Source organism: Nycticebus coucang, chromosome 10, assembly GCF_027406575.1.
Source record: "Nycticebus coucang isolate mNycCou1 chromosome 10, mNycCou1.pri, whole genome shotgun sequence".
NCBI lineage: Eukaryota > Metazoa > Chordata > Mammalia > Primates > Lorisidae > Nycticebus > Nycticebus coucang.
In genome coordinates, this window is record NC_069789.1 from 94,423,566 (window position 1) to 94,495,298 (window position 71,733).

Here is a 71,733-nt window from a genome sequence, read left to right on the forward strand (position 1 = left end):
GCCCAAGCAGTTGCGAGTTGCCTGAAGGAGACCCAGCACCTAAACTCAAGGTACATAAACTCTACCTTTTCATTTTCATTAAAAAATGAAAGTAGAAGAGCTAGGATCCAGAATTAGAGAAACTGTAATCCAGGCTTTCCTTCACCATGTGGCCCTACTGAGTTTTCTTTGGGAGGTGTCAGGAAAATAGCAACAGTGCATTTTGTATCCTCCACCAGTAAGCGCAGATCAAAAGTGGGCTTATTTGAAAACCTGGAAAAGAAAAGTAAACATAACAAAACCCATTCATTAACAAAATTAACAGGAAGGAAGGAAGGAAGGAAGGGAGGAAGGGAGAAAGGAAGGAAGGAAAAGAAAGAAATACAAATAACCAGGAAATTGAAAACTTTTCAAAAATCTTACCCTCTTCTCTACAAAGAGAATAAGCTCAGATATTTTCAGGGAATTTCCTCAAAGTTTCAATGAGCAGTGAACTCCTCCCCCCTCTTTAAAAATATTGTTTCAGAGTATAGAAAAAGTGGAAAAACTCAACTCATTTCATGATGCAGTGCATAATTTTGATATTCAGAAAAAGAACCATGCTCAGAATTATTAAGACTAATTTTCCTTCTGACCATAGATACGAAAGTCCTAAACAAAATAATATCAAATCATATATAGTAGGGTATTTAAAAAAGGCAAATGAAAAATTTATCCCAGAAATACAAAAGTTGTTTACCACCAGGAAGAAAAAAATATATATCAGCATAATGCACCACATCAAAAAATAGAAAAGCCACACGATCCTCTGAATAGACCCCAAAATGCATTTATGTATTGTGATGGTTAATGTTATGTGTCAGCTCAACTGGGCTGAAGAATGCCTAGATATTTCTGTGAGAGCGTTCTGGGAAGGGATTAGTATTTGAATCAGTAGACTGAGTAAAGAAGATCTGCCTTCGCCAACGTGGGTGGACATCATCCAATCTGTTGAGAGCCTGAATAGAACAAAAAAGATGGATTCTCTCTGTGTTCCTGAGCAAAGACATCCATCTGCTTCTGTCCATGGTTTTTTGGCCATCTGGTTCTTGGCCTTTGGACTCCAGGACTTACATCAGTGACTCCCCCACCCCTGTCCCCACCATCCCTCAGGCCCTTGGACTGGAACTAAATTATACCACCAGCTTTCCTGTTTCTCCAGCCTGATGATGACAGGTGGTGGGACTTCTCAGCTTCCATAATCATATGAGCCAATTCCCACAATAAATACACACACGCGCACACACACACACACACACACACATACAGTATATATATATTTCCTTTTCTATTGGTTCTGTTTCTTGGCAAACTGGGAATAAAGGGTGTCTTTCCAAATGTGCAGCAAATATCATACTTCTTGGTGAAATGTGGAAAGGAATGTCGTGAAAGTCAGGGGCCAGGCAAAGAGGCCCACCTTCAGGAGCACTACACCACACTGTAATGGAAGGCCCAGTCTTGCACTGTTCAATACGGTTGCCACTAGCCACAGGTGGTTATTCAAATTTAAATTTAATTAAAAATTCAGTTCGTAAGTCTCACTAGCCATATTTCAAGTGCAAAATAGCCATATGTGGTTACTGTATTGGGCAACTCAGCTATAGAACATTTCCATCACTAGAAAGTTCTAATGGACACCACTGGTCTAAGCAACTCAAAAACCCAAGAAAATGAAAAAAGAAGCCTAAGGGTTGGGAAGAAAAAGACAAAGTTTCCTTTATCTTCACTCAATATGATTATCTGCATAGGACATCTAAAAAAAATCTGTTGGTATGCCAATCTGTTAGAATTAATAAAAACATTCAGGAATGTTGTTGTGCACCAGGTAGGCATAATAATAATAGTTACCACATACTGATTCTTACTACATCCCTGTCACTGTGGCAGTGCTTTCATGTACTCTGATGTGTCATAATAATTTAATTTAGATAACAACCAGGGCTGTTATTCCTACTTTGCAGATGTGGAAACCAAGGCAGAGTGATTAGGTAATTTGCTCAGAGTGATACAGCTAAATTAGAAAAAGTTAGGATTCAAATAGCAGGCAAACAAGCTCTGGAGCTTGCATTTTGACAACCAGGCTGTTTTGCATTTCAAAGTACTAAAAAATCAAATTACACAACATAATAAGGGGGAAAGGCAACAAATAAAATAGATGTTTTTATTAGACCAACAACATTTGTGGATGAAATCAGGCATAAAGCTAATAAAAGATTCAAGCAAGACCAAGCTCCTTACTTCAGGGGAAGTCTTGGCTCCCATGGTTGTTTGGTATAATTGTAGCCTTGACTCCAGGTAGTGAACTACCTCTGGATTTCAACTAATGGGTCTGGCCAAATCTTCTGAAATTCACTTATCATCCTTTCCCTGGGGTCAGATTTTTTGAGGCAACACCAAACAGCAATTCATCTTTCTGGATCAGTGTTATGACTTTCCCTCCTTCCAGAAGATGATGTGACCCAGCATTGTCTTGCTATGTCATTAGCAACTCCAGTGACAGGGCATCAGTTTGGAATCTCCACCTGTCCAGAATGGCAAAGATCTCTTCAAGGCTTGACCTTCATCACGATACAAAAATATTTTTTAACACTGTGGAGAAGCTCTTATCCACACTGAATAAGTAGTCAAGTCAAGCCAAGTTTTCCCAATTTCATTTGGCTACATGCTTACAGAGGTGGGAAGGGCTTCTCTTCTAGTGTGTACAGTTTAATAACTTGTGTTTGGAAAGGTTCAAATAAATTGTTCCATAAATGTCTATGCTATTATGTCCAGGGCCAATTTCATCTTTAACGGTAGTTCTTTAAGCCATTTGCTCATCTTCATTATAGACAGTTTTTGTTACCATCATAGAACCTAGAGGATCTTGGCTGCCTGGCTCCCAGGGTGAGAAGAAACAGTAGAATTAAGGGCTCCTTCTGAGATTCCCTTCAGGGGATAGAAATATCCCAGGGAGCCTAGAAAGGCTGTATCCATGGTTGGATACTTCTTTGTGTCCTCAGAAGGTAATTAGTGGTCCAGCTTTGCCCCATGTTTTGTCTTCCTTACTCAACAAGAAACTCTACTGCTCCACTGCTGTTCTCAGGGAATTATCCTAAGTCTAAATGTCTGAGTCGTTAAAAAATACTTGCACTTTTACTGGTACTCCTGTAACTGGGGAAGGTAAAACTGTTACAGGACAATTCAAAAAATGGATCAAAAACTAAACTAATATTTGTAGAGGTTTTTACATTTTATAATGTGCAAGTATTGTATGGTCAACTGGCTTCTAATTGTCTCCGTTAACATGCACAGATGATGGCTGTTTCTTTTATTCTTTAAATGTTTGCTCTTTTGTTCTAAGATCCACTAACTCCAGAAAAGAATGATTTGGTTGTATTAATCATAACCATTGTGAAAATAGTGCCCACTTTTCAGTATTTGGGGGGTTGTGTAGGTGTCTTTCATCCACCAGAATCCTGAGATACCATCCATGACTTGCCTTCTAGAACTTTGATCTGCAAAAGCTGCTGTTAAAGGGAACAGAAACTATAGTTAAAGCTCTGTGCATTCAGATCAGAGGTGCTGGAAAGAGAAAAAAAAAAATAGCTCTGTAGTACTATTGTGGACTGAATGTTTGTATTCCCCACCACCACCAAATTTATATGTTGGAACTCTAACCCTCAGTGTAGTTGTCTCTGGAAGTAGGCCCCTAAGGAAGAAATCAAGGTTAAATGGGGTCATAGGATGGGGTCCTGATTTGATAGGATTAATGTTTATTTAAGTCCATTCTGGCTGCTATAACAAAACACTTTAGACTGGACAATTTATAAACAGAAATTTATTGCTCATAGTTCTGGATGCTGGGAAGATCAAGATCAAGGCACCAGCAGATGCGGTGTCTGGTGAGGGTCTGTTCCCCATAGATAGCACCTTCTAAATCTTCATACAGCAGAGGGATGGAAGGGGTCTCTCAACTCTTTTTTATAAGGGCATTAATTCCATTCACAAGGGCAGAGCTTTCAAGACATAATCACCTCCCAAATGTCCAACCTTTGGGGGTTAGGTTTCAACATATGAATTTGGAGGGGGAAGGAATGTGCATTCAGACCATAGTTCCTATAAGAAGAGACAGCAGAGAGCTCTTTTTCTTTCTCCTCCAGCATGCCCTGAAGAAAGGCCATGTGAGGACATGGCTTTAGACCAGGAAGAGCGCTCTCAACAGGAACCAAATTTGTCACACCTTGATCATAGACTCCTAGCCTCCAGAACTGTGAGCTAACAAATTTCTATTGTTTAAGACACCAGCCTATAGTATTTTGTTACAGAAACCTAAACAGACTAAGACAAGTGCCTGTAAAGCTTCAGGAGGTCTTAAGCTGGGCCTATCAATCCCCAAAAGGTCCATGAATAGAACTATGTTTCAGTAAAATTGTTTTAAATATAATCTTATGTAATTTATGAATTTAAAAACATTATTTTTAGAAGGGCTTCAAAGGTATCACCAGACTGTCAAGGAGATCTATGGCATTAAAAAACAAAACAAAACAAAAAAACAGTAAAAAATAAAAAGCTGGTTGTGGTGGCTTGAGCCTGTAGTCCCTGGCTACACAAGAGGCTGAGCCAGGAGGATTACTTGAGCCCTGGAGTTTGCCACTACACTCAAGCCTGGGCAACAGAGTGAAACCCTGTTATCTTTTGTTTTAGTTTTAGTTTTTTTTATTGTACACTTTTTCCTTTCTTTTCAGAATATTCAGAATTTCCTTTCTTTTCAAAATATACATGTTTTTGTTTACCTACTTAGTATGTGTACAGATTGAATCAAAGTTATACACCTAAGTGTGCCCTTTCCCCAGATGATGTGCACTGTGCCTGATAGCTGTGAATTTACCCCTGCCCCCCACTCCTTCCCTTTCCCACAGCTTGATTTTCAGTGAAACTCACTTTCATATGTACACTTAAGTGGTGATTCATTAGTTCTAATATGGTATTGAATACATGTGTTTGTTTCTACAGTCTTATGATGTTTCACTTAGTATCTTAAAAAAAAAAGAGAGAATAAGAAATGTCTTTATCTCCTCTGCTCTTTCTGGTAGTCATAAAAGAAACAGATGAGGTGTCAGGAAAAGATGAGTCTCAGCTTGTTTTTAACCATAAATTTTACAACAGCCTAATATATTCTAAACTTATTACCTTAAGCTACATTAAAATCTGTAAATTGGTATAGATATAAATGGGGAGGAAACATTACATATAATTTTCTAAATATTTAATTCTAGCAGACATTATGTTGAGTATAAGCCACTATGTACCATAGCAGAACCATATGTGTAGGTACTATATGCATAGTTACCATATGCATGGACCTTATGTATACAGTATACCATATCAGTATTAAAAATTACAGCAAATGTTATAATGGTAAGTTCAACAAGGAACTTAAAAATGTTATTAATAATATTTTGACACTGAACTCTAAGAGTCCTTCTATTAATAGGAAAGCAGAGCTCCTGATGTCTCAAGTGGAAACAACTCACATATTTGCTGACAGTGTTTAGAGAAAAAGGCTAATGAGTCTATTATGCTAATGGGTAAGTGGAGTAAGAAAGTCAGTCAAATATTTCTACTATGGTAGGCCCTAGCCACTTTAAGGAAGGCATCAGTTATTTATAATAAGAGCTAAAGAAACTAAATATCATATCTTGAATAAAGACAGAACAGTAATTAGAGAATCCCCAGAGGCAGAACACCTCATCAAAACTCAATCAACATAAATTCTAATGCCAACAAAAGACAACAAGTACCAGTGAGGATGCCAAGAAATTGGAACCCTTACACACTGTTGGTGGGAATGTGGCCACTGTGGGAAACAGTGTAAAGGTTTCTCAAAAAAGTAAAATAGAATTATTGCATGATCCAGCAATCCAACTTCTGAGTATTTTTGTTTGTTTTTGAGACAGAGTCTCACTATGTTGCTCTCAGTAAAGTGCTGTGGTGTCACAGTTAACAGCAACCTCAAACTCTTGGGCTTACGTGATTCTCTTGCCAGAGCCTCCTGAATAGCTGGGACTATAGGCACCTGCCACAATGCCCAGCTATTTTTTTGGTTGCAGTTGTAATTGTTGTTTAGCAGGCCTGGGCCGGGCTCGAACCCACCAGTATGTGGCTGGTCCTATTCACTGAGCTGTGGGCGCCGAGCCCTACTTCTGAGTATTTATGCAAAAGAATTGAAATCAGGATCTTGAAGCGATATTAGACCTTCTATATTGATTGTAGCACTAAATGTTCACAGACAGATGAACAGGTAAAGACAATGCGGTATATGAGGGCTGTCTGGAAAGTATCCAGCCCACTGTTACTACTATTTTTCATTTTACATGGACGGATACTTTCCAGACAGCCCTCACATATATGTGATGGAATATTATTGACCTTTAAAAAGAAGGAAATTCTGCAATACATGTTAATAAGGATGAACCCTAAGACATTATACTAAGGGAAATAAGCCATTTGAAGAAAGACAAATACTGCTGCATGATTCCACTCATATAGGCATCTAAGATCACCACATTGGTAGAATCAAAGAGAGGAGTGGTAGTCACCAGAGGCTGGTGAGAGGAGATGTAGGTATTAATAATCATAGTTTCAGTTAAGTGAGATGAATAGGGTCTGGAAATCTGCCTTACAACATTATACCTGCAGTCAGCAATAATGTATTAAATACTTAAAAGTTTGTTAAAGGGTAATCTCATGTTATTCCACAAAATATATCACAAAAGGATCCTACTGCCCCCAAACCAGGGCTTTAAAAAATACAGAATTGGAAGGATAAAGGAGGCAGAAGCCAAGTTTTCATGAATATTTAAGTAAAACACTGTGAAAATAAAATTTTTGGAGGGGTTTCCTTTTTATACTATTTATAAGGGAAAGAAGTTACATAAAAATAGGCAATATATATGAATAATACCATCAACCTTTAGTTATCCATCTAATGAAATGGAAAAGAGATACGAATAATATAAATAATGAAAATGTTTATGTTTTATATATATGGAGAATACATGAATATGTATTTATACACATACATATACATATTTATGAGTAGTTCTCATAAATGCTTAGATACTAGGGAAGCTTGGGTCCCCAGAGAATGTCTGTTTTCAACATCCTATTGAGTTATCCTCAAGTCAGATTACAACCAGCTACAGGATGAGCCAAAAAATAGATCAGAAAACAAAACAAAACATTAAACTAACATTTGTCAAGTTCTCTACATTTTATAAAGCACTCTGATACACATTCTTTGAACATATTTAATATAATAGTTGTGGTATGCATCATACAAGTATTGCTATAACTAAAAGAAGATTTAGAATTAGTTTCTTTAAACTACCAAATTAGAGGTGGTTTTGGTATTCGTTTTTAGTAAGCACTACCTTGTTTGGCCAGATGACCGTTGATATATATTGTTTAATACTACAGTTTAAATGGAAATTTAACTGAATACACTAACATTAGTGCTAATAGACATATAAAGTGCTGAGAAAGAAATATTTAATTGAGCTAGACATACAGAGGTATGACTGTTGTCAAGTGTGGAAAATCTTTGAGGCCTACTTTTCTTTCTTTCTTTCTTTTTTTTTTTTTTTTGAGACAGAGTTTCACTATGTCGCCCTTGGTAGAGTGCAGTGGCGTCACAGCTCATAGCAACCTCGAATTCTTGGGCTTAAGCGAGTCTCTTTACCTCACCCTCCCAAGTAGCTGGGACTACAGGCGCCCGCCACAATGCCCAGCTATTTTTTGGTTTTAGTTGTCATTGTTGTCTGGCAGACCTGGGCTGGGTTTGAACCCGCCAGCTCAGGTGTATGTGGCTGGTGCCCTAGCGGCTAAGCTACAGGCGCTGAGCGGAGGTCTACTTTTCTTAGTGGCTAGGCAGAAACAGAGATCATGATGTATTCTTGGAATATATACCCAAACATTTGTGCCCTTTCCTAGTCCTGTTAAATTGATCCTTTAATAGGTTCACACATAACCTGACTGAAGAAAGAAAATAGAGGTAGCCACCCATCAGTCTCAAAACCAGCTGAGAGGAGATATATGAAAAGACTAAGCGATGTGGTTTGATATAGAACCACTAGAATGCAGTAACTAGAATGCAGAGCCCAAGTGTGGGGGCTATAGAGGGAGGCCAGAGTGTGTGTGTGTGTGTGTGGTGTTACACAGGTAAGGTGAATTCAGCCACTTGAGAAAATTTCACTGCAGGAGTCTGGAATGTGTCCCATAGACAGCAGGGAACCACAGAAAATTTAAATGATTACAAAACAAAAAAAAATTTTAAAACGGTGACAGATTCTCTGGAGCTTTGACAAGGGAGATGAAGACGTAACCTGCCTTAATTACTGTTGTATCCCCAGAACCTGAAGAATGCCAGGCACAAAATAAGAGCTCACTGTGCAAATTCAGTTCATGTGAAGAGGTGGTGCCCACTCAGCCTGGGCTGGTGAGTTTGCTGGCAGGATTTCTTTCTGCAGTAGATTCTTGGTCGAGATTCGAAGAATGAACCCACAGACCACAGAGATTAGTGGTAAGATAGGATGTATTAAATAGAAAGGAATAAAAAGCACCAACACTTCTGGCAGAGGAAGACCCAAGTGGGAAGTTTGGCTGGGTCTTTTTGTCTAGGGTGATATAAGGTCTGGAGAACTACACTTGGCCAGGACTTGGCAGAGAACACCTTTTCAATGTTGATAAGTCCAGCTCTCAGCAAAAAAGGCTGGGAATCCACTTCAGAAGAGGTCTAATTTAAATGAAATTGCCCAAGCCTAGGAAACTTATCTGAAATTGGCCAGGCCTAGGAAACCCAGGTTCCTGTCCAACTCTGAATGAAGGAACCCTGTATCAGGTTTAGATTGGATGCCCAGGATGAAGTTGAAGAAATGAATAGAACTGAAGAGGACCTTGAGAAAGAAATCACACAAGATTTAAAAGCCATTTGGGATTATTTTACATTTGAGAGAAGCAATTTGACAGCATGCACCAAGGCATCTATAAATATTCCTATCATTTGAACCAGTAATTGTATTTGTGGGACTCTATTCTACAGAAATAATCTTGAAAGGAGGACAAGCTTTATGCATAGAAAGTTTATTAATAGTTTTTTTTTTTTTTGCTGTTTTTGGCTGGGGCCCGTGCCCCACAGGCGCTGCCCCTATTATAGTTTTTTTTTTTTTTTTTTTGTAGAGACAGAGTCTCACTGTACCGCCCTCGGGTAGAGTGCCGTGGCGTCACACGGCTCAGTTTTGTTTTTAATGGAGAAAAATGGAAACCATCAGTCTAACAACTGGGAAAAAGTTATAGCGTATATTCTTTCCGTGGGGGTATTTAATATGCTGTCATTAAAATTATGAGTATAAAGAGAGTGTTACACTACAGGAAAATACTTCCAAGTTAAAAAAGATGTGAAATTGAACATAGACTATGGTTATAAGTTATGGGAAAGGTGATGGGGAAGGTAAAATCTCTCAGTTAAAAGGGTTGTCCAAGGGTAGTAAAATACGTTTTCTTTCGTCTTTATCCTTCTATTTTCCCGATTTTTACAATTAGTTAATTTATTCAGCAAATACAGTATTTATTGAGGGTCTACTATGGGCTAGGCCCTCTTCTAGGAACTGGAGCAAATAGTGAATAAAACACAACTCCAGTCTTCGAGTCAGAAAATTAACAAAAATTAATCATTTAAACAACACACTGGACAATTAGCACTCAAGAAATAAAAGTGATATTGCATCTACTTTTTGATCTGATATCACCAGAATAAAAGTGATTTTGCATCTACTTTTCGACCTGGAGTGGAAAGGTATTCCTTCAGGTGAAAGCACAGAGAACTGAATTCGTTACCGGCGGAGCCGGTAACACACGGACAGAAACGAGGCGCCAGCCCTGCAGGCGACGCTGCAGCTGGGGCGCAGCGCGCGGGTTTAGGTTGGGCGCGCGGGGAGGTGTAGCAGGTCACGTGACTCGAAGGGCGGGAGGAAGAGAATAGAATTAGTCCCGGCACGGTCCCCACAAAAAGGCGGGCGGAGCCGAAAACCAAACAAACGTCCTCGGAGCGATTGTGGGTGGAGCCGACGGGAGCGGTCTTAGCTTTCAGAGGCACGGCCTGCCCCTGAGTTGGTTTTTCGGTTGTTGATCGCCGCAGCTTGGCGGTCCGCGGTCGGGCTGAGACGCGCGGAGCAATGGCGACCTTTGTGAGCGAGCTGGAGGCGGCCAAGAAGAACTTGAGCGAGGCCCTGGGGGACAACGTGAAACAGTAAGAGCTGCCCCAGCTCAGCCTCCATGCCGACTCGCGCGTGCTCTCCTTTCCTCGGGCTGCCACCAGCCGGAGGCCTGTGCGTCTTCGCATCCGCGGCGGCGGGGCCTCAGCTTTTCTCCGGCCGGGGCGGGGCGGGCTACAGCGACTTTCCCGCTGGAGGGGCCGGGCTTCCTTGGCGTACTGGGGACACGGCGGGCGCCTTTGCCTGAGACTCTGCCCTGGATGGGGCTGGAGAAATGCAGTTTCTTGCCCGAGGGCCTGATGAGCGTGTCCAGGCCCCCAGGGGGGCTGAACGCGTGAGGCTGGCCCGGGGGCTGAAAGAGCGGAAACGCGACGCGCCGGGCGGGAGTGCGCCGGCACCTGGAGGGCTTCCTGGAGGCGGAGGCCTGTTGAGCCGTGTGATTTGCCAGGCATTGTTAGTAAGCTCTTCGACAGGAATTTCGGACACCTATGGACCCTCTTGTAAAATAATAGTCTTCAGACACCACGACAATTACAGGGGGGAAAACAGTAGGGAACACTTAAAACACCTTTAAAGCGCTTTAAATGTATTAGCTTGGTCTAATCCTCACTGCAGGTATAAGATTGGTACAGTTATTATTTCCATTGGATGAATGGGAAGACTGACACCTAGCGAGGTTAAGGAACTCTTTAAAAGCCACTGCCAGGATGGGGACCCACACCTCTGATTCCCAGCTTATGTCCTACAGGGGTTGTAAAGAATCCCAGAGAGGCCCAGTCAGACTTTCAGCTGGGCTCAGGACCTGGTACACAGCTGAATGGCTGAGGGTAAAATCAGCATCCAGCGAAGGCCTAAGCCAAATAATGTCATAGAAGGAACCTCTGAGATACAAGTACAAATTTGGAAAATTTCAAAACACCATTAAAACTTCATTTTTCAAAAATGTAGGAAGCAAATTAGAAGCATTTAAAACTATAGTGCCTGTGTTGTTGCTGTATGGCTTCAGTGGTATTCTAGCTATTTGTATTACTCAATAGATAAATACTTTTAAATGATGGTGGAGGAGCAAGGTATTTGAGGATACTTTATTTTCTTCAACACTTTCTTCTTTTCATCTTTTCTCTGTTCTTTGGTATGACTGGATAAAGTTATTTAGCTTGGATGTAGGTGATTTTGGAGTTTTTCCTTCACACAAAATTTTGGGGTGGCAGGTTTTACAGTCTGCTTTTCATCCCAACAAGATACTAATAAATCACATTTGTACAAAGACTAGAATTAAACTCTAATCTATTTTTATAGAATAATTATTTAACATTTGGTAAACATTTATTGACTTCTAAAGAGAGAATGTAGCACTTAGTATTTTTTCATCACTAGAAGTCCAGTGCACTATCCAGCCATCCATGGTGCCACAGAGCCACCTCCACTTAATATCTTTTAATATTCATGTTTACTGTTAGTCTGTTATTTGTGCATTTAATTAAAAATTCCTGGTCATTTTAATAGGTAAAATTGCCAGCTTTCACCTGTTACATACAGCTTTTTACTTTTGTAGTACTGATAACATTCACATTTTTTTTAAGCATGATGTGAGACTTTTCACTCAATTCCGTCTAGAATACTTGCAGGTGTCTGAAAGTGAACTGTATACACTACAGTAAATCTTAAGGACCGTGCTTGTGTGATAATTGACTTTAATCCTGATTAGATGTAGTGGCGACCTCTGTGATCCTACACTCATCAATTACACACAGGTTCAGGGCTTCCAGAAGTATTTTCAAGAGTTAGCATTCCTTGTTCTTTTTTTCTTTTCTCTTTTCTTGCAGTGAAAAATTAATATGTAGAAAATGCTCCCAAACAAATCCAAACCAAGCAAATAAATGCTGTAAATGTAACCTTACTCACTTTTTAAAGGCCAGTATAGATTTTCTGATGTTGGTCAAATACCAAGCTGTCCTTAAATTTGGTGCATTTGTGGCATGAATTCCCATTAGCAGTGAAATCAAAAGAGGTTTGTGTGCCTGGAACAGTATTGTTCTGTATTTGTTTTTCCATTCTCTCATTGTCCTTTCCCCTTCTGCTCCTTAAAAAGTGTCTCTTGGTTAAACAGTGTGTAATACTGCTATACTGTACAGTAATTGCTCACATTGCCTTCATGTGCACTTTGGTTTGGTTTGTACAACCTTACCATGTAAATGTGATCCTTGGTGGTAAGTAAAACATAAGGTTATACAAGAAGCCTGGATATGAGTTCTTTGCTGTTTATCTAGTAGTCCAAGTGCCTTTCAAATCTCACTGGGTCAAGTTGTCTGTCCATATCAGCTTCTACAAAGACTCAGGCTTTGCTAGCCAACTCACTTTGTATTAGTATCCAGGAAAGTGTCATGTTCAAATAGTTATTTAATTTTTTTGAGGTCTTGGTCATGTTTTCTAGTTATCTCCAATGCTTCCTGTTCTGACTCAGGCTGCTCACCCATATCCTTACCTTCATAGAAACTGACTAATTTTGCTTTTGGTATTGCCAAGGGAAATAGTTTTTGTCTGGTTATACTGTGAGCTAATCAAGGGACCAGGATTGGGGAACAAGCATTCTTAACTCTTGGTAGCCAGTTCTGGATATTTGGGCTAGAAAGTTTGCCATTGGAGAAGAAATAATATGTGGGCCATTATAAAAGTTTTGACATACACAAAAATCATGAAATGTAAAATTCACACAGCTGGAAACAAATGAAGCCCGCCCAGCAGCACTGATAATGTGGAGCAAGTTGACACTTGCATAGTGAATCAGAAAGGACACTGTCAACTGTGTTTCGTGGGAGTGAAATAATGGACAGTCTGTCTCAAAACTTTCATAGTGACCCATGTAGTATCATTTTGGAGAGCTTTGTAGTACAGCCTTGCCTTAGTTTCAGAACAAGTCAGTATTCTAAATATGGCTACCATTAGCATCTGGTAAAATAGTGACGCAGGGCTTTTATTTTTATTTTTTATTTTTTTTCATAGTTTAATGTATTTTAGTAGCTAACTTACAGGAACAGCACAGAAGACAGACAACACTGAAAACATTTACTTGCATGTAGGACAGCTCAGGAAAGTATAGTGAATGGATGGAATCTACTGTGTGATGAAAATGCTACAAACACCATTTAGTTGCCATCAACGAGAAATTTACTTGTTTTAAAAAAAAATCCAAATGCTGGCATTGTCCAGAAAAATTAACAGGTTATTTATAATTGTTGTAAAGTTGAACTGCTGAAACTTTTCACTGAAGCATTTTGACTCACATTAACGCCGCACATCCTCGGAATTATATTAAAAATTCATACACATGGCCAGGTGTTGTGGCGGGCGCCTGTAGTCCCAGCTGCTCGGGAGGCTGAGGCAAGAGAATCGCTTAAGCCCAGGAGTTGGAGGTTGCTGTGAGCTGTGTGAGGCCACGGCACTCTACCGAGGGCCATAAAGTGAAACTCTGTCTCTACAAAAAAAAAAAATTCACACACAAATGAAAATGAAAAAACTGCCAATACCTGATTTCTGTCCCCTGTTTTTCTAGTCGCAATCATATTTTGACCCCATGGGGTGGGGGATGGGAGGGAAATCTAATGTTCAGAACTACCATAACAGGAAGAAGAGAATTTTGTTTTTATAATTAAATGTTTTTCCATCATAGTGGACTCTTAAGCACGTTCTCCACTTACGAGGCCTGCTGGCTGTCTTTTGGCATAATTGTTACACATTTGGCGCAGATAGCACACAGGTTGGTGTCTTCAAAAAGGCCAGATAGTCCTCACTTGCCTCCTTCCAGCACTCTTGAAGTGGGGATCTGTCTTAAAGTCCTGAGCAATTTCTCACACCAGACGCTGGAATGGAAGTGCAAATCAGAAGTTCAGGGGCGCTGGGTCTAATTTCTTGGAGTGCCTGTACAGTACCAGGTCTGGAGCGATGTCGTTTCTTTACCGCTCCAGTAGAGGGCGCACTCTTGAGAGCGGCTTTTGTAGCCAGTTGCTTCCTGGGAGCTTCACCAGTGAATTTGCGAGCAGTCTGCTAAGTACTAGCCATGTTACAAAGACCTCCTTACTAAGTCCCTTTCTTTGGCTGGAGCTCGGCCAGCTAGAGGCCGTGCTGGTGTTAGTGATGGCCAACACCAGGCTTTTAAATAATAAAGTTTATTATCTATCCTCTTGTTAAGTAGGAAAAACTTATTTTTTGTAGAGCTTTATTTCATTTCACATTATTCCTGCTCTTTTTAAGAAAAGTATGAAAGCGTCCATTGTTTGGAAGTTACTGTTGACCTATTTATTGACTATGAGTCTGTGAGTATCAGGTGGTAGGGGTGCCAAGCTCTGGACCCCTACAAGTGTTTTGCTATTGAGTGAAATGGGCCTGAAAGGTGGCAGTGTCATGGGTTTTGGGCCTTTTAAGGCTCCATAAAAGCTGTGGTTGTTCCCTTGAAAAAAAAAAAAAAGGAAAAGAAAAAGCAAGCACATGAACCCAAAGTTTTGCATGCAGTTACAGACATAGGTAGTTAAATACGGAGATACTTACTGAGGTGACTTGAAGCTAATCCACATACAAAAGTCCTGCTGTGGATATAAGAAGGCAGTGAGAGTATTAAACCATTACATTTAGAAACCTGGCATTTTTTCCCGTTAGGAACTCAAATAAGCATTAGGTGAGAAGTGGATTTGAATTGAAAGTGACAGGACAAATAACTGATTTTTAATCCTGTTCCATGAACAGGAAACAGCTTTCTCAAGGACTGAAATAAGGGTTGTGAATGTCATGTGAAAAACCATGTGTTTTACTATTATTTCTAACAATGTTAAGGCATAACAGGATAATTTATTTTATTTTTTTTTTGCAGTTTTTGGCCAGGGCCTGGTTTGAACCTGACACCTCCGGTATATGTGGCCAGTACCCTACTCTTTGAGCCATAGGTGTTGCCTACAGGATAATTTTTTTTTTAACCAGTTACGTAGTATTTTTTATTATTAAGTGATAGTTTTTACTTTAAAAAATCAGTAAGTTTCTCATATCCATAGATGCATTCTTCTTGTAGGATGTTTAGAAACCCATTTCTTCGTCCAGTTAGATTAAAAATTGAGTTCATATGAAGGGAAAGATGTTACCTATAATAAAGTATAAATTACCTCCTCTCTCTGTAAAACATGGACACATTTTAAAATATAGATCTTAAATGTGGGATTCTGTAGAGTAGGTCTTTTAGAAAGGTGATTGTGGGCGGCGCCTGTGGCTCAGTGAGTAGGGCGCCGGCCCCATATGCCGAGGGTGGCGGGTTCAAACCTCAGCCCCGGTCAAACTGCAACAAAAAAATAGCCGGGCGTTGTGGCGGGCGCCTGTAGTCCCAGCTGCTCGGGAGGCTGAGGCAAGAGAATCGCGTAAGCCCAAGAGTTAGAGGTTGCTGTGAGCCGTGTGACGCCAGGGCACTCTACAGAGGGCGGTACAGTGAGACTCTGTCTCTACAAAAAAAAAAAAAATAAAATAAAGAAAGGTGATTGTAAGAAGCAAAGTTATAGTTGTGTTTTTGCTAAGCAAAATGTGAGTCCAATTTTGCATATACCTGCTGGTCTTCTTTTGGGGAGGACTTTCTGTTTCTAATTCCTAGGTGTATTAGTTTGCTGGATCTAACAAAATGCCACCGATTGGTTGGTTTATACAACAGAATTTATTTTATCACAGTTTTGGAGGCTAGATGTCCAAGATCAAGGTGTTAGCAGGTTTGGTTTCTTTTGAGGCACAGACGACAGCCTCCTCATTGTGCATTTACATGGTGGTGGTTCTGTATATGCCTTGTGTCTGGGGTCTCTGTCCTTATCTCCTCCTCTTATAAGGACACCAGTCATACTGGATTAGGGCTGACCCTAATGGCCTTATTTTGATTCAGTTACCTCTTTAAGGGCCTTGTCTTCAAATACAGTCATATTCTGAGGTACTGGGGTCATGGCTTTAATATGAACTTTGGACTGGGTGTGGTTGTTCACACTGGTAATCCCAGCACTCTGGAAGGCTGAGGTGGGTGAATTGCTTGAGCTCAGGAGTTCAAGACCAGTCGAGCAAAGCAAGAACTGTCTGTACTAAAAAAATAGAAAAACTAGCTGAGTGTGGTGGCAGGTGCCTGTAGTCCCAGCTACTTGGGAAACAGACAAGAGGATTGCTTGAGCCAAAGAGTTTGAGGTTATTGTGAGCTATGATGCCATGGCACTCTACCCAGGGTGACTACGTGAGACTCTGTCTCAGAAAGAAAAGAAAAAATTAATACACATACACACACATGAATTTTGGACTGGGGACATAATTCAGCTTATAACCCCAGGAAATGCAAAATTTTCCCTGGGAGTTGGAGCATATAAGGTGAACTGGGGTAGAATCCAAAAATGTGGTTCTTAATTTTGTTTCTGCCTCTACAGATACTGGGCTAACCTGAAGTTGTGGTTCAAGCAGAAGATCAGTAAGGAAGAGTTTGACCTTGAAGCTCATAGACTTCTTACACAGGATAATGGTAAAATAATTAAGGAGTTATTTTACTATTCTGAACTTTTCTGAGATGTGCAATAAAGTAAAGCTTTTTTACTTTATACAAAATAAAATTGTGGTTTTGGTGATATGTGAGATCATCTTAATAATGTGAACATTTAAAATTAAGTATAAATAATGCAGTGGGGACATGCGGAATTTTTACAAGCTAGACTAAAAGTAGTGATTTCTTTATGATGAAAACATCTTGTATTTGACTTGTGGCAATCTTCCCTTTTCAGTACATTCTCACAACGATTTCCTTCTGGCCATTCTCACGCGTTGTCAGATTTTGGTTTCTACACCAGGTAAGGGAATGGAAATACTTCTAGTGCATTTTAACCAGCAAAGCCAAGGAGCTCTAGCTTCCCCTGACACATCTGGTATTTGCAGATGAAATGGTTTTTGAACTGCTCAGAAGAAAAATTTTATTATGTAGATACAAACTCTTTTACAGACCTTAAAGCCAGTGATTTTCCTGTACTTACTTTGAGTTTTGATCTTTACTCCTCACTCAGCTACATTTTAGATTACTTAAATGAGTGAGAATTGAGGAAGAGGGTTGGAGGTTAAGATGAAGGTGGTGAGGGAAATGAAGAGAGGGTACTTGATACTAGAAAATATTGTTTAGATAGAGATGAATTACTGTAGGGAAAACTACAATGTATGTTGGAAACCTGGTTAGATATCAGCGCTTGGAAGGTTAAAGATTTGTATGTTTAGATTATTGGTAGAGAATCACTGGTAGGGGATAGTTTCATTTTAGGGGGTGGGCGAAAACTAAACCTGTCACTACAACCTAAAGAGGGATAAATAGAAATACTGACCCCTTTGCCACTAACTTTTTGGCACTTCAGCAATAGATAAAGTTAAAAATCACCTCTTAACCATCTTATTTTAATCAGTCAACTCAAAGACAAAGAAATATATTGAGAACCTTCCTTATGATGAGTCGTCCTGGACTCTGTTAAAAACTTAGATTCATAGGTATCTCCTGCTGGAAATGAATTTTTTTTTAAAGGTTTTGGGTGATTCTGATGATCATATATCAAAAGCACATGTTTTATCTAGTAACAGCTGGTATTTTGTATCATACCTCTCTGCTAACCTCTACTATATGCTAACAATTTACTTTGGTTTTCCTAACACCTAGTTCTTCTGCCCTGAGAGAAGTTATTGTTGATATAAAGTATGGTGAACAGCAAGCACTTGTTCATGGGACTTGGTGTTCACCACACTTTGTATCAGTAATAGCAGGGGCTGCTTCCCTTAATACCTGCCAGTGCACATTCTCCCACCGGGCCAGAGTTTTGATGTTCTAGATGTTCTGTTTAATTTAAATAGAAGTAGGCTTTAGTCAGACCTTTTTTACGTTCAAAGTTAGATCACACAGATAATCTACTTTGTTGTATAAAATCTAATTTGATCAGAAAAGCCAACATTTTGAGGACTAGATCTTACTTTGTAGATAGGTATATTGTGGTGCCACGTACTCAAATGGTAAGGGGCATGGCCAGAAATGAAAACCCTGGTTGATAGGATTTTGCCACTAGTTTACGTAATATAATTACTTGGGTATTCTTAGCTTTCACATTTATAAAATAGGTTTATAAATGTGAAAGCTAAGATGTTTATAAAACATCTACCCTATAGGATTATGGAAAATCAGATGAAAGAACTTCTAAAAAAGTGCTTTTAAAAGTAAAAAAATGGTGGGCGGCGCCTGTGGCTCAGCGGGTAGGGCGTCGGTCCCATATGCCGGAGGTGGCGGGTTCAAACCCAGCCCCGGCCAAAAAAAAAAAAAAAAAAGTAAAAAAATGGCAAACAAATATGAAGTGTTAATAAGTATAGGTGGTTGATTTTAATTAAATACAATCCTTTGATATTCTTGAATGTTCATTAATGGTTATTTAAAAATAAGTGAAGAAACATCTTATTTGGAATATGAGAATATATTTCTTTGTCAAACACCAAAAACTTATTTTCTATAAATGAAATTAATATTTACTAGGAACAAAGAGATGATTTCTTTTAAAAGGAAAATATAGTTCTTGAAAATATAGTTTTGGATGGGCTAATTATTCTAAGCTAGACAGGAAAGATAGTATTTATTGGCTGTAACATGTTAGATACGTTACATGCATTATCTTTAATCTTCACAACAATACTGTAGGGTAGGTGTTGGTTTCTTTTTATGGATAAGGAAACAAACCTAAGAGAAAAGGAATTTGTGCGATGACACCTTGTCCAGCTAGTAAGTCGACATGCTGGATCAAACTAAGATCTCAGTGCTCCTGGAAAGTCCTCCCCCTTGTTGGGTGTCCTCCCCCTTGTTGGGTGGTCCTTGCCGTGCTTTGCTTCCTCCCCCAAATCACCTCACTGCACAGTAGCAGCTTGTGAGCTATGTGTGCACAGGCCTGCTCCTATGTGGTGTCCTCTGCATGGCCGGCCTGCTTTTTTGTCACCTCTTAGCCTGCAGTTCCATTGAGCAGGAATACATTTCTTTGGGAAGTCATCTAAGATTGGCTCAAGTGAGATCTGGGTGTGCCAAAGATGGAGAAAAGGAAGTTGACTTCCCAAACAGTTATTTTTTAACTGAGGAAGTTGGAGCATTTTTTGCAAATCTTTAAAAACTTTTCTTTCCTAAAATGCAAAAAGGGTATAATAGTAACATTTTACTAATATTATGGATGATTTTTCTTTTCATTCTTAAACATTTTATTTTGTTTTAAATTTTTAAGTGTACTGTAATGAGTATGTATTTGATTTTAATATTAAATAGTTCGTGTTCATTTTTTATCAGTAGTACAAAACTTTATTTATTTATTTATTTATTTTTAGAGACAGAGTCTCACTTTGTCGCCCTTGGTAGAGTGCTGTGGCGTCACATGGCTCACAGCAACCTCCAGCTCTTGGGCTTAGGCAATTCTCTTGCCTCAGCCTCCTGAGAAGCTGGGACTACAGGCACCCGCCACAACGCCTGGCTGTTTTTTTTTTGTTGCAGTGTGGCTGGGGCCAGGTTCGAACTCGCCACCTCATTATATGTTGTGGATGTATGGCATTTACCTTTCCTCTGCTTTCATTTTTGGTAGGGTCTTACAGGAGAGATGAGGTAAATATATGTGCTTAGTTCATTATCTTAACCTAGAAAAATTCTGTCTGTTTACAACTACCACTACTACTAAATAAAACACTCAATAAATATTATTTAAAAACATAAAAAAATTAGTCTTCCTAAAAATTTTGATTACCGCTAGAAAAAAAATGATTTGAGAGAGTTTTAAATTTTGTGTAGAGAAGTAGAAAGAAAAGATTTGAATTTAGGCATTTATTATTTATTTTCATTTCTTAATCATTCTATACTTTTTAGTCCAAAATGAAAACAAACTTTGCAGTTAACTATTGTCATTATTTTCACTTATGGTTATTATTTTTCTGTCTCACAGAGTGTGCTGGATCTTTGCCTTGGACAGGGGGTTCTGCAGCCAAACCTGGAAAACCCAAGGGAAAGAAAAAGCTTTCTTCTGTTCGTCAGAAATTTGATGTAGGTCGTTCTCCAATAGATCTTGAAAATGACTGACTGAAGTACTGTTGTGATGAAGCTAGCTTGAGTTTTTAAATGAATATTAAAATGTTAGAATTAGAGTTGAAAAAAGAGTGAGTATGGTTTGGGGAGAAGGGTTTTAAAAATCATGAGTTCTAGTTATCTAAATTTTTATAATTTCTTATTAAATATTAATATGTTATCATTGGTACCTAATGATTTTTCAGTTAGTCAAAACTGTGCCTTTATTGTCTCTCCTCTTAAGTTTTTTGAATGAGTGTTTCTCAGATTGAGGACCTCTGTTCCAGGGGTTCAGGTGGCTTAGAGGCCTCTGGCAGGATCCTGTACAGAAGGCCCGATACTTGGTTTGCTGCTCTATTGGCATCTTGAAATTCCTAATTTTGAATATAGGGCCCTATATTTTGTTTTGTCCTGATCCCAGTCCTGGCAATGAGGAAGGAGAGGGCTTAGAGCCATTTGTCATAAAGGTATTTGAGGAAAAATTAACAAATATTTTAAGGTAAATTGCATTTTGTTTTTATCTAGGGAAAAAAGAGTCCCCATAGTAGCCCTTTCATTGGTTTGACTGGGTATCAATAGCTTTATTGATTAACATCAACAAACATTTCTTTCTTTCTACCTTTGCTCTGTTTTCTGTCAGTCACATTATTCAGTCTAGAGGGCATTGGTATCCCAGAGAGGCACATCTGGTTTAAAAAGGCATGTTTGGTAAAAAATACAGTTTTATACTTAGAAAATGGGAAATAACAATGTCTGTATAACATAACTTGATACAGGGACAAACCCTCTTTACTACAGAATCTTGTAGGTTTGGCCGTAAGCAAACGCTACCAGTGGCCTATCTCCCAGTGATGATGGAGAATATGAATGGGCAAGTAGAATACCCAGAGGAAGGCTGAGATTTAATGAATGAAAAAAGATTGAGAAAAACTATTTTAAATAGTGTGACTATATTTCAGGTTCTGTATTGAGAATTGTAAGTAGAAAATAACAATAACTAAATTGTTACACTACATAGCATTATCTTGGAAAACGTATTACGTCTGTCATATTGGTTAGCTAGGCTTTTTAACTGAAGCATTAAGTGTATGTTCATATGTTCAGAACCTACTTAAAGTTGTACTTACCATGCTCTAACTTGTTTGAATAGAGTTCTATACTTTTCCTCCTTTCAATTGTTATTTTTTGCACAGGCCCATACATTTTGTGATCACCAAAGTATTCATCGAATAGAATAAACTGCTATGCATACAACCATTATTTCCCTTAATTCATGTCTTCATTATTACCATGTAATTGGTGTGAAACTGATTATTTGTGCATGAGTTTTTTTTTGTTTGTTTGTTTTTTGTTTTTTACCCCTGTGGTATAATTTCAGTGGCATTAATTGGTAGAATTTCAAATTCAGTACATATGGGTTACTTTTTATTTGTGTCTTACTTGCCACTGTAACGAATAATTTTGAAAAGTTTTCTTACTCATAGCATAGATTCCAGCCTCAAAATCCCCTCTCGGGAGCCCAGCAGTTTGTGGCAAAGGATCCCCAAGATGATGACGACTTGAAACTTTGCTCCCATACAATGATGCTTCCTACTCGGGGTCAGCTTGAAGGGAGAATGATAGTGACTGCTTACGAGCATGGGCTGGACAACGTCACTGAGGAAGCTGTTTCAGCTGTTGTCTATGCGGTGGAGGTTGGTTTACCCTTGGCAGAAATAACTTTACAGATTGTAAGAAGCTTATGTGTTGTTAAAGTTGGTACTGCAAGAAAAGAACCATTATGCCTCTTTGATTTCATAAGATTGTCATCATTGAGATTGTTTTCTTTTAAGAGGAGAAACACTTTACAGTCCAATGACTTGCTTTCAGTCAGTAGACTAAGCTTTTCAGAAAGGTTACATATGACATAAACTTCTGCTTGATGTGATTTTTAATTTGTCAACAAGGGAACAGTTTGTAAGGAAAGAAGTGATGTTGAGACTCCTGAAGATTGAAGCTACTGTGTTTGTAGCATTAGACTTGGCATCTGAACAGGGGGATTCGTGTCTCAGCACACAATTTCATTCATCCATTCCTTTTAGTCATTTAATTATTTAACAATACACATTGTGGTCTGTAGTGAACAGGTACTGTTGGGTAACATCAGTTAATTCCTTTCAAGTCTCTGAGCCTCACTTTTCTCATTTATACCTCAGAGGTGATAGCTGGTCTCACGAAGTTATAAACATTAAATGAACTCTGTGTAAAAACCCATTGTAAACAGTAAAAAGTTTTCTTTATATAAGGTGGTCCCATTGATATAATTGAAACACCCTTCCCGAATCTGGCTCCCTGTTAATAATAGTAAAATGGTGCTAGTCGCAAATATTTCCCAACTTTTTCTTACATACTTCACTCTCAGAAATTAAGTACCTAATTTTTTGTGTGTCTATTTCTTATATATCTATAGTTTATTTGGCTTTTGAGAGAGCTGAGTTTTTTCTCATGCAAGGATTTTAGTGGATTGGTATTATAACCACTAACATCAGATTTTGAAGCATTTTTCCCATTTTTAAGACAAATTTCAAAGTAATTTTCCTCTTCTAAGAGAGTGAAACTAATTTAGAGGTGCAGAAACTTTTAAAATAAATTTCATATAGAGAAAGCCCATATTAAAGAGAACTAAATAAAAATGGGACTATACTTCCTCTTTCCTTTATCCTCCTACTCCCCTGGTTGGCTTTTTTTGAACATTCCTTTGGTTCTAGCTTGTGCCAACCTGTTCCACATCTCCATCTAAATGCTAATGAGCATTTCTTGGTCAATGGATATAATATGATTTGTTTTTAAAGAGAAAATCATGCTATTTTTCTTTTCTGTTTTTACAGAATCACCTTAAAGATATACTGACATCAGTTGTGTCAAGAAGGAAAGCTTATCGGTTACGAGATGGCCATTTTAAATATGCCTTTGGTAGTAATGTGACCCCACAGCCTTACCTGAAGAATAGTGTAGTAGCTTACAACAACTTAATAGAAAGGTAAATGCAGTTTCTTGTGGTCTTGTCCATCCTTTGCCAATTGGTTACACTATTAAATAATAGATTATTGTTTCCATAGGTTAAAGTACCTTCAACAGCAGTTTAATTTTATTTCTTAAATCCTATCCTTGCATGATTATCTAGTGAATTTTGGTGTACTTTTTATCCAAAGTCAGTTCCGGAGTTTGGCTGCTGCCTGTGGGTTAATGTGATTGCCCCTCGCCTTCTGAGGTAGAATGGAGTAATTCTTTTGGGCAGTGCACCCTCATGGCTCCAGAGAGGCAGCACATGCTCTCAGAAGCATGACCTGTGAATGTTGGGTCAAGGCTGTGTTTCTTGTTGGTGGGAGGATCATTCAACAGGTCCTCATTTGGCTCTTGTAGCTGTAGCTCAAAGAGATTCCTATGTCCTAAGTCCGTTGAGGGATCCAGGACCGCTGATATCCCTAGTCACCCCTTTATGAGATAGCCTTAGATCACCTTCATCCATTATTGCCTTTCTCACATTTCGACCTCCCTTTCTCACCCCTACACTCCCACTCCCTTATTTAAGTCTGAATTTAAGCCTTTGGGAAAGAAAAGCAAATTAATACAGTTTTCCTCCCGGTTACTGAAGACACTGAATGTCGTCTGATTGCTGGTTAGTTAGGGAGAAGACAGGTAAGAAATCACAGGGGAATACAAATTTAGAGAAAGAAGTGTAACAAGGGAGGGCTGGCAGGTGTGAAGGTGTTGAGGAGGTAACGGAAGGCAGGCAGGAAGTCTGTAAATGGGAAAAACATTGGACACAGCTTGTAGCACTGACACCACACCGAGGAGGTTGTACTGGTGCCCGCTTTGAAGAATATCACCTTCAAGTGGGGTCACTGTAAATGCCATGTATGGTTATTTATTGTATAAATCTCATTCGGGCATAGCTGGGATTATTTGTCTTCATTTTTAAGTCATTCTTCTCTAGAGAAAAACAAGCAAAAAAAATAAAAAAGTGGCTCCTTGTAGTGGGTGATGTTGGGAACAGTGTCTGACCCTGGAGGGACACTCGCCCCTCTCCCTAGCTGGCCAGCCCCTTGTGAGGGTTTTGTCTCCCTGTGGGCTGTTTGTTGCTCTTCACAGGGCACCTTTTGTCTGGTGCTCTAATCCCATGTTTGTCCACTGTGCTTTCCTCTGAGTTAAATCCCACTCTTTCTTTGTTTCTCACAATTGTATGGGTTATCTCCTGCTGTATTACGATGTAAAGATCATGCCTGACTTCTCAGCTTGTATTGTGTCTGGGCACGATTTTGGGAAACTGGCAAGACCTGAATGAATTTTTCCCTCTAGTTTTGCCTGTTGCCCCTTTTGTGCTGTGTCTTCTTTTCTTGCTCTTTTTGACCCCGTTGTCTGCAGTATCTTTCACTTTCCTCTCCAAGTTATTTGTTTTCATTTTTATATTCCTTTGTTTAAGGCCCATAATTTTTTTCAACAAGAAGCTCTTTAAGGGCAAGAAACAGTTTTGGTTCAGGATCCTGCGCTAAGTACATATTTTAACAGTTGAAGGAAGGAGGGTAAATGTTGTTGTATTATATTTTGTTTCCAACCTGATAGATGGGCTGCCCATAAGAGTTAAAATTACAGACTATATTGTGTATGCTGATAAATCTTGAATGGATTTTTGATTCATTTTAAGATATTTTTTAATAAGATTCTAGCAGGCAACTCCTATTCTCTTACAGTTGTTCAGTTGTTTCCCTGCTGGGAATGTTTCTGAAATTTTTATTTTTAGCCCTCCAGCTTTTTCTGCTCCCTGTGCTGGTCAGAATCCAGCTTCGCATCCACCCCCTGATGACGCCGAGCAGCAGGCTGCACTCCTACTGGCATGCGCTGGGGACACGCTGCCTGCCTCTTTGCCTCCTGTGAACATGTACGACCTTTTTGAAGCTTTGCAGGTAATTCTTGGCTCCTTAAAGATTTATGAGTAGGTTAAAAGAGTCTTCAAAGAAAAAAAAAAATGCTTCAAGTCTGCAGAGATAAACATTAGTTTTTTTCCACTTCTTGGCTTAGGGATTTTTAGTGTTTAATGTTACAAAAGCCATTAATATTAGCCTCTTGGTTCAAATCCTGAGCCCAGGAATTCTTCCTAATCTACCTCCCTTTTACTTTCTTGATAAAAGAAAAAAATCACCTCGTTCCCTTATTCCTAGTTTAGAAACTTGTTCCTTGTTTCTTAGTGTCTTGGGATTCATTAGATTTTGTGTCATTATATGAGTGTTTTATTGACATAAATGCTACTTTTATATCTTGGAAAAAAGAAGTCTGCTAAAGTATAATTGGAACCGTGCTAATTTTTTAACCGCAGGTACACAGGGAAGTCATTCCCACACATACCGTATATGCCCTTAACATCGAGAGGATCATCACGAAACTCTGGCATCCAAACCACGAAGAGCTGCAGCAAGACAAAGTTCACCGTCAGCGCTTGGCAGCCAAGGAGGGGCTTCTGCTGTGCTAAATTCAGATCTGAGGGTAAAGGGCCCTCACCAAATTCATTGTTTACTGAAAATTGAATTTTTTGGGGTCCACATTTCAAGGCTGAAGTGTATAGTGTATATGTAACCTTTCCTATGGAAATGTGACATCGAGTACATTGTGTTGCTACTGTGAAGCCACTGACATACACCTGATTTTGATAATGACCCATATCACTGTATGTATGTGCTCCGAGTTCTGGGAGCAGGCACTGATGTGGTTCTGTGCCTGGCGTGGAGGTGTTCAGGCATCTCAGGCTTAGTGTCCTGTGGTCTGCACGTAAGATAGATGACATCCTAGAACAAGGACACTGTTAGAACTTCATCCCCATGACCACAGGACTTCTGGGTGTTCAGTGACATCGTATATTTTATATCTAAAAGTCTAAAATTTCTGCCTATCTCCTAAAGAACTGTGCTCTTGCATTTTAGATGAAATAACCTATAGTGTTAAAAATCAGATAACTCCTAAAAAAAATAAAACTAGATAACTCCTTTAATGACATTTAATTTTTAACAGCTATAGGTAGGCCCCTGAAAAATTCATTATAACTCCATAGAAAATATGACTTAGAAATGTTGTATTGTTACACAACATAGTCTTTTCCTTGCATGTAAAACCAAACCAAACCCTTTGAATGCAATTAGCCTTATAAAACCTCTTAAGTTTTTTTAGAGTTAATATATTCCAAGTCTTTGATTGGCAGGCTCATCTATTAATTATTTTTATAGAATGTATTATAAGAAATCTATACCAATTGGACTTATGCTTGGTAATTATTCCTATGAAATATCTATTTCTACCCTTTTAAGTGATAAAGTGAAAATAATTTTCATTTGACAGTATTATTGATAACCAACTTTGTTTTCTAGAGATACCTTGCTTTTTGCTCAAGAATAGCATTGATGGATAAATTAGAATGTGTGGAGGGGTTTGTGTATGTCTAAATATAAGGTGTGTTGATTTGTATATATATAGTTCACATACCTGGATGTGTATTTGGTTTCATACTTTAAATGTGACAAATAAACCTTTTGGGAGAAAACATTTTGTTATTTATTAGAGTAAACATATATAAGGAATACTGCCTTCCTTAGAAATACGAAAACCTTCGTTGAGATCTTTGCAGCAACTTTTCAAAGGAATGTACTGGGTGAGAAAAACTAAAAAGCGGGTTCCAGTTAAGGTGTGCAATTTCTTTCATTTGTGATGTGTAGATTAAGACTTTAAAAAATCTTAGTTTCAGTTCTTGGTACAAACCATTTAGCACGTTGGGTGAGATAATATTTAAGAACTTTTTGGGTTTGGAAGGATTTGAGCTGATACTCAAGTGAATATAGTGGCTTTGTTTTGGACTACCTATACCCTTGTACCTTAACACTGCCCAGCCAATGTGTTAATTTCATGACTGTCCTACTGCCCAATGTGCAAGTGCTGTAGGAGCCTTTGTGGCACAGAAGAAACTGCAAACAGGAAAATTCCTTATTACCCTGCAGGACTTGGCCTAAATTCCTAGTCACTTACCCACCTGGTAGGACCACAGATGCAAGAGGCTCCTTTTGTCTCAAAAGTTCAGGTCTATGTTCTAAAATAAGATCTATGTCAGTTTTCCTTAAATTATTTTCTAAAGTGGGGAGATGGGATAGAGGGTGGGGCAGGAAAGTAGAAAGAGTAATAGGATTTTCAAGAGAGCCCCTGCGATTTGGACCATCTCTGACACCACTGCCAGTTGCGGAGATCCATCCTGCGTGCAGTCTCCCTTAGAATTAGGAAATCACGAGGGAAACTGTTAGAAACTACGTAATTTCCAACTTAAGAGTAAAGCTTATTTTTCCTGCAGCAATTCCTGCACAATTAAGGAACTGTCTTCTAGCTACAGGTGTATCATTGTACAAAACCAGGTGTGATAAGGCCTGCCTTCACCAGACAGGCCCAGGGCCAGCCTAGCATATTGTTTTTACCTTTTCCATCCACTGCTGTGATCCACCAAGCACAAACTTCCTTAAATACTTCTCCTTTTTATTGCCTGAAGTGACTGGGATGTTCACAAATTATCTTCTGAATGACTACTCTCATTTAACCACAGATAAATGCCCTATCAGATCTTTGACTCATACCAAAATGCCTCGGGAAGGAAAGAAGGGTTGGGTATCTCAGTCTGAGGGGTCAGACTTGGAGAGTATGGTCAACAGATGGGGTCAGCATTTAATTCTGGTGGTTTAAAAAGTACAAAAAGTTCAGATTATTTTTGGAGAGTAGACTACTATGAAGTCTATGGTCACAGTATATTACCAGGACTAATTTTACTAAAAGCACATAAATAACAAAAAGACATGGATTCATCATGCTTTCATTTTAAAAGAAATTTATGAAAACAGGATCCTAAATTTTCTTTTCTATCCATCAGCTTGTTAGTACGTTGGTGCTTGTTTTTATCATACCCGTTCATGGAGTTCCTTCATGTGATTCTGGTTAACGTACCATTCCTGAGAGCACCCAGAACGTGACTGAGGAAAAGAACTATTTATGCCATACTTCCCTCACAGTAAAAACCCACAAAACCTCGCGAATTTTTTCCCCTTTTGTATCAAAGACACTAATATTACTTATGTTGCATCCCTTGAACAACTGATACCAAACTGGACGGAGAATAAAGTGTAGACAATAGCTTGAAATGTTATTTTTCACAATGCTAAGAGGTAATTAAATAAAGCCACCATAGCCTATTGTCTTTATTATCAAAGTTTATTGTTAGGGTCAGTTCCTATCTACGAGGGAGTACAACTACGTCTCAATATGTGCTATAGTCACTCTAGGGTAACAGCCATTCTGCAAAATAGTTGTACTGGGGCTCTGTTAGGCATAGATCATAATTAAGTCAGTGGAAAATGAGCCCAGAAAAACCCTGACATTAGAGCCATTACTCTAGGAAAGTTCCAGTGCTATACAACCTGTAAGGCATCATCTCCTAGCTGATGATGAGGCTCACGGAGGTGTTTATGGTGGAATGAAACAGGAGTTGAACCCATTTTCTACTCATCTTGACTGGGTAACTATGGCTCCAAGACTGGAACCAGAAATTAGTTCTGGTAAAAATCTTTTAAGCCCCCAAGGCAAGTGAAATACAACACATAAAGAAGAAAAGGCCAGTAGCTAGGACAGTAAACCCAAAATTAGGTAGAACTGTAAGGAATGGAGACTTCTGGAATGGAAAAGTAGTTGGGTTTAGAAGCCATTTGAGATGACCAAGAATACAACATAGGTAAAAACAATTAGGGAAACAAATCAAATAATTGAAAGTTATGCAGATACTTAGAAGTTAAGTGAAATTCTCCCCCCCACCTTGGGGGGAAAACTGGTTTAAAAAGATCAGAAAGATGGATCACTAACAGGAAAATGAATACCTGAGTAGAAACTGGTGTTTCAAGATGCCAAGAACATTTTGTAATACACAGGTGAGCTGAGTCTGCAGGAAGGAAACGTGGTTATGGCAGCCTGTTATCCAGATTTGACATCGGAATGACATTTCTAGCAATGGCTTTGTCTTATGAGGTTCTGGCATATTTTTTGTAGCACAGACAGAGCTTTGAAGGAATGTTTTCATAACACTCAAGTGGGAATGCAAATGTAAAAATTCAGTGACCTTCCCACCTTCTGCAGGGCAGAAGGAGATGAGAAATCTTGAAATAGCTGTGGCTAAAGGCTCAAGCCCTCCCACCACCCGTGATAAAAAATATTAAAGAAATTAACAAAACAAGTATCAGATGAGTCAATGGGCCTTGTACCACACAGACAGCAGATAATTTAGTGACTTTTTTCTGCAGGCAGCCTGAGACACAGAAGACTTTGTATACTGTCTTTAAATCCTGCCCTGTCATTAAATATAATAATGAAAAAAATAGGGCCATTAAATAAGACCCTAAAAAAGTCTAGCTGCCAACCAGATTGGGAAGATAAATAAAAGAGCATATTTTATTTTAACCTGTATCTTCCACACTAACCTCGTTTATCTATAGAAAAGCCATCTGCTGGCACCAGGCCAGTATGTCTATGTCTTAATTTTGTTATCATTAGTATCTCATTTTTCCAAAAGAGGAAATGTATAAGTAGCAGGTGTACATTAAATGACACATTTCTACAAAGCCTTTCTGTAGTCTTGACCTATGTGGGTCTACTTTTGGAAGCATTTTCAAAGGCAGAATAAAACATTTACTTGAGGTTTTATCCACAGAAAGGACACCACTGGAGCTGTGCCCATATGATGAGTCTCCCGTTGGTGTTGAACAAATAAATGGTCTCTTCTCTAGGAAATACCATTGTTGGTTCATATTTACAGGGTTTTTTTTTTTTTTTTTTTTGATGGACAGATGGAGTCATCTCCAAAACAAGAGATGGAGCAGAAGCAGTTTCTTTTCTCAGTATGTCTCTGATGAAATTCAGGGTCCCAGACTTTTCTGACACCATAGGGTGGGTCAGGCCCCCATGGCCTTTTCCTGCTGTTCCCTGGGCATTCATACTTTCAGGAATAATCTTCTCATGAATTCTCCTCCCCAACTATTTCAATCACAGTTCCATTTGCTAAAAAACAGAGAGAACCTAAGTGTGAATTAACCCTTGGAGAATGTTGGATGTCCTTTTAACAAACATAGTAATTCTGTTAGATTTCCAAATAGTTGACAAAAGGCAGCTTTCTGCTTACCCATCTCCCCCTTAATCTCTTGTTCACTGCAAATCCCTTTCTACCTCCATCACTTCCTCAGCTGCTGCGCAGAGAACTGTGGCGGCTGAGAAGAGCCAAAGCTCATGATTGACAACCCATGTTCATAGCTGCAGCTTAGCATAGCTTTCCCCCCTTTTCACATCTTGCAGTTTTTAACAAAGTCCCTGAGGCAGTAAGACTAGAAAATTAAAAATGCACAAAAAGGTTACCTAACAAAGATAGGGAAAAGCAAAAGGCAAATGAGAAAAGGATATAAACTCACTGTAGTTCAAGTCTGGTATTTAACAGAGGCAGGATAAGCCTTAGGAGAAAAGGTGTGGGGCTGAATTCATTGTGGGTTTCCAACAAGTGGGGGACATAAGGGAAAAAAAGCAATTCTTTGCATTTATTAGTAAGAACTCCATGCTCCACTGTAATTTCAGGGATCTCAGAATTATAATGGGTTCAGTGAGCTAAGTAAATCTGATCTGGGGGCAAGGAACTTGGAGACATCGGCCACTCACTGAAACATAGGTACACAACATGAAGTAAGGTCAAAGATATCCTCAGCATTTCTTTTGGTGAGCAAAGAAGATGGAAACACCTAATTACGCTTTAAAAGAAAGAAAAAATGTGTCGAGATGGCTTCAGGTCCAACTATTGGACAGGGGAATGAGAACAAGCAGGTATATAAACTGTTCTTTCTTATGTTTCTCTTAAGTCCATGGTCATTCTCCTCCTCACTCAAGGAGTGGGGGATGGACAGGGCAGGTCATGGCTCCTTTTACCAGTGTTGTGTCTGTTAGGCCTCCATCCCCCACCTTCTTTTAAAGCTGCTTCTCTTCTGTACTCAACTGTGAAAAATTCCAAACCTATCACCCTCCACCTTCAAACTTTACTCACTGGAGTTCTAGATATGCACCCTGTTTTACTTTCTTTTTTTGGTGCAAAATGATGCAATTTGAAAATATCTTCCTTCTGACATCTGCTGACCACAGGAAATTACTGTAATTGCCTATTCCATGTGAAGGTCATTATGAGACTAAGATGATGTTTTCGAACCCCTGAACTCACTAGGAAAAAGCAAGCAGCATACTTATAAATCACCCCAGGACTGTGCCCTGAGGCCCTGAGGACACAGCATGAAGGCACACTTAGTGCTCTTCCTGGGTCACTGTCCTGCAGGCTGATGACAGTAAGTCTAACTGTCACAACATATCATGCACATGTATCAGCTCCAACACGATTTGTAAGGGAATGAAAAATGTTGGCTTTTCAAACAAAACTGTGAACTAAGCAATGTCAGACCATGCTCTCTTAGGCCCAGATAATTTCTTTAACCTTACAGCTCTCAGATTAGATGTTGCTGGAAGCTCACTCTTTGGTCATTTTACGTATTATACAAGGGCTCCTGGGTCCAGGCTGCAGACCAAAATGCACACAAAGTAAGGTAAGGTTCATATAGTGGAGAAAATGCTGATGGCCTGTTATCTATACAACTGCACTACAGGCTTGAAGGTCTGGCCCAAACCCCGTCAACCAGCAGGGCGCTGAGCACCTGCTCCCGACCGTTACCTTTAACTCTCCCTTCAGTGGCCCTCAGTCACATTTTCAGTATCACATTCTTTTGGTGGTTCTCCTCCTCCTGGCAACTCACTCTTGATTTCCCACAGGACATCATCTTCCTCCTCCAAGTTGCTGGAGATGTGGCACTTCTTGAACCCTTGGATAATGGACTCACTTGAGATGCTGTTCCACGCCACCATGACCCACTCCAGAAAGAGGCCCAGGGGTGGCTTCTTGGCATTCCCGGTTGGGCTCAGTGCCAGGTTCCCGGCCAGAAGCCAGTTGGAGTACTGGGCCCGCACGCTGTCATTCAGCGGCTTATAGACCACCACATCCAGCACCTGGAGCTGCGAGGTCAGGCCCCCGGGGATGATCACCATGTCGGTGTTCATGCTTTCCATGGAGTTCTTCACAGAGTTGGTGGCGTGGCCCCGGAAGCCGTTCAAGATCAGCATCCCTCGCTGCTTGGGCACTGCTCCCGGCCTCCGCCTCCACACCACCTCCAGCCAGTCCTGCATCAAGTCCTCGGTCATCCACCCATAGCGGTGGCAGCGGATTTCCATCCCGCTGGGAAACTTCCCAGGGGGGATGTATGTTCCCCTCAAAATGATGTACGGAGGTAATTTCCTCCCGTCAGCTAAGACACCAAGCATGGCCGTGATTTTCAGTTTTTCTCTGCCTGGCGTCTTGACCAAGACAGGTTTTTCGCCCTGGTTGTCAACAGTCACCCTCGATGGCACCTCTAAACAAATGGGCGTCTCATCTGCATTCCCCATCTGAGTCACCTCGTAGTCGTGTGCCCTGCGCAGAGCCAGCACGCTCTGCTGGTATGTGACAAGTTTCTCAGTCAGGTCTTCCGGCAGGTGCTGGGGCACCGGCACTTTGTGCCTCAGAGACAGGTCATACCTTCTCATCATTCTTCGACACCAACCCAAACTTGCCTTGAACCCTTTCTCTGGAATGTTCATTTCCTGGGCGATTTCAAGGGCTTTTAGCTGCATCGCCTCCCTGGTGATGGGGTCCCCTTTGGCCTGCATGTATCTGACATACTCGGCCACACGCTGGTCCACCAGTGCAAACCTCCCATTCTTGGGGCCTCGGAATGCCCGTCTCATGGCGTGGGCATTCTGGAGCTGAGGCTTCACTTTGCGCCAGTCTCGAACGTTTTTTTCTAATACTCCAAACTGCTTGGCAGCCTGGCAGTTGTTGGTGCTCTCGGCATATTCCACCACCATTAACTTGAACCCTGCGTCGTAACTGCGGCGCATGCCACGGCTGAACTGAAACTTCCCAGCTATGTCGTCGGCGGAGAGGTCATACCCTGGGAAGCCCATGGCCATGTAGAAGGGGTACCCCTCACTCCACTCGGGCAGCTCCGTGATGTCCCGAGGCAGACGGAGGCCAAAGCTGTCGAGGTGCTGAGGCTGAGCAAACTGGGAGGCAGCATTCGCCGGGCTTGCCCAGTCTGGAGGCTTTACGTCAGAGTCTTCATTTTCTGAGAGACAGACAGGGAGGAGCAAAAATAATAGTTTATATCTTGACTTTTGGGGTTGAAATGCAAAGAATACCTTAATCTGACTTTCACCAAAAGTTGTAACTTAGTAAGAGATAACCATTCTCTATGTCCTTGACCCTACACCAGTTTACATGGGTTTTCCACATCTGATTTTCTTTGTCACTGTTCCCTGTTCCTTCTTTGCAGCTGAGGAAAGAGATACTACAGGGGTCACAAAAGGCATGGAGGTAGCCCCACTAGACAGGGGCAGAGCTGGGAACTGAACACAGGCACTAAATAATTTGGGAGCCATGTTTGGGTCAAAATAATTAAGTGAATGAGAAGCTAAATGTAACCCTTTCTGCCACATAATATTACAGACATCTGGGTACATCGCGGGCTGAATCACATCTCCTGAACTAAGAAACCTATAGGAAAAAACCACTTAACAAAGTTAAGCTAGTAAGACAGAAAATTAGTTCTTGCACAGCAATGTCAGGACTGGGTTTCACTGTATGTTTATATTTAGAAGGTGGCCACAGAAGCTAAGTGTGATTTGGGGAAATTTCACCAAAATTAAAATGAAAGCTGTCAGTTGTAGAATGCACCGTTATGTCTCATTAAAGAAGGCAAGGTACCACTAATTAAGCTATGACATGCCACTGACTTTTAGAGGTATTTTCAGTTTCAGAGATGGTGAATTGGTGGGGGAAAAACACATCTTACAGTCAATGAAATACAGCATTTTAAACTCTTACCTCTAGAGAAAAGAAAGATAAAGCTATTCTGACTGTCTGGAACCTATGCTACATTTATTTGACTGCTACCTTACTAACCATTTTTCTCCATAAAGGAGTAAGTGCTTCTTAGAAATGTGTACGATAGCTGCTATTGATTTTTCTATCTGGTATGAAATGGATGGAAAGCCATGTAACTCAGGAAGTGAGCTGCCTCACTATTTACAGAGGCATAGTGGGGGAGTGAGGAGGCCCAGTTCACCCAGGATGATGCTAGGCCAAAGGCTGTAGAAGCCTCATTCCACTTGAACCACACACTAGGTTGCACATCAAGTCTTATCATCCAGGCCGAAAACAGTGGCTCACGCCTATAATCCCAGCACTCTGGGAGGTCAAGGCAGATGGATCCCTGTAGCTCAAGAGTTCGAGACCAGCCTGACCAAGAGTGAGGCCCCCATTTTTCCATAAAAATGGAAAAACCAGACAAGTGTCATGGCAGGCACCTGTAGTCCCAGCTACTCTGGAGGCTGAGGCAGGAGGATTGCTTGAGTCCAAGAGTTTGTGGTCACTGTGAGTTATGACATCATAGCACTCTACCCAGGGTGACAGAGTGAGACTCTGTCTTTAAAAAAAAAAGTCTTATCACCCAGAGCTAACGGAGGAAGAGGTGGAGGGTCGGAGGTGAAAGAATTTGCCTTAGGTCACACAGTTAGCACTAGGAAGAGGGAAATTTTTAAACTCCAAAGCCCGTCTTTCCACCTCACTCTTAAATGCCACAGAGCGTCCAGAGAAACTGAAAGCCCATCTTCACGGTGCTCCTGTCTGGATAGATGCTGAGCTGGTTTGCCTGTAGTACCTGCAAAGGTTCCTCCTACTTGGAGCTGCCACTCGTCAGAATTCAGAGACTCCTCCTCCCCTTCCAACCGAGTGATCATGTCTGGCTTAGGGAATGGGAATTCTGTTCATAGGAAACACAACAGGTAATAGCTGTGTCACTGTCCTGGAGAATGACCAAAGGAAGTACTTTATAATACTAAAGAAACACCCTCCCCTTTTTGGTGAAAAGTCTCAGGGATACTTAAAGAAAACAAACATATGATGGAAAACAGGCCTGTCCAAGGGCATTTATGGATCTCTGCTAATGAGGGATGGTTCTACCAACAATGGAAAAAGAACTGCATTTAGCAGGAAGTGGGTGGATGGAGCCAATGATCGAGTGAACATTTGGTACTGGCGTGAGGCAACTGGAGAAGGCCTCTAAGTGGTTACACGCTGAGAACATGATGGTGTCAGTGCTGCGGAGGGGCGCACTCTTTGAGTATATGTTCCCAGGCTTCTGAGTCTGCCAGGATAACCACGAGGCCTGCTTTCCCTTGTTTAAGAATTTAAGAAGCATGGGCCCGGGTGGCGCCTGTGGCTCAGTCGGTGGGGCGCCGGCCCCATGTACCGAGGGTGATGGGTTCAAACCCAGCCCCGGCCAAACTGCAACCGAAAAATAGCTGGGTGTTGTGGCGGGCACCTGTAGTCCCAGCTACTCGGGAGGCTGAGGCAAGAGAATCGCTTAAGCCTGGGAGTTGGAGGTTGCTGTGAGCTGTGTGAGGCCACGGCACTCTACCGAGGGCCATAAAGTGAGACTCTGTCTCTACAAAAAAAAAAAAAAAAAAAAAAAGAAGCATGGGCCCAGATGCCGGGTGACATTCCTAAGGTTAAGTTGCTTTTTTTAAAATGCCAAGGCCTAGGTTGAATGGGGGAAATTTCTGGGAAGTGGTACAAACTGCTGAGTAGACACAATATTTACATACTGCCCAAACTGAAAATAAGAAATTAAATAGCACCCTGAGGAGAACAAGTCCAAGTTCAGGACAAAGGGACACCAGATACACCAGAGAAGAGATACATGCAAGCAATTCTCTGGGCTCAGAGCTTCCAGGACACAAATAAAAAAAAGCTTTACCTAGGGATAAGACAGTTTCATAATTCATCCTCATGACTTCCCGGTAGAGAGCCTTTTGTTGCTCTGTCAAAACTTCCCACTCTTCATCAGAAAAATATATGGCCACTTCATCAAACAGGGCTGGTACCTGGAACAGTCAACAGGCCTTTCCCAGTGATGAACAGGTACATGCAGACATGGACTTTCAGACAGACAGACCTTACATGGGGTAGCCCTTTCTCTCACAGGTCAGGGAAGGAGCCTTCACTCAGGGGGAACCATATGTCCACATTCACATGACTTGCTGGAGGCAAGAGCTTGATCCTCCTATGCCCCGCTGAGTTCTTACCCATCACTACGGTGCCTGCCACTCCCAGTTCACAGACAAAAAAAGCAGCCCCTGGAGAAGAAAACTCCCTACCATTGATCCCCACCCCCAGCTGGGGGACACTGGAACCTGGACACAGTAAACTCATACACTGTGGTGAGAGCTGCTCACAGCTCACCCCCAGCCCCAGAGATGAAAGCCACCACACCCAAAGTATCCCCACCAACACTCATCCCAACCCATATCTTTCAGTCAGACCCTCAGCCCTGGGTGGGGTGGGTTGGTTTGTAAATTTGAATAGGATCACTGCTCTCCATGGGATCCCTGTGGTTTTCTGGGGTACCCCATTCCCAAGAACACTAACCCAACTGTTTGACTTGGAATCCAGAGCCACCCAAGGAGGAACCAGGGAGAGAAGGGGCCTTACTTGGCCTTTCCAATCCACAAGAGCATGAAGAGGAGAGAAGGGCTAATTAGAGCTTAATTTATATAATGAGATGCCAGAGCAAACTAGTTTGCTTTGATCCTAGACCAAGTAGGCAGAAAGCCCCAAGGATGGTTCCTTTCCACTAGGGAATACTCTTCCACCAGCCCCCCACTTCCCCAGCAGGGCAAGGCTACTCAGTAGTTAAAGGCAGCTATGCTACCCACACCAACCTCCTCTGCTTTTTAAATGATTTGCTTTTCTTCTTACTATGTTTCTTTTTTTTCTTTCAGTCATTAAAAACCCTACTCCAGAGCTCACCATATTTAGTGGTAAGAAAGCACTAGGCAGCTTGCTTCAAAGCTATTCCTCACAGCTATACCTTGGGCCTGGGTGATTACAGTATTGCTTTTCCTCAGCTTAGAAAATGAGTATCTGCACGGCTTGTAGCCTCCCCAGGAGTCAATCATCAGTCACTCAGATACACCGACCTTTCCTCCCTCACTACTTACTCTCCCCATCACCACAGCACCTTACACGTAGGGCACTTACTAGGAAAGGCTGTGTAACTGCTTCATTTGTTTCCCCAAACAACCCTGTGGAGGAGCAGAGTTGTCCCCATTTAATCAAGGAAACAGGCTCAGAGGGACCTCATTTCCAGGCCATGTGACACTGCTTGTGATTTAGACTCAGCATCGTGTGATGCCAAGGCTCTGGCTATCCAGAGAGCAGAGCTGTCTCCCTGATGACTAGCCTTCCACTCTCTCCCACCTCGGCAGTCCACCTGTACCCACTGCCTACAGGTCCCATCCCCCAACACTTCTATGGCGTGGCCCATGTTCTCCCTGGGCCTCAGAGGTGCTTCCCCATTCTCCTAGACAGCCAGACATCCTGCCCCCCGCCCCAGAAGCCCACTCCGTCGTCGCCATGCTGTGACGACATCTATATGTTCCTGTGATGTCCTGGGTTCAACATTGCGGTGGCACTTGTCACACTGCAGTATCCTTTAGGTTTACCTCTCTGCTCCCTGCACTGGAATATGAACCTGCTGAGGGCAGAAACACTGCCCACCTCTTTTGTGTTTCCCTAAGCCTACTTCCTGCAGCTAGCAGTCACTTGAAAATGTGTTCTTGAATAAATGATCTAGGCAAATCATCCCTGGACTTCCCTTCTTTTGTTCCGCTTGGAACGGTTTCAAGGAATCATGAAATTTTACCTGTCATAAAGCTGAGCCTACTATTTGGAGTAAGAATGGATAAAAATCCCTAAGTGTGAAATACTAGGAGGTAAAAATGGCTTGGCTTCCAGGCTTCCTACAGGCTGCCTCAACCTGGGAAAGCCAGTCAGCCCAGGAATTTTCCACACCACTCCCTCCCCACCTTCCCAGGCTTTTAAACAACTCTCCCTTTGGCCTTTTCTTCTCCCTAGAAAGTTCCAGATCTAGGCCATACCTATTAATAGTCCCTTTCCCTTTGCTGATGAAATGGGACACAGGACTGGCTCTGCTTGTCATTCCAGAGGGACTACCCATACTTAGAGGTAACACATTCTAGGCCTGGTAAACACATTAGGGCTGAGGAGCCCTGAAGTAGTGGGAAGGCCAGAGACTGGTGCGGAATCATGTTCTCCTATTCATGATGGAGCCGTGGAGGATCTTCAAACAAGCTCACATTATGCTCCAGAGGCACAGTGCAGTGACTGAGAAATTCTCCTCACAGCAACTCGGCGAGAATTGAGCAAGCCCTCGGCCAGGCCCTGCTGTGTAGGCCTCCCCTGCTCCACAGAGGCCTTTTATCTGGCCGAACACAGCAGAAGGTAAACAGGGCCAGGCCTAGGCAAAACTGACAAGTCAGGCAGTCTGCGTACAACCTCCAGATACCCTTTCTTGGCCTTGCGGGGAGAGGCCCTCCTCCCTTCCCTCAGAAGATCAAGGACCCATCAGATAGGTGTTCTTCCTTTAGCTGGTATGCTCCGCCTTGCTCTGCCTGGGCTTACCTCAAAGGGTAACTTGTGAAGTGCTCACACATTGCACAGCCTCACTAAAGCCTTACAACAACCCAGCAAAGGTGGCAGGGACCAAGCCAGTGAGGTTGTACTATAGCATGGATGGAGTGCCTGCTATGTGCCAGGCACTGGACGGGGCACTCCCTCTTACAGAAATACATCCTTTCATTGAATCCTTTAAATAAGCTAGTTGGTATGAAGATTACTACCCTGCTACGATGGGAAAGGAAATTGAGGGTGAAGAAACTTGCACAAGGTCCCAGAGCTAGAAAGTCTGACTCCAAAGCTTATGCTTTTCAGCAAGCCACTCAACCTTAGCATGGGGGCTGTAGACAGCCTGAGGCTTCCCTTGGAAAGATGGGCTAAGGACTCATTACTCAGAGCTGAAGAGAGTGCTCATGTTCCTTGGCACGCAGGCCCTGGCCCCTGGCCTGGCCTCCTCCTGTGCTGCTGAGCACCTCAGGTCCCAGCTGTAGGAGCCACTCCTTACTCTGCACACAAGCTTTTGCTTGTGCTGTCCTCTTGCTTGGGGTGCAAACTCCTCCCTTCCATTGGCTGACTCCACTCGTAACTAAAACTTAGTTCAAAGTACATTTTTGCTCTTTCCTAAGTTGAAATTGCATTTCTACTCTAATTCTATGGTATCTGATCCTAACATATAGCAGTTTTTAGCCTTGAAAAGCTTTTATTGATCACCCTAATATAATTCCCTACAACCAAATACATATTTAAGAAACAGACTCAGTTCTTTTCATCCCCTAATTTAATGGTCTAGGGCAGTGTTTCTCAACCTCAGCACAATTGACCTTTGGGGCAGATAATTCTTCAGTGTGGGGGAATCCTTGCGTGTGGGAGAATCCTGTGCACTGCAAATGTTCAGCAGCATCTCTGGCTTCTATCCATGCGATACCAGTAGGATCTGCCACCCCCCACTCTGCCCCTACCCAAGCCGTTGAGTGGCAACCCAAAGTGTCTTCAGATATTGCCAAATGTCCAGGGACAAGGGCAGGAGGGCAAAACTGCTTGCTGCTCAAGGCTTGTCCAGGAAGCCCCTTCAGTTTTCCAGCCCGGACAAGACATCTGCACCTTGGCTGCCAGCACATGGTGGCTGACCACTACTGCCCTCTGCACACTGCACTTACTATGCTTCCTTTTCTGTCTTGCTCTTAGGACTAGGAACTCCATGAGGGTAGGATTGTATCTTTATGCCCCGCACTGTGCTCAGTAACTCCGATGGATGGCAGATGCCAGCAGGCCACACATATCATACCCCTAGCTCCAGGAAGCTGCTGGGTCCCTCCTCCAGCACCTCCAGTTACCTTCTTCTTGCACAGCCCAAGCATAATCTTTACCTTGCGCCTTTCTTATTATCCTAACATATTCATTTTTACTGCATCTGTTGCCCAAAATTGTTCACACCTAGATTTTTTGGGTTGGCCAATTGAGTCTTAGAGCCCAGGGTTTCTACTGCCTTGAGGTCCTATTCCAGGCTGGATAGGCCTGACTCTTGTTCAGATCAGAATTGGGAAGGAATACGGGAGGAGTTAGGAACACCGAGACAAGGCAGCATGGTCTCCACAGCTAGACTGGCAAACCCAGAGCCTGGGGCTACACTGTTTTTTTTTTTTTGGCCGGGGCTGGGTTTGAACCCGCCACCTCCGGGCATATGGGACCGGCGCCCTACTCCTTGAGCCACAGGCACCACCCTTGGGGCTACACTGTTGTTTTCTTTTATTGTGATATAACATACATATAGCAACATGCACTACTTTTAAGGGCATAGCTCAGAGGACCGGTTTTTAAGAATAAATGTCAGTGTACATGTGTACCCTTGGGGCGAAGCAGCAACCTTTCAGCAGCCCAGTTCCCTAATGTGGGAAGGGGGGCTGGACTGAACAATTGGGAAGTATGTGGTTCTATTGATAGGGACTCTGCTGGGAAACAAAGAATGTTATGTACACTGACAATGTTCATACACAACTGAACAGAGAAAAGGAATGTCAATTTGTTGTTTAAAACGTTTACCATTCAAGGCTGGGTGCGGTAGCTCACGCCTGTAATCCTAGCATTCTGGGAGGCTGAGGTGGTAGATTGCCTGAGCTCACAAGTTTGAGACCAGCCTGAAGTGCGAGACCCCGTCTCTAAAAAAAAATAAAAAAAAATAGCCAGTGTTGTGGCAGATGACTTAGTCCCAGCTACTTGGGAGGCTGAGCAAGAGAATCTCTTGAGCCCAAGAGTTTAAGGTTGCTGTGAGCTATGATGCCACAGCACTCTACTGAGGGCGACAAAGTGAGGGTGACAAAGTGAGACTCTGTCTCAAAATATATAAATAATAATAAAAATAAAATAAAATGTTTACCATTCATGCCTAAACACCAGGAAGCCCAGTAACTACTGTGAATAGTATAGGTTAACTACCAGTATCTGCTGCATTTACATTTCTTTAAGTTTACCTCTATCACACTACTCTGTTTGAATACGCTAGATCTCTGTATTCTCCACTGCATACCATTTCAGTGGACTTGCAGTTACCCTGTGTGAATCATGATTAAGAGGTAGTCGTGCAGAACCACCTGGCCTAACTCTCCTCATGTCAGCTCAATAACCTGAGCCTTCCCTCAATGGTCCCGTCAAGCAACAGTAAGCCAGCAAACATGTTTTTGGTGCCTACAGTGTGCCTGGCATTGAGCAGGGCATAGGGGAATTGTGGGAAGGAGAGAGACAGACTTCTCGGACTTCCCAACTGATGAGGAAGACTGCCTGGTTGAAGGGACTATTCCCATAACTACCTTCTCCATTCTTTGCACTGCCTTTTAAAGCCACAGAGCTGTTTTCTCAGGAATGCAAACACACGAGGCTGGGCTATTTTTACTTCCCATGTCTGCCTGAGGAGACTTAAAGCAAGCCTGGCTCCCAGGCCTGCTTCTCACTTCTACGTGGACCCCACACGTTCTTACTTACCCAACCACTCTCTGAGCAGATTCGTACTTTCTGCATATCCGTGGGGCCGTCCTCCAGTTCCCTGCTCTGAATCTCTTCTTCTTCTTTCTCTTCTTTCAGGGTCAAATTGAGAGGGTAGGCTGTGGGCTCCATCTCTGCAAGCAATATTCAGGTCAGAAAAACCAGGTGTCAAAAGAACCAGGTGTGACCGCTACAAAGCCCATGAAGGCAGAGGCTCAGCCATACACAAACCTCTTTTGCACCCAAGCATTGTTCCGGCTGGAAAGGAGGAAAGGAATGGAGTTGGCCAGGAAGTGAGAAGGTGACATATTTAATTATGATAAGAGAGGCTGAGGGTAGATAACATATCTGGCTGCCTTCAAACATTTAAAAGCCATCTGCGATCTGGAAGAAAGACCCGACTAGTTTGTAGAGACCGAAGGGCAGAACTGAGACCAGTGGGTAAATAAATATTCCCGGAAGAGTGCTCTGAAAGACATTACTTTCTTATAGCCAATGCCACCCAAACAGGCATCCGAGGTAGGGGAGGAGTGCCGATTTCCTATCAGTGAAGGTGTCTGAACACAGACAGGACACTTACTCAACTGGGCTGGTACTAGAAGGCAGTTCAGTTCTGCATCAACAGAGTGCTTGGCTCAGAGGCTCATTATCTGGATCTTCCAAATTCAAAGGTTCTGTCCAACAGCAGGTTCAGAAAATAGTCATTCTGCCTTAAGGGACTTTCCTAACCTGGGAGTCAGTGACGCGCAGTGATGGGTATGCCTGGATACCCCCAAAGGTGCAGAAATCTGCTTGGGCCCACACGACTGGGAAATGACTCGTCGCTTCTGGGCAGCACATTCTCTATTCGCTGGCTCCTAGGCCAGTACAAAGGGCCGCGCTCCTGCCCTCTAGGGGCGCGGGCAATTCGTAGGTGTGCAGTCAGGGAGCATCTTGAGGGCCGCATCCTTCCGGACTTGCAAAGAAAAGATCCCTCCGGAGTTCAAAGTCAGCGTTTTCGTTATTTCCAAAAAAGACGGGCGAACGCAGGAGGGACGGGTCTGGGGTGGGCAGAACAGGCTTCAGCGCCCTGCACCGGGGCCCGAACTTGGCCGCGGCCTCTCCCGCCAGCCCCCAGCTGCCCCGCCCGCTGCCGCCGCGCCCCCCGGGCACGCTCGGATTCTCCAGCCATCTTGTCCCATTTCCCCTTCTCCGCGGCCCCGCGGCGGGAGCGCTCCCGTCGCCCCTACGCCCGGCCTGCCCGCCCACCAGGCCCTCTCCCGGCCCCAGCGCACCTGCCGGGCGGCGAGAGCCGGCGCCGCCAGCCTCTCCCGGCCGGCCCGCAACAAAGGCGGCGGGCGCAGCCCCAACGCCCCCGCCCCCGCCGCGGCCCCACCGCCCGGGGCCCGGGGGAGGGGCCGCGCCGCCCACGCGCACTCACCGCGGGGCCGAGCGGCTGGGGCGCGGGGTGGGGACGCGAGGCCTCCGGCCCGGCTGTCACAGCGCCATCCTTTCCGCTTCTACAGCTTCCCGTGCGCGCGGCCCCTCGGGAGGGAGCGGGGAGGACACGTGGTGGGAGGAGGGAGGGTCCGGCCGGGAGCTGAGGGTGTTGGGAGGCGAGGGGAGGAGCGCGGCTGATGTCAGCAGGCCTCGGCAGCGCCCGGGGACCGACCCTCCTCCCGGTGCGGCTTCCGGCCGGCCCGGGCGTCCGCTCCCGGGCTGCGGCGGCCGAGCCCTCTGCCTTGCCCTGCCCCGTGCGGACCGCTTCGAGCGCCGCGGGCGACCTCGGCGTGGATGAGGCTGGAAGAGCCCGGATTTATTTTTTCACCGAGTGTAGAGCGGGCGCACACAGCCATGGGCTGGTTTGCCTTCACCAGAGGGTTGCACTTGCTTGGATGAGCGCTCAAAGCTTTTCCTCCGTTGCTTCCAGGAAAAGCCTGAAGAATAGACCAGCAAGGGAGTGTAGGGGTTTGAGGCGAGGTCTTTGGGAAAGAATTAGGCTTACGTCCGGAACTTGGTAATATGAGGGCGGCTGCAAAAGTATCCAGCCACCTACGTACGTCTCTGTGTGTTATAGTGCGTGACTGGATATTTTCTGGACAGCCCTCTTGTACATGAAGAAGGAACTACGATTTTTGTAGTTGTTGCCTGTTAAATGCCAAGTATGTAACCCCATGGATGGAGCAGGTGTATAAGAAGAATCTTTCTTCTCCAGAGCATTCAAAGGAATTTTTTACTTCTCTGTCTGTGGACAATATAGTACAAGGCACCGGAGACTCCCTTGAAGCTCTTTCTCATTCTAGAAGAAGCTTCTGAGTTTGGGTCTTTGGTTGGGAACTTTTTAAAGACAAGATTTACTTTGGTACTTCGTTGATAGAGTAAGGAAGAGGTTATTCCTGGTTGTTGTGATAGGTGTCAAAAATGATCACAATAGGGAAGACTTGCCCTATACTTAAGGAACATGCTTACATAATTTCTGAGAACACTGGCCAGTGCTCACTCAGCTACTGGGAGATCTGTAAAGACCCCTACCTGGTTTGGCTTGAGCTAACATCTTGCTAAACCTGAGAACATGTAACCTTGGCCCTTGTGTGAAAGGCACTTCTCCCTCCATCATTATGTCAGCTACCCAGTCCCACACCCTTAAAACCTGATCCCCAACCAGTCACCTGGGGTGCCTGTCTTTTCATCACAGCCCTCTTTAGGCTAGTAAATGCTGCTGCTCCGTCTACCGTAGTCTCCCTGTTCCTCTTTCTCAATAGTCCAAAGACAGCGGCACGATAAAGGGGGTCACTGGAAGGAAAAGTACTAAGAGGAAACATCAAGAGTAGAGGAATTCTTGCTAAACCGACTTAACAGTATTCTTGCAGATCCAAGTGTTCAGATACCAAGGGTGGGGGGAAAAGGATTTGATCAGATATTGAGGGTGATCAGATAGCAAGGGTGGAGTATTCTCTCTAAACTGACTTAGCAAGATTCTTGCTAAAACTGGGTTGGGCAGGCAAAAAGTTGTGTGTAGGGGGAAGGAGGTGATCAGAGGACCAGGGCTGAGGTTGGTAAAGGACAGAGTCTGTCAGACTTCTCAGATTGTCCCTGAGACCTGAGTATGTGTGAATTTTACCTGTCTCTGCAGTGGGAGAGGCCACCTTGGGGCTGTGCTGGTAATACATAAAATATGACACAATTTGGAAGCGTAATTATGGCTGACAACCCAAGATGAGAAGGTGTAATGGATGGAGATTATTCAAATATGGGGGATGGGGATGTGTTTAGAATTTTTTGTTTTTTTTAACAAACAGTTCTTTTGTGTATAACGTTAGTATTTTTTAAGCATGGGTGGCGGCTTAGCCAAAATTGATTGTCATTCTCATCTAAACTTTCTGGAGGAAATGACAGGTTCAAATAGAAAAGTGAGGAAGGTGTCAGGAAAGGGGGAAGGGTAGGAACCAGGGACATCATTGGCATCTCAACTTCTTAAAAAAAAATACAAGTTATGAGAGAACCACAAAGGAATATTATGTTAGGGTTTTAGTCCCCAAGTCCTGATGTTCTCATGCAGCTTGATCAGGTGTCTCTGAGAGCAAGCTAACCAATAGTGATCCGTCTGATTCTCCATTTGAACTCACAGCTTCATGATCAATTTCTGTTATGGGACCCGCGTTTTTACAGGTCCATAGTTGCTAACAAAGACTTCCTCTAGGAACAAAGTGCCGGTGTAGGCACAATACTCTGCAGACATATTCATGTGTAAGTGAAAGTTTTGTAAGTCATCTCACTTCTCTCTGCTTGGGTTTCCTCATCTGCAGAAAGAGAAAGTGAACTATGTATTGTCCAGGCTTTCCTTTAGCTCTATTTTTCAGTATTTCCATTCTCCATAAGACTTAGTCTGAATGAGGAGTGATGGAAACAAGTCTTTGAGACAGTGTATGACTTAGTAATTCAGTAGATGGATTGTTGGTAGGTAGCTAATACATGAGGGCTGTTGGAGAGTATCCAGCTGTCATATGAAAAGTAGAGACATAATGGGTGGATCCTTTACAGTCAGCCCTGGTGTATCAGCAGAACACTCACGTAATCAACATAATAGTTCTTTAATGGTGCTATTGGCTGACTTCATTCTTCCTCCTGTTGGGTTATTGCAGTACAGTGCCATAGGGATTCCAAAGAGGCTCAGACCTTACCAGATTCTCATTTTGAACTGTAGTGTCCCCTGGTGGATACACATTTCTGACATCCTTCAGCCAGGACTCTACTGCCAGGTCTCATGGCTCCTGGCACATATACCTCTATTCCTCGGGGACCTTGACAGATTGAGTTAATAGTCTCTGTTCTTATGTCCTGTACACCATGCCTTTGCTGAGATACCGTGTGTGCAGAATGGTCTTTACGCCCTTGGCCTTCCCTTGGTCTGGTCATATGATATACTTTGGGCAAGGGAATTTGGAGGAAAGTCTCTGTGACTCCTGATCAGAGGTCCTAGGAGGTCTCATGGGTTTCTGTTTGTACCAATGACAGCTTTTGATCTCTGCTGTGACAGAAAGCTGTCTAAGCAGTTGCTGCCCCTCCAGCCTGGGCATCAGAATGAGGCGTGTGTTACAGAGTTATCCTGACTAGGATGAAGACTAGTGACCATGAGAAGAGATCATTATTGTTTCAAGCTACTGAGTTTTGGGTGCATTTGTTATAGAGCATTTTTTGTGGCTATAGCTAATGGAGACAGTAACAAGAGGCAACCTGGACTTAGGGCTCCCAACATTGTCCCTCAGGGGGATGCTCCGAGATGGGAGATCATGGCGGATGCCCTCAGGTAGGAGGACAAGAAAATCTTAGATGGGAGGGAAGGAATGTCAGTGTGGACAATATCTTTCTCTTCCCTGGGATTCTGGTAGTTCAGAGGAAGAAGAGGTTATGACTCCACCTTAGACATTGTCCATTAAACCCACAAGTTATTCCTGGGAGGTCTTGACAAAGTGGTAAGGAAAACCCTCCTCTAAGTTCTTGGAAGGGGTTAGAAGTTCCTGGAGAGGTGATGTGTGGTTTGATCACCTCAGAGAGTTAAAGAACACTCAGCAGTTTAAGAAGAAGGACGAGAATTACAATACTTAGTGTTGTATTAGCTTCTGTAACAAACAGACCCCCAAATGTATGAAGGTTCAAACACAACAGAAATGTGCCTTCCATTTATGTGACAGGACCTTGTGGCTATTCCTGATCCAAGGATGACTCTCCTGATGCTGTGATTTAGGGAGCCATGTTCTTTCCATCTTGTGACTTTGCCATATCCTAAGGCTTTGTGGTTTTCTTCATTCCTAAGAGGGAAGAGTAAAGAGACAAATGGAGAAGGCACACCTTTTCCCAACTCTAAAGTGATGCACATCTCTCTTTTGTTCACATTCCATTGGTGGGCATGGTGGAGTTCATCTGTAGCTCTAGCTGCTCAAGAGGCTGAAGTAGGAGGATTGCTGGAGGCCAGGAGTTCAAGGCCACAGTGCTCAACAATAGTGCCTGTGAATAGCCACTGCACTTTGACCTTGTTTTTAAAAAAAAAAAAAATTAAAAGGTGATAGAATGAAAAACTTGCTACAAGTTCTATTGGTTGGGATCAGTTGCATGGTCACACCTGTATGAGAAGGGTCTGGAAAATGTAGTACATGTCAAGCAGTCACTTCCCAGTGACAGCTCAGTACATTGAAAAGAGATCATGGGTTTTTGTCTCTGCCACAAATTGGATTTTACTTTCAACATTTTAAATGTTTCATTCCACTGTCTTCTTGCTTGCAAGGTTTTCAAAGAGACATCCAATATATTTCTATCCTTGTTCTTCTATAGGTAAGGCCTTTGTCTTTCCTCTGACTTCTTTCAATATTTTCTCTTTTGTCTTTGATTTTCTGCAGTTGGATATTGTATTAATACTATGTAGTGTGTATATATACATACATATAGTGAGATTTATTATGGGAATTGGCTCGTGATTATGGAGGCTAGGTCCCATGATGTGCTGTCTGCAAACTAGAAAATCAGGAAAGCTGATTTTTTAATCTGAGTTTGAAGACCTGAGAATTGGTGTGTGTGTCTCTGTATGTGTATGTGTTTGTGTGCTAGTATAAGTCTTGAAATTTGAAAACCTGAGGACCAGGAGTGCTAATGACCAAGGGCAAGAGAAGATGAATGTCCCAGGAGAGCTAATTCACCCTTCCTCTGCCTTTTTGTCTTATTTAAGCCCTCAATAAGAGGGGATGACCCTGCCTACATTTGGTGAGGGCTGATTCAAATACTCATTTCTTCTGGAAACACCCTGGCAGACACACCTGAACAATGTTTTACCAGATACCTGAGCATCACTTAGCCTAGTCAATTTGACATGTAAAATTAACCATCACAGATATGATATTTCTAGGTGTAAAGTTTTTGGTATCCTGCTTGGTGTTCTGTGAGTTTCCAGAATCTGTGGTTTGGTTTCAGTCATTAATTTTGGAAAATTCTCAGCTATTATTATTTCAAATATTTCTTCTGTCCCTCCTCCTTTTGGTATTTCCATTAATGTGTATTTATACATTTGGTAATCTTCCAATTATCACAGTTCTTTTTTTTTCTTTTGGTTAAAATGTTTTTTTCTTTTTTCTTTTCATTTTTGAAAGTTCTATTGACACATCTTCAAGCTCACTGATTTTTCCTTTGACTGTGTCTAATCTATTGGTGAACCCATCAAAAGCATTCTTAATCTTTATTCTGTTATGTTGTTTTTGATTTCTAGAATTTCCTCTTCCTTTGAGTTTCCGTATCTCTGTGGAGATTACCCATTAGTTCTTCCACTTTGTTCACTTTTCCCATTAGAGCCCTTCCCGTATTAATCATAGTTATTTTAAATCTCAAGTTTGATAATTCTCAAATTTCTGCCATTTCTGAGTCTAGTTCTGATGATGGCTTTGTCTCTTCAAACTGTGTTTTTTGCTTTTTTACCATGGCTTATAATTTTTTTGTTTGATCTATTCAGTAAAAAGAACTAAGATAAAATAGCCTTCAGTGTGAGATTTCATGTGCATCCTTCTGGGAGTTAAGCCGTATTTGCTGCTTGCTGTACCTGTGGTGTCAGAGGCTGAAGTTTCTTTGTGTGTTTTTGTCTCCGTTGCTGCCTTTGTGTTTCCTTAGAGACTCTTCCCTAAATAGAGTCTGAGGCTTGTAGTTCTTTTGGCTATAATCCCTGTTACTAGATGGAAGCTTGACTGATGTGTTAAGCTTTAGAGGAAGGAAAAGCATTGTCTGACCCCTTCCCCAGATCTATTAGACTCTCATAAAACCCAAGTTCGATAAGCTCTTCCCTTGGCTAAGTATGAGGGCTCACACCTGTAATCCCAGCACTTTGGGAGGCTGGGGTGACAGGATCACTTGAGGCCAGGAGTTTGAGACCAACCTGGAAAACATATTGAGACTCTATCTCTGCAAAGAGTAATAATTTAAAAAAAATTAGTTGGACATGATGGCATGTACCAGTAGTCTCACATATTCAGGAGGCTGAGGCAGACAAATCGTTCGAGTGTGGGAGGTCAAGGTTGCAGTGAGCTTAGTGCCACTACACTCCAGCCTGGGCAACAGAGTAAGGCCTTGTCTCAAAAACAACAACAACAAAAAATACACACATACACATACACACATATATATAAAAGTGTCCCTTGAGGGAAGGCTTTTGTTAGAAATACAATGCTCTGGGCTTATTTCAAAAGAGCTATATGTTACCCTTTCCTTGCCAGAGCATTAGGAGAGTTTTTCTCAGATTTTCACCCTGAGAACCTGGTGGGACTCTTGGAAATAAAATATCTGAATGTGTGAGGGCTCTGCTAAGACTCCCCCCCACTGGGGCGGGTGGTTACTTGTATATTGGTCCACGCTGAGCCTCTGACAAGTGTCCCTACCCTGGCTTCAGCTTCTGGCTGCTGCTCCTGTTAAGTCGTGATTCTTTGTATTCATTTGTCTCCCCACTTTTTAGGGCAGAAGATTGTCCTGTGACCATGATTTTCTGATGGATCTAAAATAAATTGTCAGTTTTTAGTTTGTTCAGCTTTTTTTTGTGTGTGAGGACAGGAGTGACCCTCTTTTAAGCTCTTTACGTGTTTGGACTGGAAACTGCTTTTTAAAAATTAGAATAAAATTCTTTTGGTTATCAAAAAGAATAAAAATCACTTGAAATTCTCATCAGATATGTGTAACTAATGAATAAGGTTGTTTCTTAGAAAAAGCTTCAGGAATAACATAAAAATGTTAGCTCAGTGAAGATGACTAAGCAAAGTAATAGACGGGTAAGTCTTATATTTATCCCTTAGATGTCCACATTTTGACTTAAGGAGTGAATTTAAAGATTTTGGGAGAATAGATGGAAACTTATTTGTCCTTTGGTCTTCTTAGAGTATCACTGCTCCCAGCCTAGCTTTTGCCAGGAGCTAGAAAGGAGATAATTCTCTAATGAGAGATTAAGATGTTGGTGTGTTATATTGCCCACTGGAAGATTTTCACATGCTTTGGAATCTACTTCAGTAAGGGAGAATTTGATGTCCAACTACAAAATTTCAAAAATGAAGTGTTCTGGATAGAAAGGGATCTGTAGACAAAGTCAGACTTTTTTTTAATGAGTTATTTTTTATGAGACATGTCAGCAGGAATTATTAAAGTTCCCAAACTCAAGTGTGGTAAAATAATATTAATCTGGAAAATTTTTCAAGCAGATGTTAGCAGTTGTTCTGCAGAGGTCACAGAAAAGTAATGCTCTCAGAAATGTGATTTCCCGTCTGCTGTGGTTTGGGTGTGGTTTGTTCCTGCCAAAACTCATGTTGAAATTTAATTGCCAATGTAATGGTGTTGAGAGGTGATGAGGCTTGAGGCATTTGGGTCATGAGAGATCTGCTGTCATGAAGGACTAAGTGTCAAGAGCGAGGGAGTTCTTGCTCACACAGGAAGAGAGTAGGTTGTTATAAAGTGAGGGTTTTGCTTTGCTTCCCTTTCCTTCCACCATGGGTTGAAACTGCTTGAGGCCATCACCTGATGGGCTGCCCAAACTTGGACTTTCCAGCCTGCAGAGCTGTGAGTTCACTAAACCTTTCTTTATAAATTACCCAGTCTTTGGTATTCTGTTCTAACAACACAAAATACACTAAGACATTGAGTCATTCCTATTAGCACAGAAACATATTGCAATATCACTTATTTTTTAAAAAACCCAACATTTCAGTTTTTTTTTTGAGACAAAGTCTTGCTCTGATACCCTGGGTAGAGGGCAGTGGTGTCATAGCTCACAGCAACCTCAAACTCCTGGCTTAAGCAATCCTCCTGCCTCAGTCTCCCAAGTAGCTGGGACTAGAGGTGCCTGCCACAACACCCAGCTATTTTTTCTATTTTTAGTAGAGAAAATAGGGGTCTTGCTCTTTCTAAAGCTGAGCTCCAGGAATCCTCCTGCCTTGGCCTCCCAGAGTGCTAGGATTACAGGCCATCATGCTTGCCCTAGAAAACGTTTTTAAAAAATATTTTATCCTATGTCTCCTGTCATGTATCTTGCTTTTGCTCCTTTTACCACCAAACCCTTTGAGTCGTCTGTTCCCACTGTCTTCTTTGCTTCTCTCCCATCTTCCTCTTGATCTTCTCCAATCACATGGAGAGTATTTCTTCCTTCAATGCTCTTTTACAACAGAACTAGTCGAGGTCACCGGTGACGTCTACAGTGCCTAAATGTATCACTGGTTCTCAATCCGCATGTTACTTGACTGTGGTAGAGGGTCCTATTACTCCTGCCTCTCAGGTCCATGTCTGTGTGCTCTCCTCCCACTTCCACTCCGGCTGAGCCTTGGCATTAGCTTTGACCAATGGGGCATCAGCAAGTTTGAAGCAAGTGGAGGCTCCATAAATACTTGTTTGTTGTTCTTGCTTTCTTGGAGCCCAGCTGTCAAGGAAAGAATTCTGGGCTGTCCTGCTGGAGGGGTTGTGAGGAGGAGAATCAAGGTGCAGCAGCCCAAGCCAACCACCAGGCTTGCGAACACAGCCATCGGGACAGCCAGCTCCCAGCCAGCGCGTTGTCTGACTGAAGGTAGCCACACAACTGACCCCAGGCAGCAGATGCTTCACCTGCCTGAGCCCAGACTGAATTGCTGACCCAATTGCTTTATTGCTTAAAGCTTAAGTCACGAAGTTTTGAGGTACTTTTTAGTGCTGCAATAGACAATGATTTGTTAATAATTGACTCGTAGAATCATTTGATAAAGTTGATCATGTTGTGCTTATATATGTATAGAATTTATTTTAATTATGGTAGAATGTACATCACAACATTTACCACTTTAATTATTTTTAAGTGTATAATTCAATGGCATTAAGTATATTTACATGTGCGATTATTACTTCTGTCCATTTCCAGAACTTTTTTTAATCACCTCAAATGAAAACTCTGTACACATTAAACAGTAACTTCCCATCCCCCATCCTCCTCACCCCTTGGCAGCCACCATTCTGCTTTCTGTCTCTGTGAATTTGTCCATTCTAGGGACCTCATGTAAATTGGAATCACATGATATTTGTCCTTTTCTATCTGGCTTACTTCACTTAGCATAATGTCTTTAAGTTTCATCCATGTTGAAGCTTGTGTCAGAATTTCCTTCCTTTTTCAGGCTGAATAATATTTCATTGTATGAATGCACTGCATTTTGTTTAGCCACGCATCATCTGGGTGACATTGGGGTTGTTTCCACCTTTTAGCTATTATGACTAATGCTGCTATGAAGATGGGAATACAGGTACCTATTTGAGTACCTGTAGTGTGACTTTATTTTTGAAACTCTGCCTTTATTTGGCATCCAGGATATCACTCTTCATACTTTTTATTTTATTACTTCTTCGCACCTTTTTTTGTTGTCCTCATCTCCCACACCTCTGAACATCTGAATGTCTCGGAGCTCTTTTCTTAGACTTCTCTTTCTACACTTATTTCCTTATATCATCTGTTCCCCTGGCTTTAAGTACCCATGTTTGAAATGGGGTTCACATTAGTGTTCCAGCTTGGACCTCTGTTCTGAATTGGAGACATTTCTATATTCAACTACCTGCTAGAAATTTCTGTATGGATGTGTAAAAGGCATCTCAAAGTACATCTGTCCAAACATGAAATCTTGACTCTACTCCCCAATTATTCTCCTATAGTCTTCCCATCTTGTTAAGTAACGCCTCCATCCTTTTGGTTGGTCTGGCTAAATTATTCTTGACTCCTGTCTTTCTCCTTTAATCCATTAGGAAATCCTGGGGGTTCCATCCTCAAGATAGATCCAGCAGTCCCAGCTATTCGGGTGGCTGAGGTGGGAGGATTGCTTGAGCCTGGGTGTCCAAGGTTACAGTAAGCTATGAACACACAATTGCACTCTAGCCTGGGGGACAGATTGAGAACCTATCACTTAAAAAAAAAAAAAAAAAGCAAAGAAAAAATGCCCAAGTTGTCTATCCTTCTCCACAATTACCATCCTGCAATCAATCATCATCACCTCTCACTAAGTCACTGCCACTGACCTCATGGCCAGTCACCTGACTTCCACCTCCCTCCCTTATAGTCCATTCTCAACACAGCTGTCAGAGTGTTATAAAAAGGCAAGGCTGCTCCTCTGCTCAAAATCCTGTATTAGGATAGTAAAATTTGCGGTTACCAGTGTCTGTTTGAAGATCTTTTAAGACACTCACCCCCTCACCCTCTTTCATTACAGCCCTGGCATTGCTGTTCTTTTTCCTTAGAATACTCTTTTTCACTCCTTCAGGCCTCTATTCCAATGTCACCCTCTCAATGTGGCCTTCCATGGCTACCCTTTATGTAACAGTGACTTCCCCGGGCTCCACATCTCCTATCTCCTGTATTACGCTTTATTTTCTCTATCATACTATCATCTGACATCTTTTATATTCACTTATTACATTCCTACTGGAATGTAAACTCCATGGATACAGGAATTTGATTTATTATGTTAATTGCTATAACCCTGGCAGCCATTACTAGTGCCTGGAAAATAGTATGCCTTCAAAAAATAAATGCTGAGTGGATGAAGAAATCGTGTAATTCTACCTTCTGGTGTATATAACAAAATGTAATTCTGCAAAATATATCTTCAGGAATAGGACAAGCTGACCTTCAGAAAGTAGTTATAGGTACACTTACTAGATTGTGGAGATTGTCCCAAAGATAATAAATTTCATTTTAGTACAGAATAGTTAATTATTTTTCTGGCTGTAGTTAGAGAATCAGACTGTTTATTGCAGCCAGTTCTGTGTGATATCCAATTGGGAATTTTAGTATCCTATCACTCACTGATGCAGCTGTGGAGAATAGGAGAGACAGATAAATGTCAAAAAATACTTTTTTAAATATTAAAAAATAAATATACTCTTATACAAATACAGAATGAATGCACATCAGAGATTTATTAAACTTATTAACAAGGGAAAGCTGATGTGAAGATTTAGGCATCAAAGAAAGAATGTTGACTGCCAAGTTAGATGCAAACCTGTGTAGTATCATACCAGCCAATAAAAACTTAACTTTGTAGTTATCTTTTCTATAATGCAGAAATTATTTATGTTTCTAGCCAGGCGTTGTGGTGGGCGCCTGTAGTCCCAGCTACTTGGGAGGCTAAGGCAAAGGAACCACCTACGCCCAGGAGTTGGAGGTTGCTGTGAGCTGTGTGACGCCACGGCACTCTACCATGGGTAAAGTGAAACTCTGTCTGTACAAAAAAAAAAGAAAAAAAAAAAGATATTATTTGTGTTTCTACCTGATTAAAATCTACAAATTATCATCTAAATTCACAGTGTCTGGGCCTACATGAATAATAAATAGAAGTGAAACAAAGGTATGTTTGCTAGAGAATTAAATAATTTGAGTGGGTCTGTTAGACAGAGTTCCAGTCTGATCTTGAAAGGGCATACAGTCCTCCTTTTGCCTAATTTCTAAGTTTTGGATAATTTTTCTTAACATTAACATGGTTCCACTTTAATCTTAAAGTGAATTATTCTGATGTAGAATCTTTTAAAAGAAGGGAATTTCTAATTATAAAAATACAACATGACCTTATTTTCCAGCCCAAAGTCAGAACACCCAATGTGACAAGTTAGAAGATGAAAGTGTGGTGGGTGAGGTGGCTCATGCCTGTAATCATAGTGTGCAGTGCTGTGTTCATAGCTTACTGTAGCCTTGGACACCCAGGCTCAAGCAATCCTCCCACGTCAGCTTCCTGGGAGGCCGAGGCTGGTGGATTGCCTGAGCTCATGGGTTTACTACCAGCATGGGCCAGAGCGAGACTCCATCTCTAAATATAACCAGGCATTGTGGCCGGCGCTTGCAGTGTGCGACTGTAGTCCCAGCTACTTGGGAGGCTGAGGCAAGAGAATCACTTGAGCCCAAAAGTTTGAGGTTGCTGTGAGCTATGATGCCAGAGCACTCTACCAAGGGTGACAAAGTGGGACTCTGTCTCTAAAAAAAAATAAAAGAAAGAAAGAAAGATGAAAGAGCATAAACAGTAAGACACCGTGTTCCAAACCAAAACTTCTGGACAATTGTGAATGAAGCTCAGTATGCAAATAGAGAGTCTTCTAATTTAATCATTCACTGTTTTCTTTAAACCAGTTGATGAAGAACTGGTTTCTTCTTGATGAAGAAACTTTTGTTTTGCAGCATAACAATGCGCTGTTATACCCAGACATTCACGCAAGTAGAGAGAGAGAGAAAATAAAAGAACTTTCCGGGGCGCTGGTCATAACTGTTAGACCTCACAGGAGCCTGTGCTCTGTGGCTGGAGCGGGTCCCCCACAGAATGCATTTGTAGCGGCCTGAGGTCCACTCTCAAAGATTTGGACCTGTGTTCTCTTCTCCATCAAGAAAAGAGAAACTACCAGAGCAAAAATAAGATGGGAAAAATGAGCGAGGAACTGTATTATTTCATGTAATTGTGCATCACCGTGGGCATTGTTATTCCCATTTTACTGAAAAGAAAGTGAGCCTTAGCAATATAAGTAACAGTTCCATGCAGTTAGTGACAGGACTGAGTTTATTCATTTCAAAGACTTTTTTTTTATTCTTTTCTCAGAAATGATGCTTCACGATCTGAGACAACTCAGCAAGGCCGAGGGGCCCTAAGTGTGTTATCATGTCAGGAGCATCCCTACATGGGAAGCTCTTGAAACATTGCCTGGCACGTGGCTAGCACCTGTGCTAGCTGTCCCCTGTGCTGTCACCTGCTTTATCTCCCGTGCATGCTGCCCCTCCCCCACGTTGTCAGTGGCCCAGACATACACAGGCTTTAAGGCTTCCGAGCACTTTCATCCATTAACTTATTTGATCTTGCCATACTTCCGTGTAATAATTGACGGGGAAGATACTATTTTTCACTGTTTTACTGAGGTTTAGATACATGAAGGGCCTTCCCCATAATAACATCAAATAGTAAGAGGCAGATGAGGGACTGACAGGCGTCCCCCCACCGCACCAAACCTCTGCCCCTTTGGTAGACGCTGTTGTTTTCCCTTCGTGCTCTTTCTGCTGCCCACACCAAGCCGAAGTGACTGTGGCACTTTTCTCCCTGGAGTGTCCAGTCAGTCTTTTCCACCTCTTCTCTCTCTTTATATTTTCTATTATTTGCGAAAGGGGCTTTGGAAACTAAAGACAGGATATCTCCTAAAATCACACGCTGCGGCGTGAGCGCGCTGCGGCGGAGAGCTCCCTCTGCTGTCGGTTCTGGGTAGGGCTGAAGCGATGAACAAAGGCTGGGTCTGGGAGTGTGTGTGACATCACAGTCCCTAACTTACCCCCCATGAAATGAATACTTAGGTAAAATTCACAATTCTTATTTGAAGTGTTTGAATACTTATTGAATTCACAATACTTATTAAGCTAGGAAGGAAGGAATTCATTTCTCTACTTACTGTTTGTAATGCCACTAGAAAAGATAAAAGGCTGTGAGAATTTTGAAAATTCAGGTGGGATTATAAGTAATAAGAATATTATTTGTAAAAATGCATATTTTTCAAATATACAAAAAGCCTGGGCTTTGTAATCGGACACACCAAGAGTCTAATACCAACTCTGCTATTGATGAGCTCTTTTGGCCTTGGGGAAATGACCCCTCATTTCCCCCTTCCCTGGAAGGTACCTGAGTCAGTGGGTGCTGAGAGGTTCCAGCAGTGTCTGAAACTCAATGGACACTCTGTGGGAAAGTGAAAAAGGAAGATGGAGGGGGGACAAAGGCACAGTAGGCATTAAAAGTGCTGAGGATGTGATAAGTTAAGGAAAACAATTCACGAAATTTACATTTTTAAAACTATGTTGCTACTTTTATCTTTTTAGGCATATATTGATTATGTAAATCAGTGAACTTGTCCTTAAAAGTGCCTATTCAATAACCACCAAGAGGAAAGACATCTCTCCCACAGAAGAGGGAAAGTCTTCATGCCTATGTGAGCCCCAAACACGCCAAAGACAAAAGCACTTCACACAGGTTTCCCATACAGCTTAGGTTAGAGCTAGAGTGATTAGGGAAGGCTTCCTAGAGCAGTGGCCTTTGACACATACTCTGGTGAGAGTTGAAGTAAGTAGGAAGAAGGGAAGGAGCTAATGATACATCTCACTTTGCCCTTCAAAGGCCTGTGGATTTATAAAAAAGATCAAAGGCTAGAGGATCCTAAGGGGAGGAGTAATATAGGGGAGACCAAAAGGATGTTTTAAGAGAAGCCTAGAAAAAGAGGCCATTTGGTGCAATAATTACATTTATAATTTATGGAAACTTCAGATCATTTATAATCTTACAAAAGCTTAAAGACACTCAGAGTTAATTAACAAAAATAGCCAAGCAATGATATCACAAATTGGCGCCAACTATTATTATACCATTAGAATGACTGGATTAGTAAAAGAAAAAAGTGCAAGTTGGGTAAATTTTGCTGGAGCGCAAGCTCCTGGCAGAGAAGAGAACAAGATGGTAGTTGAATCATTGCCATCTACAATGCATGTCCAACAGATTCTCAGATGCTACAGAAATGCTTTTGCTATCTTTGGAAAGAAATGAAATGTAAGGCCAATATTCCAGAGCAGAAACGTGCTTTCCAGGAATTCTGAGGCTGTTGGTTCATAGGTCATGGTGGGCGAGACCTTCTGGGTGAACTCTTAGAGGGGTGCCAACTGCTGACACTCAGAGGGCTGTGTTTTCACAAGTGACAACACAGGCAGCAGTGATAACAATACCAGTAGCTGACTGTAGCAGCAGCCTCCTTCCCTCCCCCCATTTCTCTCACTATTCCTCTTTCACAGGACAACCTTTTCTATTCAAAGACATAGATAAACTTGAAAGCATAAATAGCAGCGGAAACAGTAAAATAATTAGGAAGTTAGTTTGGAGTATTTATCACATTTTTATTTAATGTAATTTATTTAATTTTAAGTTTAGTTTAATTTTTGTTAATGACCACTTAGGCATATGAAACTACTAACCAAAATCCTTGAAAATTAATGATTGGTTCTTGTGAGCTGATACATGGTTGGGAGACAACCAAAGGAATCAGATATTGGATATTTTTGAAAAATAGATGTTGGAGGTATCCAATGTGGACAGATTTGCAAGACGAGAAAATAATAAGACTTTTATGTAGTAGTTCAAAATTGAAGAGAGAAGACACAATTTAATTCCATTAAATCTGTCAGGTTAGTGCAATCTAGAGGTATTCCTTACAATCTGCCATTATCTTCGTAACTCCTTTTTACTCCCCCACTGAGTTTCTGAATCTTTTTTTTTTAAACAGCTTTATTGAGATATAATTTATACATCATAAAAGCACCTGTGTTAAGTGTGCAATTAAATGGTTTTTCATAGCTCCTTTGACCTCCTTTGGAAGCTTCTGTCATCTTGTTCTCCTCTCAGAGCACCATATTGATTTCCTGTCTTTTTTTTTGAGACAGAGTCTCACTCTGTCCCCCTGGAGTAGAGTGCTGTGGCATCATAGCACACAGCAACCTCAAACTCTTGGGCTTGAATGATCTTCTTGCCTCAGCCTCCCAAGTAGCTGGGACTACAGGAGTGTACCATACCGCTGTGCCTGGCTAGTTTTTCTGTTTAGTAGAGATGGGAATCTCACTCTTGCTCAGGCTGGTCTTAACTTCCTGAGCTCAAGCGAGCCATCCACTTTGGCCTCAAAGTACTAGTACCGAGTTCTAGTACTACAGGTGTGAACCACTGATATCCTGTCTTAAATGTACAATTATTTGACCATATTACGAAATCTTACATGCAATAGTAGCTTTGCCCCAGGACAACTGAAACAAACATTTGCAGCAAAGTGGATTTCTCACAGATTCGCCTCCAACTGAAGAGAGAGACCCTGGCAGTGGGATGCCTGGTTTCCAGTCAGCAGGTGAAGCTGTCAGGTATTCATCTCCAGTAGCTTCAGGGAGTTTGTAAATGCACTTCCCTAATATACTAGCTAACATTTATTGGGTTTCAGGCACTGTTTTCCACCAATTCTTCCTTCCTCCAGCACGTAACAGGGAGACAAAATAAACCAAGAAGACAAGACATGGAATTGAAGGTCACTATGAACTTACTATATATTAATATATTTGTATGCATCATAATAAAATTACCATTGAAGTCCTCATTTTATCAATGAGGCAGTTGAGGCTTCAAGAGAAAGATTTAGCTTGTCTGAGGTCATAAGGCTGATTCGTGATAGGTAGACTCCCAGCCTGCTGAGAGGATTTCAGTTCCTCACTGCCCTTCCAGATCATCCACCTTCAGCTTGTACCAACAAATCAAGGCAATCCATCTGTGAAGCAGGCCTAAGATTTTCTTCCTCCATTAGCTGGTGGCAGGGCCCCTATGAGGTGACTTAAAGGAAAGAGGTTCTTGCTCCAGGGACAGGTGACATTGGGGTCTGGATTATGCAACTTATCTGTGCTTTCTTGATGGGCTCAAGCCAGATCCCAAATATTTTATTTCCATAGTACAGGGATTTGCTTTGGTGCTCTTAATCTTCTGACTCATTGGATTTGATAATTCCCAGCTCATTAAGGGCAGTTTCTGTGGCATATCTAGGACATATTTTTCTTATGACAGACAGCAGGAATGCAGGAGGCCAAAAGAACCAGGCATGTGCATTTAGCATGTCTGGCTGATCATAATGTGTATGTTCCACTCACCTTCTATCATCCAAAGCAAGTCATCTAGCAAAACCCACAGTGAGTGGAAGAAGGTTGTGGGAAGGGCTACGTAATACTCATACAAGGTAGGAGAAAACAACTGGGGAGTCAAAGGACAATCTGAATTTTCCTGAACTTTTCTTTCAGCATTCCTCCCCAATATGATCTCTTCCTATAATATCTGCTCTTTATACCAGTCACCATTTTCTGCTTAGCTACATAATTTTTTTAGATTAATCTTTGGTTCTGGTATATCTTTTCTTTCCAGTAAGCTTAAATATAGAAACCAGGAATCATATTTCCCTTAAATCTTTTTAGCAGAGTGTTAATGGCATCTTAGTTCTTCAATATAATGAACTGAGGGGTTGATAGCGTCTACCCGGTAAAGTCATCAGCCACATCAGTGTTCATCTGGAAGCTCTATGATCCTTGACAGTATACTTATATATTTACGATATACTTCACATATATGAGAAACTGCCTCTTTTAAAGCTGGTCCAGAGAAGAGCACATTCAGAAAGGATAAAAAAGAAGGCTTATTTACTCATTAACAAACATTCGATACACGCCTATAAATATACCCTTCTTTCACAGAGCTTAGAGTGAGGTGTTTTTTGATCATCAGAGAGAGCAAATTCTGATATAATCTCAATTTAGAAAAGGATGTAGTGGAAAGGACATCGGGGTATATTATCTTATTCCCTCTTAACATTAGTATGGAAAGTTAGTTTATGTTTAACCACTAGGTGGTAACATCATGGGGTCGTTAGACACAGTGTACTCAGGTTCTGTACTTGCCAAAAAAATCTAGTCAATTATTACCAGCAGCTGTTAGGCAAAGGAGATAAAGAGTCCATGAGGAAATTAAGCCAAATGTTTTCAGCCACAGATGCTACGGGTTTTTTTTTCTTTTGTAAAGTGGATTAATGCAGTATTCTAGTTTGTTCATATAGTTATTAGAACTCAGCTCTTTATTATGCTGTCTTGTAAAGCAACCTGTAGCTAAATGCTAATCTCTGGCTTGTTTCTGTTTTAGCCAAGATACCCAGAACTGGGATCATCTAAATTGCTCTGGGCATGCTGTGACCACAGACAGGGCAGGTGCTCTCAGGGCAGAAAGAGGCCTCCGAGGGTGTCAGAATGGGGCCTGGAGCCCTCAGTTTGTTCTGCTTGCCCTTATGTAACACAGATAAGCCTACAGGCAAAAGGACCTGGTTTAAATCCTGGCCCAGCACCACTTTTTAGCTGCACGGCTTCAGGCAAGTTACAGTTTCTTATCTGCAAAATAGGGACAATATCAATTTACTACAAGTGGCTGCTGCAAGGCTTAGGCGAGACTGTCTATAACTCTGTCTACATCCACATCCATGTCTACTGATGCTACTGCTGTGCCAATAATAGGCACCCAACAATTATTTTAATGCACTTCCCAATCCCTCTACTCCTCCCAGCCATCACTTTCCCAGACAGACCAATTTTGATGACCCCAAATAGGATTTTCTCATTTCTACCTTTAGAAGGTGATGAAATAGGAACAACTAGAAAAACAAAGGCCCTTTCCTCAGTTTTCACTTATCAAGATTCTATCCTTCCGTTGAGATTCACTTAAAATGTAGCTTCTTCTTTATCATAATTGCTATGTCTTAACATTTTATGGTCTTATTTTGTCCTTATTTTTGATTCCCTAAGAAGATAAATGTCACGAACTTTGGTTGTGTTGCCCAATAAATCTAGCACAGTGCTAGGCACTGATTTACAAGGTCTGACAATTAAGTTCATGAACTTGCCACTGTGCACTTATGTTGGCAGCACTGTACAAACAACTCGGTAGGGTTTCATAACCTGTGTTTCATAGTTATGTTCCTGTTGATGTGTGGTACTGTTTTGTTGAGTAGTGTTCATTATTGTTATTATGTGTTTTTGTGTGCTGTGGCAAGAATGTTGGAGCTTGAATTAGAGCAACAAATGAACATTAAATGTCTTGTTAAATTTGGCAAGAGTGGAAGTGAAATATGTTAGTCCAAGTTTATGGGGATAATGCCATGAAGGAAAAGGAAGTGTACAAATGGGTTAAATGCTACTCTGGGGGTAGGGGTGGGAGGCAGAAAGCATTGCTGATGAAGAGAAGTCAGGGCAGCCAGTAATGATCAGAACTGATGAAAACATTGCAAAAATTCATCAAACTGAGACAATCCAAGATGATGGCTGAGTAACAGCCTTCCTGCAACAGGGCACAGTGTGTCTGGGGAGATAAGACTCAGGCACCTCTGGCTGGTGGGATCCACCTATAATCATCCCTTTGAGGGTACAGGGAGTCAGCAAGGGACTTCTGGACCCCAAGAGGAGGACAAAAACAGTGGAAAACTGGCAAGTGGTTGTGTGTGTCCGATCAAACTAATCCTGCCAGCAGCCGTAAGTACAAGCAGCAGTGAGACTGCAAACTGGAAAGGACTTACCTGTGAAATGTTTCGGTATTTTTGGACTTGGCACTCAGTTGAACTGCCTTTGGGGAGAGCTGGAGCAGGAGTGTGGAGAACTTTGGGCATTGTCTAGGGCCCCAGACTGAGCTGCTGAACCAGACGGAGCTAATAGTGTTCGGCTGTGGGCCACAGGGAGCCATTGTGAGAGAACTGCCCTGGAAAGCTCTGGCCTCAGGGCTGCAGAGCAAGGATTGGGTGGGAGCTAGTAACCTAGTGACTGAGCAGCCTAAAGGCGGGGACTGAGCTGCCTTACAGCCTTAACCCTCAGGGGCAGAGTGAGACCGGTTTTGGCACACTGGAGCCTTGGGTAGAGTGCCCTGGCATCACAGCTCATAGCAATCTCCAACTCCTGGGCTTGGTGCCACCCAGACCTCCATAAGAGCTGCACCACGACCCCTGACCCACGACCGGTGCCCGTTGGGCCTCCACTGACCAGGAATTGCGGGAGCTGTGCAACCCCGCGTCCTCCCTCCTGTACCCTCCCTGCCTCCACACAGGCCTGCTCGTCTGGCCAGGGACTCTGGTAGCTGCGTGCCCTTTGGAGCCCTCCCTGCCTCTGCACAGAGCCCTTCTACTGGCTAGAGACTGCTGCAGCCTTGGGCTGTCTGTGCCAAAGTCACTGGGCACCAGGCACTCCCAGAACAATGCACACCACCTCCCGCCCTGTTGCTAGATCCAGGTGTGTCACACTCCGGAACTGCTTTCACAACCAGAACTCCCTAGCTGGGGCAGCCCCAGAGGAACTACACAGGGTCACTCCCTACAAAGATTCAGCAATAATAGAGTGATCCCGCTGGGGTCTAATCTTGGAGAGACACCTCCCCAACCCTAAGGACGGCCAGAGGCAATGGTGAAAAACAATCATGAGGTGAAATCAACAGAAAAAATCTGGCAATATGAATAATCAGAGTAGATCAACTCCCCCAAGGATCAATGGGGCAGACACAGCACAAGATCCCATCCATAAACAAATAGCTGAGATGTCAGAAATTGAATTTAGAATCTGGATAGCAAATAAGATCGAATTAGAATTCCAAGCAGTAACCCAAAAGATATCTAAAGAATTCAACAAATTCAAAGACCAAATGACCAAAGATTTTGACACATTGAGACAACAAGTTGCAGCCCTCAAAGATCTGAGAAACACAGTAGAATCCCTCAGTAACAGAATGGAGCAAGCAGAAGAAAGGATTTCTGACATTGAAGACAAAGCTTTTGAACGCTCCCAAACTCTCAAAGAGGAAGAGAAATGGAGGGCAAAAACAGATCACTCTCTCAGAGAGCTCTGGGATAATTCGAAGAAAACCAATATTCGTCTTATAGGGATCCCCAAAAGCGATGAAGTGGCTTCACAAGGCACAGAGTCTCTTCTCCATGAGATTATGAAGGAGAACTTTCCAGACATGCCAAGAGATTCTGAAATTCAGATAGCAGACAGTTTCAGAACTCCAGCATGACTCAACCCAAATAAGACATCCCCCAGACACATCATAATCAATTTCACTCAAGTTAATATGAAGGAGAAAATTCTGAAAGCAGCCAGATGAAAGAAAACCATCACCTACAAGGGCAAGAATATTAGAATAACTGCAGATCTCTCTGCTGAAACCTTTCAAGCTAGAAGAGGATGGTCATTGACTTTTAATCTCCTAAAACAAAATAACTTTCAACCCAGGATCCTGTACCCAGCTAAACTGAGTTTCATTTATGACAGAGAAATTAAATACTTCAATGATATTCACATGTTGAAGAAATTTGCCATAACTAAACCAGCTCTCCAGGATATTCTCAGACCTATCCTTCATAAAGACCAGCATAATCCTTCACCACAAAAGTAGAGTCACCCAGAAAATTTTGATCAAATTCCAACTTCCACAGTTGCAAAAGGATTAAAAATGTCCACCGGACTCTCAAAAGGCTTATCAATATTCTCAATTAATGTGAATGGTTTAAATTGTCCTCTAAACAGGCACAGGTTGGCTGACTGGATACAAAAACTTAAGCCAGATATCTGCTGCATACAAGAATTGCATCTTACATTAAAAGATAAATAAAGACTCAAGGTGAAAGGATGGTCATCTAAACTCCAGACAAATGAAAAGCAGAAAAAAGCAGGCATTGCAATCCTATTCACAGACGCAATAGACTTTAAACCAACCAAAATAAGGAAGGATAAGGATGGACACTTCATATTTGTTAAAGGCAATACTCAATATGATGAGATCTCAATTATTAATATTTATGCACCCAACCAGAATGCACCTCAATTTATAAGAGAAACTCTAACAGACATGAGCAACTTGATTTCCTCCACTTCCACAGTAGTTGGAGATTTTAACACCACTTAAGCAGTGCTGGATAGATCTTCCAAAAAGAAGCTAAGCAAAGAAATTTTAGATTTAAACTTAACCATTCAACATCTGGACTTAATAGACATCTACAGAACATTCCATCCCAACAAAACTGAATACACATTCTTCTCATCAGCCCATGGAACATACTCCAAAATCGACCACATCCTAGGCCACAAATCTAACCTCAGCAAATTTAAAAAAATAGAAATTATTCCTTGCATCTTCTCAGACCATCATGGAATAAAAATTGAACTCAATAACAACAGGAATCTGTATACCCATATAAGAACATGGAAACTAAATAACCTTATGCTGAAGCATAGATGGGTTATAGATGAGATTAAGAAGGAAATCACCAAATCTTGGAACAAAACAACAATGAAGACACAAATTATCAGAACCTCTGGGATACTGCAAAGGCAGTCCTAAGAGGGAAATTTATAGCACTGTAAGCCTTCCTCAAGAAAACGGAAAGAGAGGAAGTTAATAACTTAATGGGACATCTCAAGCAACTGGAGAAGGAAGAACATTCCAACCCAAACCCAGAAGAAGAAAAGAAATAACCAAAATCAGAGCAGAATTAAATGAAATTGAAACAAAAGAATTATACAACAGATCGATAAATCCAAAAATTGGTTTTTTGAAAAGATCAATAAAATAGATAAACCTTTGGCCAACCTAACCAGGAAAAGAAGAGAAAAATCTCTAATTTCATCAATCAGAAATGGTAACAATGAAATAATAATAGACCCCTCAGAAATTCAAAAAATCCTTAATGAATACTACAAGAAACTCTACTCTCAGAAATATGAAAATCTGAAAGAAATCGACCAATACCTGGAAGTATGCCACCTACCAAGACTTAGCCAGAATGAAGTAGAAATGTTGAACAGGCCTATATCAAGTTCTGAAATAGCATCAACTATACAAAATCTCCCTAAAAAGAAAAGCCCAGGACCAGATGGCTTTACGTCAGAATTCTACCAAACCTTTAAAGAAGAACTAGTACCTATATCACTAAACCTCTTCCAAAATATAGAAAAAGAAGGTATATTACCCAGCACATTCTATGAAGCAAACATCACATTCATCCCAAACCAGGGAAGGACCCAACAAGAAAAGAAAATTATAGACCAATATCACTAATGAATATTGATGCTAAAATACTAAATAAGATCCTAACAAACAGAATCCAACAACACATCAAAAAACTTATACACCACGACCAATCGGGATTTATCCCAGGGTCTCAAGACTGGTTCAATATACGTAAATCTATAAATGTAATTCAGCACATAAACAAACTCAAAAATAAGGACCATATGATTCTTTTAATTGATGTAGAAAAAGCTTTTGATAATATCCAGCATCCCTTCATGATCAGAACACTTAAGAAAATTGTTATAGAAGGGACATTTCTTAAACTAATAGAGGCCATCTACAGCAAACCCACAGCCAATATTGTATTGAATGGAGTTAAATTGAAATCATTTCCACTTAGATCAGGAACCAGGCAAGGTTGCCCATTGTCTCCGTTGCTCTTTAACATTGTAATGGAAGTTTTAGCCATTGCAATTAGGGAAGAAAAGGTGATCAAGGGTATCCACATAGGGTCAGAAGAGATCAAACTTTCACTCTTCACAGATGATATGATCATATATCTGGAAAATACTAGGAATTCTACTACAAAACTTGTAGAAGTGATCAAGGAATACAGCAATGTCTCAGGCTACAAAATCAATACCCATAAATCTGTAGCCTTTATATATACCAACAATAACCAAGCCGAAAAAACAGTCAAGGACTCTATTCCTTTCAGAGTAGTGCCAAAGAAAATGAAATATTTGGGAGTATACCTAACAAAGGACATGAAAGATCTCTACAAAGAGAACTATGAAACTTTAAGAAAAGAAATAGCTGAAGATGTTAACTAATAGAAAAACATACCATGCTCATGGCTGGGAAGAATCAACATTGTTAAAATGTCTATACTACCCAAAGCAATATATAATTTTAATGCACTTCCTATTAAAGCTCTATTGTCATATTTTGAAGATCTTGAAATAATACTTCGTTTTGTATGGAATCAGAAAAAACCTCGAATAGCCAAAACATTACTCAGCAATAAAAACACAGCAGGAGGAATCACGCTACCAGACCTGAGACTGTACTATAAATCGATAGTGATCAAAACAGCATGGTATTGGCACAAAAACGGAGAAGTAGATGTCTGGAACAGAATAGAGAACCAAGAGATGAATCCAGCTACTTACCATTATTTGATCTTTGACAAGCAAATTAAAAACGTTCAGTGGGGAAATGATTCCCTATTTAACAAATGGTGCTGGGTAAACTGGCTGGCAACCTGTAGAAGATTGAAACTGGACCCACACCTTTCACCATTAACTAAGATAGACTCTCACTGGATAAAAGATTTAAACTTAAGACATGAAACTATAAAAATACTTGAAGAAAGTGCAGGGAAAACTCTTGAAGGAATCGTCCTGGGTGAATATTTTATGAGGAGGACTCCCCAGGCAATTGAAGCAGTATCAAAAATACATTATAGGGACCTAATCAAACTAAAAAGCTTCTGCACAGCCAAGAACATAGTAAGTAAAGCAAGCAGACAGCCCTCAGAATGGGAGAAAATATTTGCAGGTTATACCTCTGATAAAGGTCTAATAACCAGAATCCACAGAGAACTCATATGTATTAGCAAGAAAAGAACATGTGATCCCATCTCAGGGTGGGCAAGGGCAAAAATCACAATATAACAAAGACATCTGTACCAGAATGTTTATTGCAGCCCAATTCATAATTGCTAAGTCATGGAAGAAGTCCAAGGGCCCATAGACCCATGAATGGACTAGCAAATTGTGGTACATGTATATCATGGAATATTATGCAGCCTTAAAGGAAGATGGAGACTTTACCTCTCTCATGTTTACACGGATGGAGCTGGAACATATTCTTCTTAGCAAAGTATCTCAGGAATGGAAGAAAAAGTATCCAATGTACTCAGCCCTACTATGAAGCTAAATTATACCTTTCACATGAAGGCTATAACCCAACTATAGCACAAGACTATGAGGAAAGGGCCAAGGAAGGGGAAGGGAGGGGGGAGGTGTGGGTGGAGGGAGGGTAGTGGGTGGGGCCATATCTATGGTGCATCTTAGAATGGGTACAGGCAAAACTTACTAAAGGCAGAATACAAATGTCTACATACAATAACTAAGAAAATGCTGTGAAGGCTATGTTGAACAGTCTGATGAGAATATTTCAGATTGTATATGAAACCAGCACATTGTACCCCTTGATTGCACTAATGTACACAGCTATGATTTAACAATAAAAAAATTTATCAAATTATGCATCTGTAAGAAGCATGGCAGATCAAGTAAACATTGATAGAGAAATATTTGGAAAAATCTTTACTAAAAATCATGGCCAGCAACTCATGGCTCTTACATCACAACAATGCACTAGCTCACACAGCCTTATCTATGGGGAAGTTTTTAGCCAGTGAACAAATAACGGTATGAGAACACCCTCGTCACTCACCTGATCTGGCCCCTAATGTCTTTCTTCTTTACCTGAAGATAAAGGAAATATTCAAAGAAAGATGTTTTGATGATATACAGGCTCTCAAGGAAAATACAAGGACAGCTCTCCAGAAAAAGAATCCCAGAACTGCTTTGCAGGGTAGACTAGGCACTGATATTGGTGTATAGCTTTCCACGATGAGTACTTTTAAGGTGACTCTCTAGTGATATTCAACAAAAAGGCATGTAGCACTTTTTCTAGGATGAGTTCGTGACCATAAGTGTCAGTCTTTATACAACAGTTACGAATTTGAACTAAAATGAGGGCTATTGGCTTTTCAGGAGTAAGGCACAGAAGAACCATTTGCCCCTGATTTGAGGTTTAGCAGATTACACCAAGAGTTCAGTTTAGTTATTTTTATTCTAATGATTCTTTGCCCCAGGCTTTGGTGAGTATTTCGCAAGACCCTTGAAACATATTTATGGAAACACATGATATTGATAAAAATTCTGTAAAGAATAAAGTGTCAGTGAAAATATGTGAGGAGTAACTAGACACAGCCAGAAAACTTTTTATTTCTTCTTTCGAATGTTTTATTTAAAGAATTTGGCTTGATAATATGTTTTTGGGAGACACCCACTCACCTTTTTATTATGCCTCACTGAGACAATCCACATTTTAATCCCAGGTTACCTGTAGCCACAATTGCCATTGTGTCTGTGGATACAGATGCTTAGGAGTGATACAAACCATTTTTATTGTTTGAAAAAGCTAAACATTTTAAAAAAGTTGAAGCTCTTAGAAAAAATTCTAAGATAGAGAAACATAAACAGGTTTTGGGTTATCTGCTGTTTGTATTTGTGTCACTGACTTGGAAGTCCTTTCTTCTCAGCTCATCATATTTTCAGTGAGTGGACCATTCGAAATATTTTGACATGTTTCTTTGGGCTCCTACAATAAGGAATATTTTAACCATTCCTGGATCTTCCTAAATTCCCTTGATGTACCATTCAACTTATAATCAACTCAGCTAATAGGTATTTGTGCCTTTCACTAATAACAATGAATAAATACTCTGTTCTTGCTCACTTCCAGAGAGAAGAGGCAATTGTGGCAATTGTATTTTCTTTTTTGCTTAGGGATCTTTTATTTATTTAAACAACAACAATAATTTTTTTTTTTTATTGTTGGGGATTCATTGAGGGTACAAGAAACCAGATTACACTGATTGCATTTGTTAGGTAAAGTCCCTCTTACAATCGTGTCTTGCCCCCCAAAAGGTATGGCACACACCAAGGCCCCCAAATTGTATTTTCTTTACAGGAAAACATTCAAATAAGTTTAAAAAATGTAATGAACAGATTAAGCAATACATAGTTCATGACACAATGCTAAAAGAATAGCAATGTAATAACAGTAATGTATGTATATGTATTGTCTCTTATTTGTGGTAAGATTTTCCTTTCAAAACTCTTCCCATGAAGTTTCTGAACTTATGGAAATTTTGTATGTGGATGGATATACTAACTGGTTTTAAAGTGAACTAATTTTATTGTTTTCTCCCATTAAATTTTTAAACCTCTCCTAATTTTAAAATTAAAGCATTAGCATTCAGATAAAGCAATATTATTTATATCTATGTAACTGTTTCGATGTAATGTTCTGGTCTAACAGGTAGATAGGCTGAGACAGATATGGATAAATAGATGTATAGACATATATCCATATACATACACACATATACAAACATATATATGATAGTTTTCATTATATTTATATTTACTTTATATTTATTTAGTTTACAACTAGTTTATACTTAGTAAAATTCAGATGTTGCCGATGTGATATGGCATTAAGAGGTGGGGCCTGTAAGAAGTGAGTAGGGCAGCAAATGTTTCTAGGAAAGAAAAAGTTTGATAATTTCTATTGGGTGGGGGAAGGTAGGGGGGAGGTCATGGTGGAGGGAGGGTAATGGGTGGGGCCACACCTACAGTGCATCTTAGAATGGGTACAGGCAAAACTTACTAAATGCAGAATACAAATGCCTACATACAATAACTAAGAAAATGCCATGAAGGCTATGTTGAACAGTTTGATGAGAATATTTCAGATTGTATATGAAACCAGCACATTGTACCCCTCGATTGCACTAATGTACACAGCTATGATTTAACAATAAAAATTAAAAAAAGATAAATTAAAAAAAAGAAAAAGAGCTCTTCCAACTCAAATTTTATTTATTTATTTATTTTTATTGTTGGGGATTCATTGAGGGTACAATAAGCCAGGTTACACTGATTGCATTTGCTAGGTAAAGTCCCTCTTGCAATCATGTCTGGGGTGGGGCCTTGGTGTATGCCACACCTTCTGGGGGCAAGACATGATTCCAACTCAAATTTTAGTTCTCTTTATTTTTAGTCCTCTTTATTTTTATTTTTATTTTTTTTAGAGACAGAGTCTCACTTTGTTGACCTTGGTGGAGTGTTATGGCATCACAGCTCATAGCAACCTCCAGCTCTTGGGCTTAGGCGATTCTCTTGCCTCAGCCTCCCAAGTAGCTGGGACTACAGGCGCCCGCCACAACACCCGGCTATTTTTGTTGTTGTTGTTGTTGCAGTTTGGCCAGTGCTGGGTTTGAACCGCCACCCTAGGTATATTGGGCTGGTGCCCTACTCACTGAGCCACAGGTGCAGCCTTAGTCCTCTTTATTTTTAAGCTCTTTAATGTCTTTGCATTAAGATTTGTGTGACTTACCTATTTTTTTCCTAGTTGTTGAAGTGGAGTGATGAACTCTTGCCAGTTGTATATTCTACCTGGAAGCAAAAGTTCTGGCTTTTTTTTTTTTTAAACCATAACCCCCACTCTACCCCCCCAATCTCTTGTATTCATTGACTTTTATTGACAGTTAATAAGCACTGGCCTTGTACATGACTTTTTCTTATATGGCCTCTGCTCATGTACTTTAGTATATGGTTTTGTCTGTTCAGAAGAAATAATGCTTACTTTGATGTTCTCTACCTGTGTTTTATATATATATAGGTAATATTTCACATATATGTATAATATAGCATGGACACAAAGTTTGTGTGCAATTTACTATGTTAAACTATTTTAAATTGCACACAAACTTTATGTAGCCATGTA

General features: G+C 41.4%; 2 protein-coding genes across 7 annotated transcripts; one reads left to right on the top strand and one right to left on the bottom strand.

The window, feature by feature from the left end:
- Positions 1-10,027: 10,027 nt before the first annotated feature.
- Positions 10,028-26,928, top strand: TADA1 (transcriptional adaptor 1). 2 transcript variants are annotated; one of them, XM_053605584.1, is made up of 8 exons: positions 10,028-10,303; positions 16,697-16,788; positions 17,045-17,110; positions 20,249-20,346; positions 21,852-22,061; positions 23,235-23,386; positions 25,148-25,310; positions 25,721-26,928. In XM_053605584.1, exons 1-8 carry the CDS (start codon positions 10,230-10,232, stop codon positions 25,871-25,873), a joined length of 1,008 nt encoding a protein of 335 aa, XP_053461559.1. In that variant the 5' UTR covers positions 10,028-10,229; the 3' UTR covers positions 25,874-26,928. The 2 variants fall into 2 exon arrangements, with proteins under 2 accessions (XP_053461559.1, XP_053461560.1); XM_053605585.1 differs by having other exon boundaries at positions 10,260-10,303; positions 21,857-22,061.
- Positions 26,929-28,616: 1,688 nt separating this feature from the next.
- Positions 28,617-43,618, bottom strand: POGK (pogo transposable element derived with KRAB domain). Of its 5 annotated transcripts, XM_053605588.1 has the most exons (7): positions 43,458-43,569; positions 42,618-42,711; positions 42,038-42,171; positions 36,342-36,468; positions 35,244-35,345; positions 32,165-33,650; positions 28,617-30,468 (listed from the first exon to the last, which is right to left on the bottom strand). In XM_053605588.1, the coding sequence occupies exons 3-6, from the start codon at positions 42,167-42,169 to the stop codon at positions 32,179-32,181; spliced, it is 1,833 nt and encodes a 610-aa protein (XP_053461563.1). In that variant the 5' UTR covers positions 42,170-42,171; positions 42,618-42,711; positions 43,458-43,569; the 3' UTR covers positions 28,617-30,468; positions 32,165-32,178. The 5 variants fall into 5 exon arrangements, with proteins under 5 accessions (XP_053461563.1, XP_053461561.1, XP_053461564.1 ...); XM_053605586.1 differs by lacking the exon at positions 42,618-42,711 and having other exon boundaries at positions 43,458-43,618; XM_053605589.1 differs by lacking the exon at positions 42,618-42,711 and having other exon boundaries at positions 43,312-43,615.
- Positions 43,619-71,733: the final 28,115 nt, after the last annotated feature.

Coding starts and splice junctions, on each gene's coding strand:
- TADA1 (XM_053605584.1), top strand. CDS start 10,230: ATGGCGACCTTTGTGAGCGAGCTGGAGGCGGCCAAGAAGAACTTGAGC. Junction 10,304..16,696: donor CTGGGGGACAACGTGAAACA/GTAAGAGCTGCC, acceptor CTGCCTCTACAG/ATACTGGGCTAACCTGAAGT. Junction 22,062..23,234: donor CTGTTGTCTATGCGGTGGAG/GTTGGTTTACCC, acceptor CTGTTTTTACAG/AATCACCTTAAAGATATACT.
- POGK (XM_053605586.1), bottom strand. CDS start 42,169: ATGGAGCCCACAGCCTACCCTCTCAATTTGACCCTGAAAGAAGAGAAA. Junction 36,469..42,037: donor TCTGCTCAGAGAGTGGTTGG/GTAAGTAAGAAC, acceptor TGACTGTTCCAG/GTACCAGCCCTGTTTGATGA. Junction 33,651..35,243: donor AGTAGGAGGAACCTTTGCAG/GTACTACAGGCA, acceptor TCTGTCTCTCAG/AAAATGAAGACTCTGACGTA.